At 37.2% G+C, this 64,224-nt stretch overlaps 2 protein-coding genes across 2 annotated transcripts in view; both read left to right on the top strand.

The window, feature by feature from the left end:
- Nucleotides 1-9,532: 9,532 nt before the first annotated feature.
- On the top strand, nt 9,533-52,458 carry LOC138712224 (frizzled-10-A-like). Its single transcript, XM_069843774.1, has 2 exons — nt 9,533-9,835; nt 50,375-52,458. Exons 1-2 carry the CDS (start codon nt 9,650-9,652, stop codon nt 51,815-51,817), a joined length of 1,629 nt encoding a protein of 542 aa, XP_069699875.1. The 5' UTR covers nt 9,533-9,649; the 3' UTR covers nt 51,818-52,458.
- Nucleotides 52,459-63,986: 11,528 nt separating this feature from the next.
- LOC138712223 (recQ-mediated genome instability protein 1-like) overlaps nt 63,987-64,224 on the top strand; it is a 14,406-nt gene continuing 14,168 nt past the window's right edge. The window contains exon 1 of the mRNA XM_069843773.1: nt 63,987-64,224. This exon is cut by the window's right edge and continues 63 nt beyond it. The gene's annotated coding sequence lies outside the window, so the exon portion shown is untranslated.

Below are 64,224 nucleotides of genomic sequence, written 5' to 3'. Positions count from 1 at the left end.
AGACTTCAGATGTATACAAACAATAATTGTTCTTCCTCTGATACATATCGTCAAGTGAAACGTACTGCCTGATAGATGTACATATCAGACAGAACCTCAATCAGAGGTAACGGATAGATTAGCACAACGAATTTGATGCAGTCTACAGGGGCCTGAAGTGCTACGGTATACACAGTTTGAGAGCCTTTGACAGAAACAATGAACTAGCAGCCGGGCGATGGCGGCAACTTCTTCAGAACCCTAAAATTAAGGGAAACATGTTGCCCAACTGCTATAGAAAACCGATAAATTATAAAAGACTGAGATATTGAAAAGGTGTTGCTCTCCCCACTTAAGTCCACGCAGCTGGCGTCCGAGTAGCGAGGGGTTGCCATTCCGACCCTGACGCGCGAGTACGGGAGCTTTGGACAGCCCTGCGTTAGCCGCGGTCTTCAAAAAGCTCGAACCAAACCCACACCAGTGTTAATTTCCCCCTCCCCGCGGAGCGGCGGCTCTTTGTTGAGGGGCTGGAGCCGAGCCACATTCCGTCATGCGTGACAGCGCGCCGTGCTGGGCATGACCAATGGCAGAGGAGGTTCATGCCCGCGCCGCGCCGCGCAGGCCGGCCGGAGCGCTCTCATCGCCACCTGTCCCGGAATTTCCTAACACGGTCCCGAATTTCTTCTATTAGATAGTCTGGACTCGATGCCGGGCAGCGATGTTCAAACTCCATTGCTCTACTCTTTGTGGCGATTGAATTGTGCTACTGTAGAAGTGAGATAAATACGGATGAAAATTTTATCAGTAATTCAGAGCTCGAAAAATAGACGTTTTCACGAACTGGAGCGCTCTGTTATTTTCGTGGACATAGTGGTGTTGATGGCGACGACGACGGCGGCGAAATTAATGACCAGTGAAATGACGCCGAAAACATACATACATACATACATACATACATACATACATAGCGTAGTTGGTATAGCGCTGGTCTTCTATGCTAGAGGTTGCGGGTTCGATCCCGGCCGAGGTCGATGGCATTTAAGTGTGTTTAAATGTGACAGGCTCATATCAGTAGATTTACTGACATGTAAAAGAACTCCTGCGGGACAAAATTCCGGCACACCGGCGACGCTGATATAACCCCTGCAGTTGCGAGCGTCGTTAAATAAACCATCATTTAAAAAAATGCATACATACATACATACATTAATATAAACATTTTCATCCTTTCATCATATTTACACAGATGGAAACCACAAATGGTCACAAATGGTAGTTATTTCATTGAATCGAAAAAATAGGCTATACTGAATAAAATGCACACATTCTTAATACTTTGCTTTGACATGTATACATTTTTTATGCTGGCGAAAGAGAATGATTCCCGGCTCTACATGTATGACTGGAACTTTTGTTTCTCTAATTGTAAGTCTTTGAAATGGACAGTCAGGTCGCAGTTTAAACAATAAGAAATTCAACAGTGGCCTCGATATAAAATGGTGAAGTTTTGCTTTCTTCTAGTTCTTTCATTAACGCCGCGTAATTCTTCATAAATTCAACGAAACTCAACGCAGAATCAAATATATAAAACGCTTTACGGAAAAGTGTTGTAAATTAGCAAGAGCTTGTACGAATGCTAAAATAAAATAATGCAGTACCGTCAGTAGGCCTACAGTTGTCAGTATTTTTCACAATTTAATCTATATTTAATTGAAAAAAGTATTGGAATATCACATCTAATTAAAACGAACTGGAACGAGCTAAATACAAAGTCGTTTCTTACGAGGCAAGAACAGAAAGATTTCTGAAATTCCGTGTCCGCTCCGATCCATTTCGATCCCTGATTAGACTTCACTTTTTAGGTACCTAAAATAGGTTCTAAAAATTAAAAGATGGCCTCTAAAAATCCTGTCTAATATGATCTTTCATCACATCTTATTCAAAATCAAATATAACTTATACCCACTATTATACCTATTAATTGAGTATTAAATATCTCATAAAAATCTTGTCCTTTATCAATTACCATAAACAATTATAGTGTATTTCCCTAGCTGTCTATACGGAGTGTCCCAAAATTAAACTGCATAATTTCAGGAATTTGTTGTTGAGAACATACAGTCTTGATGGGAGTCCACCTGTATGTAGGCAAAAATTTCACACGCCTGTCCACAAGTAGCATATATACAGGGGCTCTTGTTTACTGCACAAGCGCAGTGTGTTGTAAGCGAAACTTGTACAATAAGGGAGCTTAAAATTTTATTTCCGTATCTGTACACAAATGAGGAGCGAGCTGATAGATATGCGCTTCATGTATGGTTTGGCGTACCGAAATGCTGTAGAGCAGCGGTCATCAAAACACTGCACGCTCGGCTAGCGTCCCTTACCCGCGGACAAGACACAGCCCTAGCGTGCAATCGTCGCTGCTGGCGGGTATGCTGTCTATCCCTTGTGCACGACGGAGCAGAGTTCCTTACCCTCCATGCACTCTACCCATTTCAGCGAGTACTGACGACCACTACTGTAGAGGCTCGTCGTTTGTACGACATCAAAGATGACCAGATAGGAAAACATTCGTTAGTTTTCATCGTCGCCTGTCGTGCTGTCGACAGAAGACGACCAAGATCTAAGATTCCTGCGCACGAGGTGTAGAATTTCCATATTCACAAAGGCAGCGTTGTCTTAAATTAAACAAATCGGGATAGGCTGTATCAGAGGCACAGCCGCAAGTTTTATGCGTGAATACGTCGCTAATAGAATTGCTGTTAAAATAAAAGACAGCAGTGACAATCAACATATCTTCCTTCCAGTTACCCTGAAAACCGGTATAATCTTTGCAGTGCTGGAGTTCCTGGGAGCAGCCATCTTGTATACATTGAGAGTAAACATGTAGGTTGCTATAGTAACCACCGTGCTCTATCATTTGCTACCCATTGCTTATACGCTTGCTCCCATTTGCGCTGTACATGCTTCGACATTATGAATTTTCTCTCTTCACTCAAATTCACGCGCGAATATTTCCAATTAAACTTGTTGACTGCTGATTGTTGCTCAATTGAGATTGTAGCCTGGTTCGTTACGAATCGTTTAAAACACCCCTATGAACGTTCTCTCGCTTCGAATTGTTTAGTTACACTGCGTGACCCGCCAATTCGTGCCTCAACATCTCCCCTCCCCCGTGTCTTCAGATGATGTCACCGGATCCAACTTAAGGTATCGTTGGATACAATCCAGTGATGTCAGATGGAGGGAAATTTCCCACATTTCGGGAAAAAAAACTGATGCCTTGAGGGGAAAAAAGGAAAATTTGTATCAGAGAGGGAATTTTTAACTCTTTTGATAACTTTTCCAGTTTCATTTCGCAGTATTTCATTTGTCGTTATTTCTTAGCATTTTACAATCAGATTCAAGAATATTATTATGAATATTGAATATTGTTCGAATGTGTCAAACAATTGCTGAAGGGAGTTGGTCCCAGGAGAGAGAAACAGTAAGAAGGAGGAGAAGAAGAAGAAGAAGAAGAAGAAGAAGAAATAACCCACTCAAATCGTTACTTGAGTCAAAATACCCAACGAGACTTCGAAACTCATGACCTGCTCTTACTTAAACATGTCGGTTGCTATATCTTATGACGCAATATTGGTTCGTTTATCAGGTTTTTTAATCGGTCTTTTATTCTCTTATACAGTGATGTGAGTGGGATATTCAGAAGATTATCGAGCTTCCAGTTGTAGAACATTACATAATTTTTTTTCACATAGTGCATGCCGAGTCATTAGAGGCAGGGAGTCCAGTGATGTTCATTACATCTACCGCTAGTTAAATTAAGTGAAGTTGTAAACAGCGTGTAATTGTGTTTGACAATGAAGTAAATAGGAGAGGTTGAGGGAAATTTTACTCGTAAAAGAGAAATTTGAGCTCATCACGAGGGAAATTATCGGAACACAATCTGATGACACTGACACAATCATCCTTCGCCTGTCGATCGCCCTTTACCTCATTGGAATTATGTCGTAAAGTTTAGAAATTATAGGCGTGATGAAACTCCCCTGGAAATGTATCGGTGGACTTCATGGGATGGCAACCTACAAGTAGTGGGCTGACCTTTAGATGTTTTCAAGACAAAATAAAAACATTGCCATGGGCTGTATTTCTAATGTTGTTCGCCACGGGTAGTTTATAATTCCAGTCACAGGCAGGAATTGAAGCTCGGTTAGCGGAATGATAAGTTTATTCTTCTAACAATGAACAGCAAAAGGACAACATTGTGTTTATTCGCCACAGATCCAACTTGACTGTCACCGGGATCTGTTCTACATGGAAAACCCACGAGTTAGCAACGGCGCGGCGGCGTGGTGCCACTTAAGTGAAGAGCAGTAAGTGCACCACGTTGACTTATTACTGTCGATGGCCTTGCAGATTGTGAATCAGTAATTATGACGATGGTTTTCTTATCCCCCGAGGCGGCTGTTGAAGTAAGTCACGCCGCGCTTCCTTCCGGACAGTCTCAGACGCGGTGACCGGTCTGGAGTCGTTAACCGTCGCGACAGTATCCTAGCAACGCGACTCGAGTGAAGTTAATTGATTCTCACAAACGTCTTCAGAATTTTTAATCAGAGGGTAAGCAAGGGCACACATGAAGGCACGGGATAGAGTAATTAGCGTTTTTTTTGTTTATATGTAGATTTTATTCAAAGTGATGCAGAGGTTCTTACAAAATGATGACGTGATGTTGAAATGACAGTCCTGCTGACATGGAACGAGGGTGAAAGATGGAAATGAATGTTCGGAGAAAACCTGTTCCACACGTTACATACTATATGGCGTAAGTATGTACGAGTATGTAGACGCTATAGCAGCTCAGTTGACAGAGCACTGGCTTACGACAACTGCAAGCCCGAGTTCAAATCCTGAATATCGTCGGCTTATTTATAAAGTCCGGTCCAGACGCAACAGCTTACTTGACGTTTTACTTGCACATGCAAAACGTTGCAAGTAAGAAGGAGTGTGTGGACCGTAAAACAACGATTTTTAAAACTGAAGTTCACTGCTGTGGAGTAATGGTTAGCATGCCTGACCGTGAAACGAGCGGGCCCGGGTTCAAATCCTGGTTGGGACAAGTTACCTGGGTGAGTGTTTCTCCAGGGTTTTCCCTTATCCCGTTAAGAGCAAATGCTTGGTAACTTTCGGCGCTGGACCCTGGACTCATTTCGCCGGCATTGTCATCTTCATACCATTCAAACGCTATATAACCACAGTAGTTGATAAAGCGTCGTAAAATAACTCACTAAAAAAACTGAACGAAGACTGAACACTGAGCTGGAGGCATTCAGTTCTAAAAATCTCTCAGTTTTACGGTCCATACGCTTCTTCTTACTTGCAACGTTTTGCACGTGCAAGTAAAACGTCAATTAAGCTGTTGCGTCTGAACGGGACCAGTTTTTCACGAATGTTGGATTATGGGTGAAATCTGTGTATATTTTGAAAGTGCGTCTGCTGATATAACCTCGAAATATAGAAATATTGTTATATTTAAATTGTATGGTCTTGAGCAGAGCCTTCTTTAGTTATAAGCCGGGGCATGGGTAGGTTTGGCAACGCAGAGTGGAGGCGGGAGATTTTAGAGTGACATTGTGTTTGCTCATTGCTTTCGTTATACGTAACGCGTATTTTTTCAATATTACTTCATGCACAAAGGTAAGATCAAGATTCAAAGTAGTGATGTAAATTATTACGGGTTCGAAAATAGTGTTTTATTGCAATCAATTAGCTATACTTCAAAATACGGCGTAAGTAGGCTACTTAACATACAAAGGCTGCCACTTAAAATAATTACAAAAAAACATGTTTTTATTGATAGTACGAAGGTAAATAAATAAATAAAAAAGATATTCCTTGCACCGAAAATAATAAAAATCAATAATGCAATAAAGACGTAAGTTCCTACGCAGTATTCTTAAGTTCCATTCAGTTAACAAATTTGTGGCTAGCAAATTGACAATGTTTTGCGACTTAATGGTGTTTCATCTGTGAAAGATTTAGGATATATTTTAATATTATCTTCTGCGATTATCTATCGTGTTTTTCTACAAATATTTCAGATGCCTAGAAAGTGTTGTGTGCCTATGTGTTGTAGCAACTACACTTATAATTAAAAAAAAAAATAAAAACATATTTGTTTCTTTATTGATGGTACAAGGGAAAATAAATAAATACTTAAAGAAATGTTACTTGTACCAAAAATAAATAAAATAATGACGTACTTTCGCAATACACTATTCCAATCAATTAACCATTATGTGGCTAGTAAATTGACAATGTTTTGCCGCTTAATGTTGTTTCACCTCTGACATGAAAGGTGTAGGATATCATAGGCATTTTAATTTCATGTGATTATGTCGTGCTTTTCTATAAATATTTCAGATGTCCAGGAAGCCAGTTTTAGTTTGAACCTGGCCAGTCACCATAGCAATACTGTTATCCTAAATTATTTGTTATAAACTTTTTAAAATATAATTTTAAATAAATATAACTACAGAAAACAAGCTAAGAATGTGAATTATGCAAATAGGCCTAAAATAAAATGTAAACAGAAGAAACTATTGACATTCCTATTATAATAAAAGTATGAGGATGTAAATACAGTTAAGCCAAGTAAAACAATCTATGAAAAAATGAAAACACATCCCTTCAACATAATACGTAACAAAACGCAACATTATCTATTAAGTACATGTATGTATCAATTAGCGTAAACTCAGTGGACTTTAAATCCTGTAAATACGAAGTGACTATATGCATCTACAAATTATAGATAGTTCTGATGTATAGCAGGCATTCCGAATCTTCAACAAAACTGCAACATTTATGGGATCACAAAACAGCTGTTTACAATGACTTTGAAAACCAACGGCGTAACTTTATTGATATAGCAGGCGAGACCCAACAATTTGACTAGAATTCTGATACACACAAACCACAAATAAGAATATAAAAATGTGGTTATACAATATTTCATAGAATAATCAATTACTTTGTCATCCATAACCGTAAAAATTCCCAAAGACTGCAACCATTTTATTTTCATTTATTGTCTTGTTTTTTATCACCAACACTCATTTAGTTTATAATACATCAACAATTAACGTTTGGTACGACCGCAAACATAATTCCATCGACACACACTTATATTGAAAATCGGCATTAGCACAAACACGTGTACTGTACGGTCAGCCTCCGGGTGACAGTTAATGACAGTGTTGCCGACGTATGGCCCCGGCTTGTAACTAAAGAAGGCTTTGTCTTCAGTGAGATTTGGTATTCCGAAATGGTATCAGTTTCTGGTTTTTGACGAGAAGAATTCGGTGATACCCATTTCAACAGCTATAGAGTGTTGGTGAAATGGTGAGGAAAAAATGTGAGTGTGCGAGATGCATTAGCCGCGGTCTTTAAAAAGCTCGAATCAAACCCACATCACTGTTAATTTCGACATACATACATACATACATACATACATACATACATACATACATACATACATACATACAACTTCCGTATAATTTTTAAGCGTCTTAATGTTGCGATGTACTGTATCTTTTGAAGCATCAAGTAGGCTACTGCTTCTGACAACTACGACTACTTTTTTGTGAATTTTATTCCAAAACTCTCTGAATATTTCATATCTTAGATTTTCCAGGACGTTTTAATTCTTTAATGTCTCCTTCTCCATCATTTAAACACTGAAACCTCGTTGTGCTTCACGCTCACCAACAATACCTTCACCCTCGAATTTACATCTTTTTTTCGCGCTGCGGCAGTAGCTTTACAATCATATTTCCAGTAGTGCTTTAGAAGGACTCTAATTTCAAACTTTATAACCTACTTTTTATATTCTTTACATTAACGATTGACGACTGTCGCATGGTCACAATATGAAAAATAATACATAATAACCATATCGTCCTGTATCACATTGCCCAACTAAAGAAAGTCATTAAAATCTTACAAAACATCGAACTTAAGGAACCGACATTACTCATGAGAAGACATAATAATTGTTACTCTCACACACCATTGATCACACTAAAATATTCACTACTGATGTGGTATTGTAACTTTAATATCGTGTGTAATGTTAATATATTTCAAGCATTTTCTTGGAATGTTCGAAACTGAGCTGGTTTCTTCTTATACTGTATTACGGACAAAGGATCAGTTAGAGAAAAGTCTTTCAATTTGAGCCAATATATTGGCTGTTAAGTAATGTCCCTGATCACATATAACAGAGTGACCAACCTAATGCACTTTCAAAACAACATTTATCAATTTTAACTATGCTGTCATCTAACGACTGCACAAGAAGTCACATTATAACCCTGATGGAATTGCCTGGAGTAATAGCTTGCAGCGTCCCGCGCTGTGGCGTCGTGGTCTAAGGCATCCTGCCTAGGACTCGCGTTACGGAATGCGCGCTGGTTCGAGTCCTCATAGGGGAATAAATTTTCTCTAACCACAAGATACATCCAATCTGGTTAATTCAATTCAATTTATTAAGCCATTAAACATACAGTGATAGGCGATGATCATTCACCTCTACTTCGGCATGTGGACATGAGACCAACAGCCGGCTGGTCGGGTATGGTTCTTCAAGGGTTGTCGTGCCTCGGATTATTATTATTATTATTATTATTATTATTATTATTAATAGCTTGTAGTAGTACTTCCATGTAGCGGTCGTTACCAAAAAATTCATTTTCGACAGTGGAGATCCTAGTAGTTGTTCTCTCTTACATGTTGCCATTTTGTAACATGAGAATGGCTAATCTGATATATACGTGATCAGGGGTAATTTCAAAGCAATATGAAAATACATTCGAGGAATATAAAAATGTTAAAAATGTTAAACATTTTGAAATTCAATGCAAATGGTTATATGTAAGTGCTAGTGTAAAAAGTAGGCATCACTTCTTTCGTTTAAAAAAACACGAAAGAACAGGTCAATTTTTTTAAAATCTGTTTATAGGTGACTATAAAAGCAATCTTTAGAAATGATTTAAATTGTAATATAATTGAAGTAGTTTTTATGTTATTAATAAGTGAAAGAAAATTAATTATTATGTCTGCTTAAAATTTGATTTTGGTGAAAGACATAACGAGTGAATTATTTTACCAACCCTGAGCGAACATTCTTTCTCTTCAAGGGGCACTTTTATTACTTTCGCCTATGGTCTCGCAAACTTTACAGCAGCCCCTGGCCTTTGTTTGAATTTGTTGTTTTCAGATGGGAAGGAATACGTTTTGAAGGTATGGCATATCGTCTCTGTGTTTATTTAGCACGGTTGGGAAAACATGAAAGCCAGCGGAGGGCAGTCTGCGTCGGCTGCTTCTACTGACCTCCCAAACACGGCTCGGCTCAGACTGCTGGTAAACACCGATGTTTACAGCGGCACAGAGTCCGCCTTTGATGCCCCCTAAACCCCTCGTCGTTGAAATCAAGCCTCTTGCAGGTCGGAGACGACCGAAGACGTCCGAAGCTGGAATCCGCTGGTAGCGAGTTGTCCGAGGCGGCAAATGTGTTGCAGTTGTGCACTCTTCGGGAAGAAGAACAATAATTATTACTGTAGCTCTGACGTCGAGTGAGGACGGACGGTTTCAGTGTTGTGCCGGATGGATGATGGCGATGGGGGCGGCGAAGGCTCTGTTGCTGTCACTGCTTCTGCTGGGCCTGGCGCTCTGCCACGGCTGGACTCGAAAGTGCGAGAGAATTACCATTCACATGTGCCAGGACATTGGATACAACCTCACCGCCATGCCCAACCTCATGGGCCACGAGGACCAGATACAGGCAGACAGAGGGGTAATTGTAACACATTTTTGTATCAGTGTAGTGAAAACGTTCGGGAAATGTTTTTAACCTTAGTGTTTCTCTTTGGACTTCTGGAGTGCAGCGTCGACCCTTAGATGAGTGTTTTGTGTTCCTCAATACATAATCATCACTTTAATTATCACCATCATCATCATATCATCATTACCCATTATGTTGATTGAATATCTCCCTGAAATAAAGGTCTAACTTAATTTTGAAAGCATGTTCCTTAGACCCTTATTCCGGGAAGTCATTCAATTTCCTCATTCACTTTTCCATCCATACATCTACACACACACACACACACACACACACACACACACACACACACACATATATATATATATATATATATATATATATATATATATATATATATTCATTTATTAATCTATTGCTTCATCCATTAATTCATTCATTTGTTTATCCATTAATTCAGTTATTCGTTCATCAATTCACTCAGTTAATTTATTCATTGATCCATCTATCTATTAATTAATCGTTCATCCATTCACTCATGCAGGCATACATCCATTCATCCATTTATTCACTCATTCATCAATCTATCTATTAATTCATTTATTCATCCATCCATCTATTCATGCGTGCATTCTTCAGTTCATTTTCATTCGCGTATGAATACATCCATATATAATTTATGTATTGATTCATATATTCATTGATATATCCATCCACGCGTCAACCATTCTTCCAAGCATACTTCCACTTATGCATCCATCATTCATCCATTCGTGATGAATTCATCCATTCATTTATACTTTCATTCATCCAATATTTTATCCATTCATCTCTCTCTCCATCTATCCACATGTGATGAATTCATCCATTCATTTATACTTTCATTCATGCATTCATTCATCCAATATTTCATCCATTCATCTCTCTCTCCATCTATCCACATGTGATGAATTCATCCATTCATTTATACTTTCATTCATGCATTCATTCATCCAATATTTCATCCATTCATCTCTCTCTCTCCATCTATCCACATGTGATGAATTCATCCATTCATTTATACTTTCATTCATGCATTCATTCATCCAGTATTTCATCCATTCATCTCTCCCTGCATCTAGCCAAATGCGAGGAATTCATCTTTCATTAATTAATCAAATATTCCATCCATTCACCCAACAACTCATTCATTCCTTCCTCCACCCAGCTGTCCACCGTGTGAAGAATTCATTCATCCAATCAATCAATCAGTCACTCATGCAATCCACTTATCTTTATTAATACGATGTAACCTAATATTTAGTTGGATTAATAATCAACATATATTTGCTCATATTCTTCCATAAATCCATTTATTTTTTATAATTTTCAAGGACCGAGCCCTTTTCGATGAGGTTTTGTTCAAATTTGTTAGCATACGAACACAGGTTATCAGAATTACAAAAGATTCATGATCAGATCTCCGGATGTTTCTGTGACATTTGTGAAAGTGTTATTAAAAAAAGAGGTTTCCTGCGCGTACTTCGATTTTTATGTAGATTTTGTGTTCATCTTCATCATTATTTTCTCGGCTCCGGATAGACACTGTATTTGAAGCAATTGTTAATATTACCACTCCAAAATTACATTTAGCTTCAGCCACAGTAGATTTCCATTCGATTCCCGGAATGTCTCCCTCTCATAGAAACTCGGCGTGTTGATGTGTTGATATGGATTGTAATTAATGAACTTGCTCCGTGCTGACTGCATGATATGGGAGTCCGGTTACGAATGTCTAAGGATAGGTCATAACTATGAGTGAAAACGGAAGTAAGCGGCCGATCCTTGAATGTTGATGAAAAAGAAGAAAATTTTGTTGTAGGTACATTTTAATATAAATGATAATGCAAAGTAAAGGCGTACCGTGTACACATCATGGATATTACTGGCTCAGGAAGGTGTAGGCTATTTGCTTACATAAGCTCGGTATTACGACGCAAATCGGTGTACTCTCTCACAGTTTGTTTTTAGAAAGGCTGTATCAACTGATCATTACTGGAAGTCGTTAAGAATAATAAGCTCAGTTCTTCTTTGTGGCGTTTTTGCCCTAAAGGTACTAGCCTTCCAAGTCCATATCTAGAATGTACCGACCTTACAGCAACACTAGCACGGTGGGACTCCAGTGATGAGTGGTCAGCGCTTTCAGGACTTCCGCAACTAAGTAGTAGTATTACTGAAACCAGAGCGCGTAGAATTCTAAACGCTCTGCTGAAACTATACAACATTTGTTCGATTCGAGGGGAGAAGAAGCTTGTATTCAAATGAGAAGAAGTGAACAGCAAATTACAGTTCTGCTTTGGTCTTCGGGAGCTGCGGGATCCAACTCAAGGCTGTACGTATGTTCCTCAATCTGTGGTCTACGGACCATACTTGCCTTCGAGAGTATAGCTTGGTGCTGGGTCGTACGCAGATTTTGAAATGCGTTTTTTAGGGGAGAATCATTATTTTTTTATAAAGACGTTTATACAGTAATAAACTTTTTAATAAACTGTTCATTGATTGCAATATATAGCAACACGATTCAAAGTATCACATTGAAATATTACATTATTTCACTTTCTATCCAGCCGATTTCACTTTTTATCTAGCTGATAACATTGAAATATTCCACTATTTCATTTTCTGTCTATCTGATTTCTTCTCATATGGAAGGAGGGTTGTTGAACACCCAAACCGGCAGTTTTACCGGTTAAACTATAAAACGTCTTTGGTTTTACCTCTTTTTCTCCCTTCATTTGTAACTGTTTTCTTAATAGTCAGAGATGATATTTTACCAAAGTACGAAACTCTTCCTCGTACTTCACTGCCTACTAGTAAATAGATGCATTTCGACGTTACATCAGTTGAAATAAATGCTATAATCACAATTATATGTAACCTTCCATTTTTGTATTTTTAATTTATTTTCATTTCTTCTTTAATTCTTTTAGTCATTATTTTTCCTTTCGCGTTTTCCTTTCTTTCTGCTTATCTTTCTTCTTATTCTTTTTCGTTGTTTCTGATTTTTTTTCATCCTTTCCTTTCTCCTCTTTCCCTCGTTTGTTTTCTCTTTCAGTTTCTGGAGTGTTGTTCAAACTCGATCTTTTGTTCATGTTTTGTAACGCTGCAAGCGAAGCTGATGGAACATATCATAAACATGTGTAGCTATGATGACAAATAATTTCATCTCTAAATTCATATTACGAGCATAATTTAATATTTATTTAGATTTTGCTATGACCAGTCTACATCTAACATTGTACTAATGAACACATCCTAAATATCAATACTGACAGCATAGAAAAACAGTGATTAATTCGCCACATTCGCTGCAATTGCGAGTCTTGTAGAAACAAAGAACATTTAGATGTGTGTTAAGTGAACTGTAACTTTTTTTTTCGTAGTCATCAACCTTGCAATCAATATTAATAACTGAAATTTATATTGTCACCAGTATAGGAACTTGAAAAACAATTTCTTCATCAAAAAGATTAGCCTGAAAGATGTAATATTGACTTGGAATTCAAGAGTCTTTGGTTCAGACTGACTTATGATTGAAATACCTTTGTGGTCATTCTCAGTTCTAGAAATATAATGACTGAAGTACCTTTGTTGTCATTCTCAGTTCTAGAAATATGCCATTTTCAGAAACTCCTCTTAATTGGAAATCCACAACTACTTAATAATTATATGGTTGTTAACCTCTGCAGTGGCTAATGGTCAGACCCAACCTGTCATGTAAGCGGTCCTGTTTCGAGTCTGATAGAGACTTGTGGCGGACAAGGTCTCAGTTGGGATTTTTCTGCGGGTTCTCTCTTTTCCCATATTAGGCAGCTACATTATTTCATCAACATTTCTACATTTCATCACCATTTCATAGCATTCCTCAAAAGTAGGCTAGCCTAGGATGCTGACCTAGAGACGAGTCGGGTTGCCTCCTCGAAACTTGGGTGTAGTCAGTAGTGAGTTCGAAAATGCGTCTAGCTTGAGGGTTACCGCAATAGATCTTGAAAGATCGCAGTGCTGGATCGTAATGCTCTCTCCTGAAATTCAATTAAATTATATGATTGTTGGGCTAAGCTATACAATATCACGATAATGTTCTTAGGTATACAGGGTGTTAAAAGAAAAAGTGTAATATTTTGAGAGAAAGTAATATTCAACAAAACAAGAAAAAGTTTAAGAAACTTGGATCCTAAAATTATTAATATCTTCGGGAAAATAAGTACTACGAACTTGATAGGCTTATTGATATTGGGGCTCGCATACTCAGGCACGTTTTCGTATACCTTTCAAATGTTTCTCATTCTATTTCCTCTTTCACATTAATATTGGCACATTAGAGTGTATTGAGGTTCAAAATTTGACAATTAAACATCTGTAACCATGATTGGGATTTGTTTTTCATAAATACGTCTACGTATATCGAAGGGCCACTGTGCCTAAAAAGTAATTTTTATAGAAGTCTTATTTACGTCAAATTCTTCACATCCAAGGTTCCACTGTCATTTTTTTTTGTTTTGTTTCTGCCCTTCCATTTTTGTATTTTTAATTTATTTTCATTTCTTCTTTAATTCTTTTAGTCATTATTTTTCCTTTCGCGTTTTCCTTTCTTTCTGCTTATCTTTCTTCTTATTCTTTTTCGTTGTTTCTGATTTTTCTTCATCCTTTCCTTTCTCCTTTTTCCCTCGTTTGTTTTCTCTTTCTATTTGGACTCGCCCATCTGGGTCACGAAGGACCTTGGCGAACTCGTTCATGATCGTGAACCCGGCGTGCAGTGCTCTTGACTCCGTAGCAGTTGTGTGCGGGATGGCATGAACGCATTTTCTCCGAGATAATCAGTGTCTCAGTACACGAAATGCAAACGTTTCTGCTAATAATGACATTTTCTCTTCTCAAATAGTTATTATTTACGGCTACCGAAGTTTTCTCCTTTCACAATTTTTTGTTTGCTCAAGAAGTGAATAGGCGTCGAATTCTCATTAGTTCGACACAAATTCTGCTCATGAGTTGGTATGTAATGTATATAATTACTAGAAGCTAGCACAGTATGAAGAAAATGTTGCCAAAATATGAAATTTATTTTGGCAAAATATAAAATTATGACATAAGTATTTCAGTGCTAAAATATCTTCGTTCAAAAACCATTTTGAGTCCAGCTCTGTGGAGTAATGGTTAGCACGTCTGACCGTGAATCGAGTGGACCCGGGTTGAAATCCTGGATGGGTCAAGTTACCTGGTTGGGGTTTTTTTCCGGGGTTTTTCCCCCAATCCATTAAGGGCAAATGCTGGGCAACTTACGGTTCTGCATCCTGGATTCATTTCGCTGGCATTATCACCAGGCTTCGGTCCTGGGCACAGAAACGCTTGAAGTTCAGAACGCACGGACGTTTAGTGCTGTGTTGGTCGAGTGGAGTGGGGATGGAGCGCGCCGTTACTTCGTGTCTCAACATGTAAACAGTCCGTCATAATAAGGCACAAAATATATTTCACCCTGTACAGGTGCAGTATATACAGTACATTCCTAGTGTATACAATAAATGTCTACCATTGAAGTTTTAACGTGAATTGTAACTTTCAATCAGGTGTCCCTACGCCGAAGCCTGTTACACGTACCGCAGCCAAGCAGCAATACACACAACGGTAATGCACATTACGGACCCAGCTGTGCTGTTGCAGTCACCCTTCCAACGGGTCATGATGTCATTTACACTCCGTGTACTCTTAAATTTCATACTGGTTACTCTGTGTCCCTAGGCCGAAGCCTGTTAATCACTATCTCACTCAGATGCTGATGACAATGGCAGTTGATAAAGCGTTGTAAAATCAACTTTTTGAAGAAATTTACATCATTATTTAAAATGCAGTCCTTCAGAGATTAATAGTTTCGTCTATTAGGCCTAATGGTAAAATATTTTGTGATTGGCAGCATTTTTGCCTGCGTCCCATCTCAATGATAATGTTTGTACAATTTTGTGCCAAATGTAATATGTTCTTTTATACATATGTACCACAACTGTACTTTATAATCACAGTAGCAACTTCAGTCCAAGGCTCTGTAACAAGATAACAGCTAAATTACTAAACATTCAATTGCTAATGCTCCTTATTGTAAAAAATCAATTAAAAACTATTGTTTAGGGAGAAAATATAAAATTTCAATTACTGTAATGTGTGTTTTTCTTTTTCTCTTTTTACTTTTTACTTTTGTTAACTAATTAAATACTTGTTTTAAAATTTTGTGGAATGCCTCCTGAGCACGAGTATACAGGGTGTTAAAAAAGTATCCAATATTTTAGGAGGTGATAGTATGCATCAAAACAAGAAAAAAAAATGGGTCCTACAACACATACTTTCTGAGATCTGAACACTTGTTCATAGGAGGTGCTCAATGTGACGATCATTTATGGTAGTGCATTCCTCTGCTCTTCGGCGTAAGGAATCACGCACTCTTTGAAATTAACCTGGTTGTTCTTGATAACCAAAAGGCTAGGGGATTTAGATTTGAGGAACGAGCAGGCCAAGGTGTGGGGCCTCTCCAATCAATCCAGCGGCCCTGAAATGTAAACGTCAGGTGTTCACACTCATTGCAGAAAAAAATGTCCTGGTGTGCCATCTGTAGTCTTTGCTGACATGGCACATACTCCAGCAAGGTAGGCATTACGTTAATAAGAAAGTTCTGATAACGAGCCCCAGTAAATCTCTATGGTAGCACGTATGGCCCTTAATCTATCGCCAAGAACGCCTGCCCATACATTGATTGAGAATAGGTGCTGATGCCTTGTTTCTTCAACTGCATGGGAATTTTCATGAGCCTACACATGCTGATTACGAAAATTCACAATACCATCGCTGTTGAACCCCACTCATATCCGCAACCAGACTTATGTTTTCAGTATTCCTTGCGACGTATCAGTATTCCATGCCAGGTGTGTCAATTAAGGTATGATTATCTGGTAGCCTGTTGTATTGTAGGGCAGAAAAATGCATTGCCATGAATGGACGTCATATTGAGCATCTCCTATGAACAAGTGTTCAGATCTCAGAAAGTATGTGTTGTAGGACCCATGTTTATTAGACATTTTTTTCTTGTTTTGATGCACACTATCACCTCCTAAAATATTGGATACTTTTTTTTTAACAACGCGTATACTCTTTCTGGGGGCGCTAGAGTGATCTTTATGTATAAAAATAGGCCTAATGTCTTTATTCTAGTAATAAAAATGATTATTATTATTATCATAATCATCATCATCAAAATCATCATCTTACTTTAAGTAAAAGGAAATGCGAATTCGCAACATTTCTCATCGGAAATGGGCAAATTTCAAAGTGTCAATGTCATAGTCACAAAAAGCAAACTTTGAGGTGAATAATTACTATTAAGACAAACAATTAAGAAAAATAGCACTTGCTACCCAAGGACAAACATTGTGTTACACGGTGTTAATGGTACTGTAAACCAGAAATAAGGAATAACCTTTCTAAACTGCAGAAAAAATGATTAGAATGCATTAACAGTGAATGTGAGTGCCTCTTGGGCGTGTTTTCAGAGTTCGATTCGAGATCGACTCAAGTCGATCTTACTACCGGTAATCCCGCCGCTTCTCTCGCCGGTTCAGGAATTTAGTAATTGTAAGAATTAGTCCTTGCGCATGATGCATGGTCATTGCTGTCAAGTCGGTTCCTGGGATTTATAAAACAAACCAGTTTTTTCCCCCCTTACTCGGTTCTCATTTAAATCTGTCACGCACCACTAGTTTACAACAGTTGCAGACAACTCCCTTATTACTAAAAACACTTTTAAAAAGTTAAGATGGTCTTTAACCCCAATATCGGATGTCTTTTAAACGTGTAGAAAGCCGCCGCTCTCTGAAGTACAAGGTAAAAATAGCCACTCTTCATTGTGGAGATGGCACTTTATGAATAAAAACAAGCAGCATGCGCAGCGGCTAAATATAATCTGCCCGCCGCGCCGCCGAGCGGAAGTGTCTTTGTGCTGCCCGTCGTTACGCACCAGTGCAGCTTCCAGAAGACAAATTGTGCCTGTTGAGACATCAGAGACGGAACAACGTTTTCGTAAAAGAAGAAGTACATCTATTAAAAAAATACAACTTTTAACAAAGCACGTGTAAAAGCATCTTGCGATTGCTCAGGGACGAGAAAACTTCAGACACCGGTGACATCCCTTCATTGAAAATGAGCACATCATCATCATCATCATCATCATCAAACCTTTCTGGATCATGGCAGATCACATCTTAATTTTCTCCATCAGCATTGTCTTCATTTTCCGTATTATTTTCTTTATCATCAGCCTGTTATATCTCATCAGAGCCCAGACGTTTGGCAAAATGCCTGTCATTACTAGCTTGACATGTGTCAGAGTTAAATAGATTTAAATGTATTGCGAGGTATGGATTCGATAGAGCCAATTTTTATTTTGTCTGTTTTGCTTTTAAACTCTTGCTGCATATTTTTGTCTTTTTTTTTTATTTAACGGATTAGGTACAGCTTACAGCAGTAAAATTTTGGAAATATTCAATTTTTTTTTCTTCCATTACAGAAAATTAGCACCAATTCCATCGACGCTAAATAACCCAGTATTTGTTACAGCCTTGTTAAATAATCTATTATTATACCAACTCCTCTCCCAGAACAATCGTATAGGCATTTAAAATCGATCACCACCAACCGGGTTTGAACCTATGTACCTGAAATCTAGCGGCTAGCATGGTATCCGCTAGACCACCGAGGAAGACGAGATAAGGTCAAAAGGGAAAATAAAAATGAAATGAAGGTAACTAGAGCCAGGATGTTTAGGCATTTATAATACTTGAAACAGGCAGGCGAAAGGGGAATTAAAACATGAAACAAGCACAATAGGTAAGCAAAAAATGGAATTAAGAACATGAAAAAGGTGCTGTAACTTTAAGAAAGGCATAATATATGTTATCGCTTAATTTATATGATACCGGTATTAATAAAACACACCTTGTTATTCGTTGCACATTATCATAAGGTACATATTTAGATCTTAAGTTAAATTGTGTCCGGATAGAACAGTTTCCATCACATAAAAAATCGTTCTGCATCAACTTACGTAAGTGGAGCATGTTTGAAGTACGCTAGTTTAAATTAACTTCTGTTTACCATAGGTCTACTACTTTTGATCACATTGCAGATTTATTTTATTTCCTGTATCGCAGCATTCGGAGACAATACAGTTTGCATTTCTTACTAATGGCATTCGGGTGGGCGAGAGGAGCTTTTAAGTGTACTGGTAATTCCGTCTGAATAATAAAATTATTCCAATTAAATTGTTAAAACTTTAGGAAAGTCAACATTAAACTCGCATATATGAAAGGTAAATTGAGGGCAAAATAAAATGTTTGATGATAAAATAACTTTAAATACATACGTACATGCACAAATGAATCAATAAATGTAAATAAATAAATAAATACAGTAGATAAATGAAGAGTCCACTGCAAGAATGATGGATGTCACTTTCTTGTCGAAAATGAACCAATACTGTCAATGCATAGCTTAAGACATATAAAATGTATATAGAGAGTTATATGGCATTAACACTGATAGTCATTGTCCAGTAATGATCGGAAAATCACAGTTAAGCTTTGAGCGCTAAGTATTTCAAACTTTCAATTGCTTCTCCTGCAAAATATATTCCAAATGACATCCATCATTCTTGCAGTGGACTCTTCAAATGTTTCAATTTATTCTTAAGGGGTTAGGTATAGCTTACAGCAGTAAAAGTTTTGGAAATATTCAACATTTTTTTCCTCCGTTACTGTATCTTGTACAATAATGAAAATTGGTATGTGTAAAATACTATCCTTCTGCTATATGAAAAAAAAAATACGATTTGAAAAAAATATTTATATATATACATATATTTTTTTTTTTTCAAAATTCAAAATGGTGGCAGTTGACTGTGCAGTGATGAAGCGTTTCCCTTATAACTCATAAACTTGTTAACTTTTTCATGTTCTCTCTCTTTTATTTTATTGCTGAAACTCATGTTTACAATACCATGCTCCTTTAACTACATTTCTCAATAAATATATTTTTTTAAATTTTGTGTTAGAATAAAGCACTCAGAGGCGTAGCCAGACTAATTATTTTGGATGGGCCAGATATGCAGGGTTTAGAAAGTACCTGACCCAACTCCTGATAATTCCGCTGCCGTAAACTCTCTTGAAACTCATTCTCGGAAGTTTTATTTAATAACATGCAAAATTATGGTAAACAATCATGCAAGGCATACCTATACAAACGCTTCATAAGGTGAACTGGAGCTGTCGAGATTTCCTAGCAACGAATCTGTCGATCGCTGATGATGGGTCCTTCAACAAATCCCAACTTTCCTCCCTCTCAATGGATAGAATTGCTACAGCCTTGGGTAGACAGTTTCTTCTCAGGCACTGACCCAGCCAATTTCTTATCAAGCTGCCACACAGTGACATAGATGCATTACGTATAAAATCATAATAATGTAGCCAAATTCTTTACTAGGAAATGCCCTTAAATTTGTAAAGTTAACAATGCGTCATGTTATCAATGTAATTTGTGCAGGATATTTTAGAAAATCATTAAGCAAAGGCGTACTAGGATCGAGGTATAGTGACAGATCGAACAGTTGGACATAATTTACCAGATATAATTCTTGACAAAAAAAAAAAGTGATAGGATTCCTGTACTTGCGTGAAACGTTTATGTTCTCGGTTGAGTGTTATTGTGATATTTAGATTTTAACGAATTGGTTCTTATCTATTTGTAAGGAATGTGAATATGATGAGAGGGAAATATATTTAACGCAATTTATGTGTTCTATTATTAATTAGTTTTTCTTTATTTTTATTGAATGTAGGTACACCATATATCTATACAAGTATTTACAATGGAATTACTGTTTCATCTGAATGAGCCTTTGCTAATCAAGTGACGACAGAATAATGTAACATACCCCATTGCCGTTGCTAAGCAACTGAAGTTAGCTGTTAAAAATATACTTTCTCTATTATATTAGGACTGTAGAGTTTTAAGTACGATGAAAAAGTTGCCAATTATCCCGAAGATTTTGTTGAAAGACATAGTATCTGAAAACTATTCACTAAAACCTGCCTGGGTTTTTAGGGTCTTTCACCTAATCCAAGTCCGAGACGAGAGCGGAAAACTGAAAAGATATACCTCCGTCAGTAAAAATATGTCTATAAGGTTTTAGAAAGTCGGCGCCCATTGATATTAGAGGGAAAGAAGTACCCCAACAAGCAGGACAAGGGTTTATGGTAGCTTGTAGTAAATGGATGGGTGTCACATTCTGAATGTCTTTACAACGCTTTGAGACTTGGCTCAGTGGGCCGAAGTGTTTCGCAGCAGGAGTTCTGGGAATGTAGCTGTATAATCGCGCAGAACCTGTCGAGAAGGTTGTAAAAGACACCATCCGGCCGGCCATGGCTCAGTGGGTGGGTTACTCGGCTTCCTTCACTGCTGGAACCACAACATGTGTCTCCCGATAGAGCACGTTAACGACCGCTTCATATGCACGTAGCGTAATGCGTAGTCTGGTGTAATTCTACCCAGAAAGGAGTATTTATAGGTCCGCTACTAGTGTTTATGTTCCAAGCTTTATATTTCAGATTTTTGTTATGCCAGGCATGATAGTTCATTCATGAAAGAACTTCTTTTACACTACGAATCAGATGTATAATTAGAAGAGTCTTGGATTTTATGTAGTTACATATTCTGTTCTTATATAATGTAACTAAAAGAAAGACAAAAATGTCGGCGAATCACACTAAAAAGGTTCACATTCCGTTATTCCTGTTATTATTTTTTTTTTACATATTTTGATGTATGCTAAATATTTTACACTTTATTTATTTATTTATTTGTTTATTTTTATTACTAGTAAGTTTGAAATGGTCCCGCGCCGTGGCGTCGCGGTCTAAAGCATCCTGCCTAGGACTCGCGTTACGGAATGCGCGCTGGTTCGAGTCCTCATGGGGGAATAAATTTTCTCATGAAATTTCGGCCAGTGTATGGGACCGGTGCCCACCCAGCATCGTGATGCACTTGGGGAGCTACGATAGGTAGCGAAATCCGGTTGCGAATACCAGCTATAACGGCTGGGGGGATCATCGTGCTAACCACACGATACCTCCATTCTGGTTGGATGATCGTCCACCTCTGCTTCGGCATGTGGGCGTGAGGCCAGCAGCCGGCTGGTCGGTCTAGGCCCTTCACGGGCTGTAGCGCCACTTTAAAAAAAAAGTTTGAAATGAACATAAGTTAATGCAATGTAAGATAAACTAGCCCGCTCCTGAATGAGCAAGACTCGTGCTCAGGAGGGGATTCCAATACAGACAAAAATAAAATTAAAATTGAGAGTGAATACAGATTAAAAAGTGTTTAATATGTTTAAACCCAAACTATAAATCCAATACAATTTTTTTTTTATTTTTGTTTTATTAATTTGGAGAGGATTCGTGGTTAAAATAATATTAAGATAAAATTTGTGTAATAATCTGGGACCTTGACTCATGCTATGATAAAAAGCTGCATTGGTTTTACATTTAGGTTCAGACAAACGCTGAGAATTCGTATTTTTAGATCTATATTTATGTATATACCTTTCAGAGTATTATCTATTTTAAAAAAATACATTTTTTTTTACCATTTTAACCTCGATCTCCTCAATTAATATGAGTTTGGAAATTGTTTAACCCAGGGCGGCCAACAGGAGCAAATAAGAGCAGTGAACAATATAGACCAGCGACGGGAGAACCGCCTCTCTCAGAGAGCTTAGCTTTTTCCCTTACCTAGTTGCTGTTGTATTGACTGCTCTGTTTACGAACGAGTTCCCCGTCCCTATTATAGACGCTAGTGAGTGACAGCCTAGAGCGCGGTGTTGGGTCTATTATGTGGTTAGAGGTGGATTCATACATTTGACTATACTGCGATAGCACTTTGTGATGAAATATGACGAGATTTATTGTTCAAAATATCGAGAAAAAACTTAGAAATTAAAGGACTCCAAAAATTTCACAAATCAATTAAATGTTTTACAAATTTTCTTAATTACTTTGAAAATGACTGATTTAAAATAATTGAAAAGAAAATAAATATTTCCACTACTAGATATTGGGAATTCCTTTGGTGTTTTTATTGTAAGTAGTTAGATATTTACAAGTATGTAGATTGTTATATATATTTAGGATGTAGTAAATATATTTGTCTCATATTCTTAGGATAGGTCAGACTTGGGAGTGATCAATAAATGCTTCCAATGCTAGGAATATAAAGCACAAATAGTTAATTTTATTGAACATAGTTTAATTTTAAAATAGCATACGTACCTGTGCTATTAATATCTAAATGAATCAAATTTTCTGTAATGACACTATTACTCATTAGTTTTTTTCAAACAACTCATTGGCGTCATATTGACGTGTGAATCGTTTTGACTATCGATTGAATTGTCCCGAGACTAGGTCTCATGGAAAGAGGAAGCAGTAATTATGACATAATTAATGAGGAGGCTCGGCCTTGTTGAATTTGAATGTGGAGACTATAAAGAGAGTAAAGAAAATAAATATCAACATTTTATTTGAAATCCCAAGACATCCTTACAATTCCAACCATGCTCAAAATAAGAATCACAAACATAAATGTTTCACCCAATTGTAGGGATTCGATGAATCCCTCCCATTACTTTGTATTTACTGAAACAAAATATAGTATATTAACGTTAGAATAAACGTTAATAACTCAATCGGGTCACTGCAGACTAAATCTTAACTCTCCATTCCGCCTTCCACGGTAGAGACAGTAATTTTTCGGACCGATACGAGTAGACAGGTAGACAAGCATTGCTGAGTGACGGATTGTATAAGGCAGGCATAGCTTGCGGCTCTCTCGTCGTTCGCCTAAAATCCACCACTTATGCACAGTGCCTGACTGTGTATTTCTAAAGCAGATTAAGCGAAAAGGACATGGGCAGGGGTATTTCCTTTCCTTTTCCCTTCCTCTTTATGCCCAGAGCTAACATAGGCCTACTTTACAACTAAAATATGAACTAAATTTAACTTCGCTTAAGTACACAATTTTCGAAATTAAATCATAAAAACTTCGATATTTTCAATCAACAAAATCAAGCACGTACATTTCCACTGCACATTGATTCTTACGCCTTATCACTAACAAGGTGATAACAACGGCGATAATTAGTAATTATAGAGGGTGTTAAAACAAGAGTCCAATATTTTGAGTGGAGATAGTATTCATCAAAACAAGGGAAAAAAGTCTAATAAGTATGGATCCTAAAATTAATATATTTAAGAAACAAGTATTATGAAATCCTATTGTAATAGCTGCATAATGTTATATTTTCTAATATGAACTCTTTGTTCTTTTCTTTTTGTCTATGTCATACCTGCCTGTTTACCTTTTTTGTTTACTGCACTGCAATAAGAAATGATCACATTAAAAGTTATGCTGTTGTTACAATAGTCCTGCGAATTTCACAGTACTTGTTTCTTCAAAGATGTTAATTTTGGGACCCATGTTTATTTATTTATTTTTTTCTTATTTTGATGGTACTATCTCCTCAAAATATTAGACTTTATTTTTTAACATCTTGTATAACTATAAATACTTCAAAGAATCACGGGTATGATTGGTTTATATCAAAACCAATCATAAACATTGTTGGTCTACGTATATTCTACATTAATCCTCTGATTGAGGTTCTGGCTGTTATGTACATCTATTATCAGACAGTACATCTCACTTGACGATATGTGTCAGAGAAAGAACAATTATTGTTTGTATGCATCTGAAGTCTGACTAGTGTAATATGTAGCTAATCTGTGATGTATGCAATGGAGGGGAAAAGGAACTGGCCATCCTATCCCATTATTTCCTGGCCTAGTTGCCTCATGTGCCTTCTTGGTATCACTTGTGAGGTTCAGATCTGTATTCGGACAATTGACTAAACAACGACTCTACATTAAATAAGAGAAGACGAATGGTCTTGTGTCAAGTGTCCTGAGCATTAAATAACTGAATAAATAACATTAAATAAGAAAAATGATACACATAGTACTTTTACACACGTACTACTCCACCAGAGTTGTATGAACACATAAAAAAGACCGTAAATGATCAATTGGTTTCTCATTGCGTCCCAAAGTCTGCTGTTTACAGAGGACTTTTGCAGTTATGATGCTTCTGGTTATTGTCAATAGTTTGCAGGAGTTGAACCTGATCTTTTCAGTAATTTGAAAAGGCATTTTAGAGTTAAGTGTAGGGTTGAATGTGAATTGAGATTTCGTAAGTGATATTATCTCATTTGCATATATTTTATATGAACTAAAGTATCCGAAAATCAAGACAGTTCGAGGAAATACCGATCTCAAGGCAGCTCTTCATTATTTGATGCTGCGATGACGGATAAAGGAAACCGCCTACTAAGAAATGACGTGTAGGAAATGTATACCTGTGCGTCTTTGTATAGATTTTCACATTGCTTGAAGTATCTGCAGACAGCGTGTTTTAATATGAAGTGTAGTAGCAGTATAGATGCTGACTACACAGAGGAATCGGAATCCTTTTTGTGGCTGCCAGTGTTCCAGGTTGTACATAATAAATAATACTGCCGAATCATCGCCGCATCATGTTCCCGTCCCTGTAATCTGCAATGTAATGTTGAAAAAACGTAAGTCTTTTGTTCAGGTCTGAAGCGCAGATGTTCGCGCTTCGCTTATTAGCTCTCAGATGGCCGTGCTTTTTCATTCCACCTCCGTACTTTAATGCTGCAGTTAATTACTGTAATTAATCCGGTAATAAATACAGATTGCGCGGGCTACAAAAGAAAGGGCGGCACACATCTACTCATACAACTTACTGATGATGAAAATCACAGAGTCCTTACTTGGAAACGACGCCTGCGTTACATCTTCACCTGCAGACAAAATAAATTAGTACGCCCAGTATAAGTAATGCTTCACTGTAGGATTGCCGTTTTCAGGCAAAAGAGTCACTGCTTTCATCATTCTGGCAGCAAAACACAATGAGGAATAAGAGGAGAAAACTCTGTGACTGAAGTTTATTTTGTTTAGAGGTGGAGTGTGACCGCTCCGGAAAAATCACTGTGACAGATAATAGCGATTTTGTCACAGTATGATTATTGTGTTTGGATGGTTCTCGGCGATTGTGAATGTTTCTCATCACGGGCCGATATATGTTTATGTTTATCGCTCTTCTGCGAATTGATATACCGGAGCCATGTCTTATATCAACAATACTAGACTTAATTAGCGCGACGAGTATAAAACAAACATGCTCTGAGATGTGTTATCGCGATGTGTGAGCGCATATATTTCCCCAAGAATGCTTACGAATGATTAGGTGAAGAGTTGCCGATGTTAACTTTTTGAATAGGACGAAAATTAATTAGATCCCGGTTATGTTGTCCTTCAAGTTAATCTTCCGACTTGCAGTTGTCTCGACTCTGGAGTATCAATTACTATACTATAAATCTACATCAATCGACATCACTATGAGTCACATCGGTCGGAGATGGCGATATCTCGGAGTAGTGACTTTGGAACTATAGCCACAGTCGGAACCAGGTCTTCAAATCGCAACTTTATTAAAAACTACCAATTTTCGTTGTAATTAAAATCAGTCTTTGCTACTCGCAATGGTTAAATTCCTTAAAAAAAAAAAAAATGCGGATGGGCAATCATTTATCCTATAAGCCCTAGCGTCCCTAGCGAAAAGGGAAGTTACGTTCCATCCTTACCTTGTTAACTATATCTGTTACATTAAACTCGAACATTTTTATACCCTTGTAAATAAAAGTATATTTTTATAGGGCCTATTGTGCAATATTTTATATACATGTTTTCTTCGTAATATTGCAATATGTAGGTATATATTCTTGATGTACCGTCACATGGGCAACTTTAGCCCTTTCGGTATAACTTTGGCCCAAACAAAATATATAAGTTTCGAATTTTTATATCTGCCACCCGACTTCAGACACTAAATATTTGTTTAATTGTCCTATAGATGATAGTGTTATGCATATATTCAGTGCATTTTAAGTTTATCAAATTTACCGCAAGAGCGCAGCACACTCATTAGTACATCAGCTGTTAGATCATATCAGTTTACTCTCTGCAACCTTCTTTGTGTCCAAACCACAAATTAAGTGATAAAAATCAGTTAAGTGTCTTAAATTATATATAAATATGTGCTGAATAGATAGAAAACTATGTTTGACTTTTATGTTTTCCCTTGTTGGTGTAATTTCATCACAAAGTGATATCTTTTCAATTGATTTCTGGGGTATCTTTAGCCCTAGGCTAAAGTGCACCGCATCAATTTTAACGTGATTATATTAGTTAAAATATTAATCCCCAAAGTAATTTATTGCTTAATTCGTTTTTTATGCGACTTGTCATGTAAGAAGAATGCCGAGAACACATATTAAGGCATTCCAAGTTTGACTATGTTTCCGTGTACGTAGTCAACTTACAGGGGTCTGACGCAACATATGCGTCATTTATTACCTGCGTGATAAAGCTGTGTGCTGCAGGCCTGGCTGAAAATTCGAAGAGGGGGAATATGTCACGCTTGAGAGTTCTTGTTACCTTACTTTTTGAATCACCCTCGGAGATTACTTTCGTGAGATTTGTGTGTGTGTTTTTGTTTGTTTGCTTTTTTTTTTTTTTTTTTTGCGGATACAATTAATGAATTTTTAAAACATTTGCGTATTTCATTAATAGACTATCAAAAAATAAATTCCCTAACTATACAATATCACGTTCTTAATAACAATCCTGTTCCAGCAAACTTTCTATAATTTGGACTTCCAGTAATTCAGACTTTCCCACAATTACTCCGAATTAGTTATATTCTACTGTACATGACAACGCTGTTCTTTTAGTGGCCCATAAAAAGTTTCGCTATCCCTGGCTTAACTCGTCTTCCTGTTTCGGTAACATGTTTGGAAAAAAGAAGTAACATTTGGTTGCAACGAGCAAGCCCATCAATTAATGAAGCAGTTATATGCACCGCTGATCACGAAGAAATCGAAAGTGTGTAACAATTCCTGTCGACAATGAATCATGCGCCGCTATGCACGTAGGCTGATTGAGGAACGAGGCTTTGTTAATCATGAGAGTCGAGCGGGCAGGTAATGAACTGCATTATGATGAGCGATAAACTTCTGTATAACAATCGTTCTGTGACTGCGGCTATAAATCTAACATCCCAGTCGAGTAAGAAACCCGACTCACGTTTCTGAAAGCTCAAAGTTTTCTTTTGCCATTTCCAAGTTGTTAGCCTTGAATCTCGGCCTGCTCGGAACAGCGTCTTCCAATTACAAATTTTCATACTGAAAACTATTCTCTTTTTGACTGATTGTGATTTGTTATAATGCGTCTACGGTAAAATACGTTTTGTGGGAAAGTTTCAGTGCTGTTTGGGAATCGTATAGTAATCACTAATCACTATCAAATATCATTTTTATAACAGTTTAGATTAACAAAAGTTTAATGCAACATTCAGAAAGCAAAGGATTCTGTGTTGCAGTGACAACAAGTTTTGATAGGATAATAGAAAAAGAAGAAATCCATCCTGTCTGGGCAATACATTTTTTTTAACTTTATTTACGCTCGCGTTAACAACTAGGTCATGTCGTATGTGTAGGATCTTTGGGTATACCAGTAGGCCGTGAACTATTGTTAGGATTCTGTTCCTGTTTTCATAATATGTTACAATTATTTTAATTGGTTTATTTTATGACGCTTTATCAACTGGGATGGTTATCTAAAGTTTAAGTGAGATGAAGGTGATAATACAAATGAAATGAATCCAGAATCCGGTGCCGAAAGTTACCCATCATTTGCTTTTAATGTGTTGACTGAAAAACCCGTAAAAAACCTCAACCAGGTAACTTGTCCCAACCAGGATTTGAACCCATGCCCGCTCATTTCACTGTCAGACATGCTAATCGTTACTCCACAGCGATGTAAGGCTCTGCGCATCAGTGGTGGATTTTAGACTACCAGCGAGAGCCGAAAGTTCGTAAAAGCCTGATACAATCCGTCACTGACCTTCCTGTCCGCTAGTACCGCACCGAAAACATAACTGTCTCAGCCGAGGAAGGTAGAGTGAGGAGTTACGAGGTGATCTACAATGACGCAATCGATCTAATAGCGCCCAGGCCTGTTATATGGCTTGTATTAATTTTAAATGATTTCAATTTCGAATGATTATAATAATGGTCATTAAAGCGGTGATAAATCATCCGCCATATATTTGTGACTGCAGGAAATCATGAAGAACCTCAGTCAGATTGGCCGACCATGGGGTTTAAACCCAGGATCTCCCGAATGCAAGTCTAGTGGGTTACCATTGAGCTACGTCATTCCGTTGTTTGGGTGTTGGATGTCAGACACAAATTTTAATGCTAGAAGAAGGTTTTTTCAGCTGTATTCAATTCCTTGTAGTTGCCTACCTTTTTGGGCTGAGAACACACCGGAAAATAAATGTAAGTTTACAGTCCAGTGATTCTCAACTGGGTGGCCGCGGCTACCTGGTGGTCCGAAGAGCAGATAATGGGGGGGCCGCGAGCATAATAATAATAATAATAATAATAATAATAATAATAATAATAATAATAATAATAATAATGGGCCTAATTTAATATTTTTATGCATTGTGTACACTTCCTCACATGTACTTTTCCACTCTTTTTTTTTTCTTGGTATATTTTGGTTTTACCGGTTCACCGTAATTATTTGCTTTCATTATTAGGCCTATCGCGTCTATCACTTGCAAAAAGAAGGCATAGGCTATGCTCTGCATTTTTTTTTCGCGATACTGATGCTGGGTTGCAAGAAAGGATTTATAGGTTCGTTAAACACTATTGGTCCTATAATTGTTCATTTAGCGCCGGTAAGCGTTGCAAGAACGACCTTTAAAGCTGCTGGTTCGTTAAAGCACTCTGTAAACTATAGGCCGAAAATCTTAGCTGTAAACTGTTAACGAATCGTTAGTCGCCATATTGTACGTATATTTCTTGTTTTTGTATCTGACAGTATTAAATAATTTCGTGGATATGTTATCATCAGAAGTAAATAAGTGAAATGTAATATATATATATATATATATATATATATATATATATATATCACAGTGAACTCGAGATTCATGTGTGTATAGGAAAAGTTTTGTGAATAAAACAATTTTATTACTATTATAGAATCGTTTGACGTAGAGGTTATGTTTGATATGGTACAACATCTACCAAGACCAAGAATACTGAGAGACAGATCGAATCCTCTCGAAGAATACGATAATATTGATTTTAAGTTTAGATTTAGATTATCGAAAGACGCATTCATGGCTCTCTTGCATGAAATAGGGCATTATATTGGAAAACAAATCGCACGCAGTAAATTGCCTTGCGCTATTACGCAATAGGAGCGTTTCAGAATATGATAGTGGATCATATTCATGTTTATAAATCTACAGTTTGTAGAATAATAAGATGTGTAGCTGCATTGCAAGAATGAGAGAACAATACATTAGTATGCCTCAAGGAAATTCTGTACAAACAGTAAAACAGGATTTCTTCTCAATTTGCAATTTTTCCAACGTTATTGGTGCATAGACTGTAGCCATATGAAAATTCAAAGCCCTAATGGACACATGAATGAGATGTACCGAAACAGGAAGGGTTACTTCTCTATCAATCTGTACCAAGAATCGTTGCATGTTGGCCTGGGTCAATATTTGATGCCTGTCTTGTGCAAAGTTTGAAAATAATGACTATCTAAAAACACAATATTACCATAGCGATATGCACGTATAATAAGCGAATTATTTGCGCCGGCTACGATGGCTCTGTCGTTTTGAATCTTTTCCGTTTAAAGATGGAATAGCTAACAGATCGTTAAATATCACATTTGCAACGACCTATACTTTAAAGACTGGAATAGTTTAAATGTCCGTTACTTAACGAGAGAATAGCAATTTATGGAACAGGTTTGTCTTGTAAAAGTTTTCAATTTCAACCTTCACATTGTACCCAACCTTCTTTCTTTAGGGAAACCGGAGGTTCATTGCTGCCTCACATAAGCCCGTCATCGGTCCTATTTTTATTGGGTTATGTTACGACGCTGTATCAACATCTAGGTTATTTAGCGTTTGAATGAAATGAAAGTGATAATGCCGGTGAAATGAGTCCGGGGTCCAGAACATCGGTCCTATCCTGAGCAAGATTAATAAAGTCTCTATCATCATATCCCACCTCCCTCAAATCCATTTTAATATTTTCCTCTCAACTACGTCTCGGTCTCCCCAAAGGTCTTTTTCCCTCTGGTCTCCCAAATATCACTCTATATGCATTTTTGAATTCATCCATCTGTCCATCTCAAACGTCTGGATTTAATGTTCCTAATTATGTTAGGAGAAGAATACAACGCGTGCAGTTCTGCGTTGTGTAACTTTTTCCATTCTCCTGTAACTTCATCCCTCTTAGCCCCAAATATTTTCCTAAGAACCTTATTCTCAAACACCCTTAATCTCTGTTCCTCAAAGTGACAGTCCATGTTTCACAACCATGCAGAACAATCAGTAATACACTATAACTGTTTTATAAGTTCTAACTTTCAGATTTTTTGACAGCAGGCTATATGACAAAAGCTTCTCAACCGAATAATAACAGGCATTTCCCATATTTATTTTGCGTTTAATTTCCTCTCGAGTATCATTTATATTTGTTACTGTTGCTCCAAGATATTTGAATTTTTCTACCTCTTCGAAGGATAAATCTCCAATTTATATATTTCCAATTCTTACAATAGTCTGGTCACGAGACATAATCATATACATTGTCTTTTCGGGATTTACTTCCAAATCTATCGCTAAAATTTCCGTTTTTTCCCTAATAATTTGTGAATTTTCTCCTAAACGACCACCCTCTAAATATTTAGGCTACTATTTCTCTCTATCTAGTCCTTCTACCTTTTTGTGTCATGATACAAAAAAAATTGAATTAGGCCTATGGTTTATTTAATCGCAACTGCAGAGGTCATATCAGCGCCCCGGTGTGCCGGAATTTTGTCCCGCAGGAGTTCTTTTACATGCCAGTAAATCTATTGACACTGGCCTGTCGCATTTAAGCACACTTAAATGCCATCGACCTGGACGGGATCGAACCCGGAACCTCGAGCACGGAAGGCCAGCGCTATACCAACTGCGCTACCGAGGCCGACTCAGGATACGAAATAGCAGTAAAATTGAAAACCAGGAATTTGTGAAAAAGTAAAAGTATCCCCTTTACATGGACGGGAGGGAGAGGAGGCATTGAGATAGAACTCCATGCTTTCATGATTGGTGTGATTGGCGCCACGCTCAGTTCGTCTCTTGCCCGGTAAAACTCGGTATCCAATTGGACAAGAGGCTAAGTGACATCTGGAGTCTTTTTGAAGTTTTAGCAATGGCAAAAATCTCACCACCACCCGAAACCTCCCACTCCGTAGCCTGTTGTTCTACCAAACATCACTTACAATTCCACCATCGCAGGGATTTAAACTAGGGACTGCTGCTGTCGTAAGCCAGCGTTCTGTGAACTGAGTACGAATTAGGCTATTATTATTATTATTATTATTATTATTATTATTATTATTATTATTATTACGACGAGGAACGCGAGAACATAGAAATTCCTGTAACACTGCATATCCAGTCATCCAGCAAATTGCCGCGAGATTCAGCCTGGTCATAGTTGCAGGTGCAGTCGCTGATTGCAGAACACGAGTCCACTTTTTGCCTTATCTGTGTGCAGGTTTCCTGTGATAGCTCTAACAGTACCGCCTTCAATTTATATGGCAGTCGGGCAATTTGTTGGCACGACTTTAAAGCGACCGATCCTTCCTATTAGCCGGGTGTGGGGTGTAACGTAGGCGACTTCTTACTCGCTGACACTTCCTATTTTCATCTCTCTGTATTGACGTCATATAAATTTTGATTCCTCATTATAAAAAATATAGAGAAAGTCTTGTGATGCTGAAAAAATCTATTTCCATTTTATCATATTTGATACGGTAATGAAGAAGTGCCATCTATGAACAGCGATTTTTCCTTAACTATTAGACGGATTGTTCACATTTGAAATTTGCAGGTCAATTAAACCGGAATAATGCACGTAAAATGTAATCACACTTACATAAAAATAAATAAATAATAATAATAATAATAACTTTATAATAAAAATAAAATATTATTTTATTACAAGTACGTTAAACATAATACATATAATATACAGAGTGTTTTAGAATTCGGCTCTTTACATTGCTTAAAATTTACTCCTAAGCTCGCTTCTTACACTGACCCAACTCTTCGCGAACATCTAAGTACGTAATATTACAATCGATTATAATATACGAAGGGTTATACAAGGTGTAAGTAATGTAACTGTGCAGATTTTAACAACTTATTCCTTGGATGGAGTACAACAACAATAAAAATTCTAGTATCTTATCAGTCCCCCCACCAAAGAAAAAAATTGTCCCGTAAAAGTGTTATGGTTTATTTAACGACGCTCGCAACTGCAGAGGTTATATCAGCGTCGCCGGATGTGCCGGAATTTTGTCCCGCAGGAGTTCTTTTACATGCCAGTAAATCTACTGACATGAGCCTGTCGTATTTAAGCACACTTAAATGCCACCGACCTGGCCCAGGATCGAACCCGCAACCTTGGGCATAGAAGGCCAGCGCTATACCAACTCGCCAACCAGGTCGACTTGTCCCGTAAATCTTAGCACTTTTTTTACTTGATAAATTCTAACCGTACAATTATGATTTTTACTCTGATCATTAGAGAAATACCTCTGATTGACGTTCTGCCTGATATGTAGGCCTACATATATTATCAGGCAGCACATCTGATTTGACGATAAGTGTCAGAGGAAGAACAATTGTTTATATACATCTGAAGTCCGATTAGTTTAATATGTATCTAGTCAGCGATGTATGCAATGGGGGGGGGGGGAAAGGAATTGGCCATCCTACCCATTGTATGAGGAGTTCACAACCAGAGTGGACCAAGTCCTTTCAGGAATAATTATGAGAAATTGAGTCTTAAAGTTCCTGACTCATGCTTAGCAACCTTCACCTTCCATAGGAAATGCTGCCCTCTGTGGAGTAACAAATGAGTTATGGACTTTGTTTGTTATGACAATGAATAAATCTTAAGTTTTCTTCATCCGAAATTGTATTACTCCACAAACTGACACTGGTGGACTTGGTCCACTATGATTGTGAGCCCCTCATATCTTGGCTTAGTTGCCTCGTGAGTGATGCCTTATTGGTGTCACTTGTGAGGTTCAAACCTGTCTTCGGATAGTTGACTGAACAACATTAGAGAAACTTATGAGGGATAATTTATCCCTCTGCAGTTTTTAAATAAAATGGACGTCTTCTTGCAAATTAAATAAAAAGATAAACACGTATCGTTATTTACTGCCGCTAGGAAGTCTGAAAATCATACTGGAACGACTAAGGAACGGAATTCTGCTATTCAGACCGAGTTCATGTATGTACGAAGATCGGAGATTGAGATGAAATGGCCAATATCAATGAGATTAAACGCACGAACAGTGACGTTGGATAAATAATGAATGTATATTATTTTATTATATTTCTGTCACGTATTTGGCTGAGAACGTTTTATAGAAATAGTGTAGAATGGCTTCAGTGCCTTATAACAAGACCATCGCTATATTGGCTTCGTTCTTAGTCGGTGTGATTTTTCCATGCATTTACATATGGACATTAAGTGATGCGTCCGCAATTGACGTAATGCGATAATAAATGTTGAGTGAAAACACTCAGGCAGGGGATTAGTTCCCTATTTCACAAGATTTATCTCTTCACTCAGCTTTACGCACACAATTTTGTAATGTTTGGTCCCCAAATTTGTTCGTAATGTTGACAGACACACCTTCTATTTGAGATTAGGCTTGTGTGTAAAAGGCATACGATATTCAGTTTGTTGACACTATTTAAAGCTGACAATAAACACTTTTCTGTGTGAAACTATTTGTATTGTATGAAACGTCGTAACTGTATTATATTATGTATTCATGCAAGTCGCCTCTTTGTCACGAAGAATGGGTCTGTTGTCATTACTTGAAAATAACGAGACGCCGCTTGACGTGTAAAGAAGGGGTAAAGTAAACAGCATCACTTCTGGCACACTGCTCACTTTCATTTAACGATCTTTTGGAGCGCACTTCTTTTGTATTCAAAATATTGATGTTGCTACATCAAAATTGTTTTATATCTCTAATGTTTTGTTTTCATAATGGAGTAAGCCATGAAATTCCCGATAAGAGTGAGAAAACTCATATTTTACGACTTGCTATTGGCATTTGCGTAGACTTACACAGGAACGCATTTTCTCGATTGCAGCGATATTTTACTATTAATTAACTTATTATTCCCAGAACATGAATTTTACCATCAATCGAAAGGTATTGGGAAGAAATTTGAATAAGGAACAAAAAAAAGTTTCCATCCCAGGCAGGATTCGAACCACGAAAGTCTTAGTTACCAGTCTGTCGTGCTCTGGAGTGAACAAGGCTCTGAAATCAGCTACAAGGGTCGGTCCGGTTTTTTTTTTGCCAATACTGTACATTTAGCATCCATGATGTTAGAAGTTATTTAAAATTATAAATTAGGAACTGGCAGAGCAGAAGGAAACAGAAAGCGTTTTAGTACAGAACAACAAATTAAATATAAGCTTGCACCGAATGCTATAGTTCCCAACTTTTTGATAGCGAGACCCACTTTTGGGCGAGGCATTTGTTTGTGACCCTCATTACTTCGAAAAATTCGAATCTTTGTAAAATCGAAATCAATGATAATTTTACTGAAAACTATAGGTTATTGCCCAAAGAACGATCATAATAGAAGTATATGGTGCAACAATGAGACGAAATATTACGTAAACATAATTTATATATACATTTTCTTCTCTATATTGACTGTGGCATAGTCACTTAACCAAAGATGTAAGACCTGCTAATGTAACAGTAATGTTATGTAATACAGAGGTTTTCTCCGCGTACTCTAGTTCCCCCTGTGACATCCCAACAGTTATTTTAATTGGTTTATTTTACGACTCTTTATTAACTGCGATAGATATTTAGCGTCTGAATGATATGAAAGTGATAATGCCAGCAAAATTAGTCCACGGTCCAGAGCCGAAAGTTACCCAGCATTTGCTCTTAATGAGTTGAGGAGAAACCTAGGAAAAACACCGCAAATAGCTAACTTCTCCCAACCAGGATTTGAATCCGGTCTCTCTCACTTCACGGTCAGACATGCTAACCGTTACTCTACAGCGGTGGGTTCCAAAAATTCTCCACCATTATCATGATGATGATGATGATGATCATCATCATCATCATCATCAATCATTCATTCATTGCGTGTATAATGTAGACTCACCGCCTGCAGCGCATTCTGAATAGTCTCTGACGAACTAAGTGGTCTACGTTTCCAGTGAGCTCTATACTAAACTGGAGGCACCACTGCGATGTTCTTTCCTGTCTGAAAGCGTGACTGTTGGTGAGGATATTGCTCTCTCTTTCTAACTAATGTGTTTCAATGAGTCTTTCGTGAGTATGGTATTGCACATGCGCAGTAAGCAATAAAAATACTGATATTGTGTAAGATAGCATTCACTGCAAGAGAGACAAGGACAACACTATGCTAGAAAGAGATAGCAATACACTCAGGCGCTCAGCATTCGCGTCACACTTTTAAAGCATTGAGTTGTGCCTCCAGTTTAGTATAGAGCTCACTGTACGCTTCTCGGTACTAGCGACATCTGTGAGTCGGGGATAATAACGACAAGGGTCGTACCATTGGAGGGGACATAGAAATTTATAGTTGCTTAGAAGCAGTCCTTGGCGATATCCTGGGTGACTGGGCGAATGCTACAATGGTTAACTGACATCGCATACTGTATGTATGTCATCATCCGACAAGAATGAGTCTAATTCCTGTTCTTTCCTTAGTCTTGTTACGAACCTAAACCATCATCAGACATTCACAAGTGACGAAGTTCCCTGAACATGCGGTCAGCTTAGTGCAAGACCACCACGTAATCCAGTACCTGAGTTTGTCAGAGAGAGATTATTAATCGAAGACTAATTGATGTGGAACTTTGCTTACTGCTCAAACGATAGTTTCCAAAGCACTTCGTACCCTTCCCATTGTGTATAAACGTCTGCTGTCTGTACTTTTTTGTGTCTCGTACACAAAAAACAGATCGGCAACAATGCACAGTTGACGGGTCAGCGCTGTGTACTGGAATGCTCATCCACTTTCTTTATTTTGTTTCGCAACAGGACTTGAACTGGAGTCTCAGGTTTGATGTCTATTCTTTGATTCCTCCACTCGTCTGTCACTGTCAACATTCTAGACAGAAAAATCGTCGTCGCTCGTCTTTTCTGGACGTGGCAGGAGTTCACAATTCCAAGCATTCGCCAGTCGCTTCGCTTCGACTCCAGCAACCAGTTTGCTATGCGAGTTTCAAATAAATATAAACTATTTCTTTTTGTTTTATTTCATTTTCAAACAAGGTTTACATTTTAGGTCTGGACTCGTAGAATCTTTTCTTCGTTGCATCTCTCTGTAGAGAATCATGCCTACTATTTCAAAATTTTTCTTTGTTGCCTTTTGTGGAACATGAACGCTAATAATAATAATAATAATAATAATAATAATAATAATAATAATAATAATAATAATAATAATAATAATAATAGTTCAAGGTGGGATAAAGTTAAAAATACAAAAGCAATTCTGGATGTTAAAAATGTCTTAGCAAAGATGGTAGAAGAAAGAATATTAAAATTATTTTGGACAGGTGAAGAGGATGAAAAGTAAGAGAATACCAAAGATGATGCTGGCATGGGAAGTAGAGGGCAACAGAAGACGGGGAAAACCTAAGGAACAGTGGATGGATGGACGAACGGACGGATGGCTTAATGGATGGATGGAGGGAGTCTGAAGAAGTATGGATTATGGATTGACCGAAGAAGACACGAAATATAGGAACTAAACCAAGAAACAGAATTGCTAATGGATTGTAGGAAAACTACTGTAAAGAGTGACAGAGAATTTAAGAAAATCCCAATGATCACTTTAAACGTCTATACTAGAACTGAAGTAATAAAAATCCTATTTTACGGTGAATATAAATCTTAAAATTTCAGTGTAAAAACTTGTTTATTTTTGGTGTTATTTTCTCACAGAGAAACATGAATTCGGTGTTATTTCACATAAAAAAATTATAACTTTTTTATTCTCGTCGTGCAGAATACATTACTGTATATTTCTACAAGTCTACAAGTCTCTATCGTCAGGGAAGGTTCTTTATACATTTTTAACAATACTTGCAATTTTCTATTGGCGCTTACATGTTGTGTAGAGAAAATGTGTGTAGGACATAACAATCTCTCATCCTGTGTGTTAGTAATATAAACTAATAGGCACCACAAAACATACAGGCTATTTATACTTCATATTTAAACATGAAGTTACTCGAAATTCGTTTTTTAATATTAGATTCAAATTTCTGCATTGAAAAAGAATTTGAAAAATTAAACTAAAAAATGTTGTATACTTTAAATTAAAATTTTGTAAAAAATCAAAATTTCTTTTGAAAACATTAATTTCTAATAAATTCGCGCTAAAAAACAAACATTCCGCATAGACACAAAATTTCGCGATATTTCACAAGTTTAAAGTAGACCTGGAAGGACTTGAAACATAAAACTTTCGCTTTTATCAGCTGAAAACCCGTATTTCGCGAATAAGCTTACGTAGTTTGTGAAAACTGAGTATCTCTAAATATGTATTTTCTTTAATATTGTAATTATTGTAGTGTATTCTTTTAATTAATATTCATGTGGCATAACCCATATACCAAATATTTTCATGGCTACTATGTGGAAGAAAAATTGGATGGATGAATAGAAGGGGAAATGGGAGGAGTAACATTTAAAAGGAATGTGAAAACACATCCTATCAAGGGAAATTGGGGCCGAGAGAAAGTGTCTATGTGAGCTACAAGCCTGTTGGCCACTTGTCTCACTCCGATTTTCACCTTTCCGTGGAGGATTATTTGGGGGAATAACGAAAGCACGACAGAACAGCAGCAAGGCAAAAACGCCGAATATGTTAAAAGCTTGGGCATCGAGGTGGAGGGAAAAAGGGGGCACTGCGGTCCTTGTAGGGATCCGAGCCCTTACCCTGTGCGAGCAAAACTAAGACGACGCGGAACGTGGAGGAGGGTGGATATTCTTACCAACGGGTAAAATGAATGCTTATCCCTGGTTTAGAGTGCTTATTCCTGGTTTAGAGATTCGTTGGAGGTGGTCCATGTTTGCCATCCTCATTCCGAGTACAAAGTGATTCAGTTGCTAATGGAAACATCTGTCGTGCTGGATGCCGAACGAGCCAGGAAATCGAGCTCGGCTCCATCAACCAATTCCGAAATTTGCGGATGTAGGCATGAAGGATAGGATCCTTGGTATGTATTTAATAGCCCGGATTGTAGCTTCAAAACATAAAGGCGAGACGGACCTCGTGGAAAACCACTTACACGTCTGTTTCCATGGTACCACGAGTGACAACGTATTATAAGAAAATGAAATAATTCTACTCGCATAGAGCTCCGCTTAAACGTTTGTTTCGTGTTTAATAATAATAATAATAATAATAATAATAATAATAATAATAATAATGCCCGTAATAATGCTTGAAGCGAAATAAGTAAATTAGCGGAAACATCATGTAAAAATTGCAATCCAAAGAAGAGCAAAAGAACTGAATTTTGTTTCATCTCTCAGAAGATATCTAATAAAATGGAAAATTCTCCATGTGTAGGCCTATTTCTAGTTAAGAATATCACGAACCCAGTATTTCCTTCTCTTGTTTTGAATATCTATTCTTTTTTCCGCCTCAACACATAATTGTGCTGAAGCTATTATGCGATCCATTTTAAACTGCAACACGGTTCGATTCGATTTGATTCGATTCCGCTAGTTGTGAGCGGAGGCACACGTTTCCTTTCGATTCGATTCGGTTCGATTACGGTAAGTGAGAACGGGTCTTTAGTCGCTAGCGTCCGTTATCTTGTATCGATCTAAAAATCCTTTCGAAGGAGTTCAGTGCATCTTCTACAGACTGAGTGTCCAGGCTTTACACGCATAACTTAAGACAAGTTTTATTTTTTCTATGAATATATTTGGATGTGAATATAATTCATAATGAGTAATACACTTTGGTATAGTCCCGTCGCTCTAATTTCCGGCAGCCAATCACGTTGCAGGTCGGCTACATTTAAACGCGTGCTTCTTGTGATTCGCTGATGCATTTCCTAAGGCTCGATAAATATTTAATATAATCGCCCGCCATTTTGGCTCTTTCGTTGGGTTCGCAGAAAGCACATGAGGACGTTATTTGCCGCTCAATTATTTGCTCAATTACAGTGCGTTTGATTTATTATCATAGGAGCTACGACGTGATAATGTTTAACGGTGCGGCAAATAGATCCCTCGTCTGGTAGTTCGGCAACGAAAGAACAAAAATGGCGAACGATACTACCTACCTAGACTTTATAGAGCCTTCACTTCCTAAGACGTAAGCAAAGAGGGGGAGTCACGCCGGGAATAACAGCGTCGCGACAGTAGTTGTCACTAACTTATATTTCTTCTGTTTCGTCATTGGTATAAGTTAAAATTCCTATGCATTTGAAGCTATTAATAATTGAATAATGGACATGAAAAAGCTGCAAGTACCAGTATCTTAGAAAATTAGTTTTTCCAAAAAAGAGTATATGTCCCTGGCTCACTTCACTAAGGATAGAGGGTAAATCCCTTTGTAATTTTATTTAGAACCTAGCTTCTCCCAAAGATGTGCAAAAAGTATTAGTTGCATATGAAAGCCCTGTTTTCTAGGGTTTTTTCTTTCGCACTTACAGTCGTTAATGATAAGAGTTTATTGCTCTTCTAACTTGTATAATTGACTTTGTTTTTCTGTATTTTTATTTGCAAGTCTACTTCTTCTGCCTTTTCTTTTAACATTCCATATACAGTATTTCTGAAACTGCTGTTCTAGTTCTTCCCATATATCGATATCATCTGTGTAACCTATTAAAACAATAAATAATAGGCTTATCTCATTTTTGCGTGTTAACCGTAATAAAAGATAAACCTCGTTACGTTAACTCTAGAAGAGAAAGCATTTTCTATACCCATTGAATGCAGTACTGTGTAGGCATAGAAAATGCCGTTGCACTAATACAATGGGGAAACTTGTCACCTATAATCAATTGTTCTGTATACGTACATTTGTCCTTGAAGCTGCGTGTTTCGCCTTACATGTAATGCGAGATAATATGCGAATAGCCTGAACATATGCATGCAATCGAAGAGCTCTTGTTTTGTTTATAAAGAAAACTATGCACGGTAAACATCATTATGACCAATGGTTGCTTCTGAGATGGGCAGTAAACTGCAGGAAGACGTCCACTCTCAACATTCTTGCCTAGATCATGAATGTCTGTTTAATTGGAGCCGTACCGCATTGAAAAGAGATCCGATTGATTTTAATGCAGTCAATGAACTTTGCAGAAGAACGGGCGTTCCAGTGATTGGGTTCAGGGAATGTTCTTGCTACAGATGAACATCAAAAGCCAATCTCATTTAGTACACTTCGTCCATTAGTAATGAAGCCGTTACGTTAACTGGAAAGTCTGTTTTATTTACTTCAGGAAAAGGTTAGCTTCGAATACAATGACTGCTCATCCTTCGTAACTTGATGTGTTGGGATCACTTCCGTAAATATACAGGGTGACCCTCTCGAATTTGCCTCATTTTAATTATGAAATGAAGGTCAAAGACACGGGAAATTTTCATCGTTTTTATTGGAAAGTTGAACTCAAATATTTTCGTCACTCATTTGGATGGTACTGGTGATTATTGTCTGTCGTTGCAGAAATTACACAATATAATAATTAACTCTATAAAGTAAGCCTAGTTTTGACGTAAAATACTTCTTTCCCCGCACCGTTCCGGGTGAAACGAAAAATGACAGAATTGGAAATACCTCGGGCATGAGAGCGTCGAGGTTACGTATAAAATTAGCCGTGCCGCGCGGTCTCTCTCAGTAATATCTCCGCATCGAAAGCACCTATAGACCTGTACGACCACTCGTTTGATTTGTAATCGCGAGTTCTGCAATATTAAAGTGGTAATAGACATGGTAATTGAACTTTGAATGAATCATAGTGACAAATTTGTCGTGAGCTGGGATTAATTTCGGAATGTCGCTTGATTTTCCATCTCAAAATTTGTTTCTAGACTTGAATGTACTTAACGTAAGACAAATTTATTATATTGTATTAATAAAATTCATACATAAAAATCGAAATAATTTTGAATTGTATTCTCATAGTTACGAAACAAAAGGTATGAATTCTTTAAGATTGTTTGAACCAAAATGCAACACTGTTACAGTATTTAATCATAGTAGTAATTTAGGCCCAAGAATATATAACAAATTTATATTTAAATATCCTAATCTTGTCAATTCGAATAGTTCTAGTATTAAATTTAAAAAGTTATGTATGGATTTTATAAAAATTGAAAAATTGTAAATTTAAATTTATATTCTATAATTGCAAATTGTATTGTATAATTATTAATTTCAATTCAGGAATCCGCCCCTGAGCACGAGTTCTAGTCTTTCAGGGGCGAGCTAAAGTTTCTCTGTATATTTTATATTTTATGTTACGATTATTAGCAAAATAATAAAATAAATAAATAAATAAAAATAAATATGAAGAGAAAATAACTATAATGCACGTTCTTAATTAATTACCACTCTTCCCGTGGGTCCATAGGTACACCGAAACAAAAGTAAAACATTCAAACCAACACAACTGTAGTTACATTTCCGAAACTGGGTGACGTATTCCCCGTGCCGGTGTATACCGGATACAGCGTAGATTATTTTATTCCAACTTTAATCGAGGGTCAAAGTGGATGAGTACATATTAATAAAAACGAGACGGGAAATTCTCGGTGCCTACAGACGGTAGAATTATAAATCCGCCACTGGTCACAGCCAAGCTATCTGCTTGCCAATTTCACAGTTTTGATCTTGAGACAGCATACACATATCACAAACACACAGACAGCCCCGTAAGGAGAGCATAAATACTCCTTTCTTTTTCTAGGAATCGATTCTGGATCCTCATGGTGGTTTGTTATACCAGTGTTCAACAACGAAGAAACGAATGTAGAGTCCATTACAACCCTCACCTCACCCATATGCACCTCACAATAGACCCCTTCCGTGTGAAGACATCCAACTGGTTTATCCAAGTTGAGTTAAAATCGGTTAGGCATTATACAGGTCATTTTTCGAACGAACAAAACCAGTTCTTTATATATAAATTATAAACGCATGACCGGTATTCTTTCGGAGGCGGTTACTTGTATTTCAAGCCCCTTTGAAATCCTCTCAGCATCACTAATATAGACATGAAGTCTCGTGTTGAATTTGCTACAACAATTACTGCATATTTTCTTTTCAGACTCAGAATCCCCATGGATTAAAAAAGAAAGCTTCGTACACATTGGAAATCACATCTCGTATCATGTTGAACAAGTACTCATATCTCGGAAGATATTAATTTTAGGACCCATGTTTATTAGACTTTGTTTTCTTGTTTTGATAAATAATAGACTATCACCTATCAAAATATTTATTTTTTAAGTACCCTGTATAACATTTTATAAAAGTAATAGAAAAGCTTCTCAAAATGATGTTGAAATATGGGATATAGAACACAAAGATTTTGGACGTTGGAGAGATGATAAATTCTCTTGGGGTTTGAAACAATATTAGTGAAGGTGGTGGTGGTGGTGGTGGTGGTGGTGACATCGTAGAATCTGTATCACGTTATCTTATTTGGATAAAATTATGCAGAAGCGGATCAGTTTATGAAAGTAGTGTGTATTGAAAAAATTAATTCTTTCAAATCGACTTCATCTGTCATCTGCATTTCATTGTTTGCGATTCATAACAGTTGAGACGCCAATTATAACTTTTTAGATGAACCATCGAAGATAAGGTGGCAGTGCAAAGATGATGCTGACATTGATCTGAAGCTACCTACAGGAAGAAAAGTATAATTGTTATATTTAACGACGCTTTGAATCTACGTAGGCCCGCCCGTTCCACTGTCAGGCATGCTCACCGTTACTCCACATCGGTGGACCTGGCCATTTATGTAATGTAATCTGAGATCAGCTGATGTCAGGCTCTTTCAGTTCCATTCTCCGTAAAGAATGGCTTACATTCTACAATAAAAATCAACATTGTTTAACCCTTGCAAACTCGATACTCGCTCGGTTTTCACAGCGTGGAACAAGCTAGTTTGAAATCTTTTATTTTCTAAATCCGGTTACTTATAGCAGGCTTTTACCCTCTTTTCAACAGTCAACCGATACGTTCGTTCTTAATATTAGCTTTGTAGGCGTAGGTCGCTCAAAAGTGGGAGGGTTGTGAACTAAATTGGTACCCTCGCAAACTACACAAGCCAGGAGGGGACTGTTGAAAAGGTACCTTCCTGTTAAGGGATGACAATAATATGTTTGTTATTTCCAGTGACCGACCCTTCCCCCCAATTCCGGTTCTGGTAAAAGCTGTTAATTCTCTGCCTCCATACAGCTGCACCAATTTCCGTAAGAGCACAATGAGAACTGAAATAAAAGTAGGGAGTGAGCGAAAGAATGCACTTTTGTCCGCTATTATACAACCCGCGTGTAGTGACAGCTCTACGAACACAAACGAGTTTTATTAGGATATTTATCACAATGAAGCTGAAAATTAGTAATTCCAGATCCAGTTATACTAATAGAAAAGGCCAGTCGATATTTATTGTCATTGGAAAGTTTGCCTAGGCTAGCTAAATCATGGCGAATGCTACCCTGAGTACTGTCGAGTTGGTCAAATCATATGTATTATTATTATTATTATTATTATTATTATTATTATTATTATTATTATTATTATTATTAGTATAAACCACGGAAGTTACTGGCCTCAGTCAATCTTACTCATATTTCTAACATATTATTATTATTATTATTATTATTATTATTATTATTATTAGGTGGTGAAAGGATTTTTTCTCGTTGCCAAACTTTCAGAACGGCCCCGAGGTTCACTCAGCCTCCTCTAAAATTGAGTACCGGGTCTTTCCCGGGGGTAAAAGGCGGTCAGAGCGTGGTGCCGACCACACCACCTCATTCTAGTGCCGAGGTCATGGAAAGCATGGGGCTCTACCACCATGCCCCCCCAAGTGCCTTCATGGCATGTAACGGGGATACCTTTACCTTTACCTTTTATTATTATTATTATTATTATTATTATTATTATTATTATTATTATTATTATATTATTATTATTATTATTCTAACATATTATTATTATTATTATTATTATTATTATTATTATTATTATTATAAACCACGGAAGTTGATGACGGAATAATAGACTGGCCTCAGTCAATCTTACTCATATTCTAACATATTATTATTATTATTATTATTATTATTATTATTATTATTATTATTATTATTATAGAACGGGTATTTATCCTTCTTTATGGAAGGAAGCGTCTGTCATTCCGATATTTAGGAATGGCAATAAACATTCTGTTAATAATTACAGACCTATTTCAATACTAAATAACTTTTCAAAAATTTTTGAAAAAATTATTCACAAACATGTTTCGTTTTATGTTAAATCTAAATTAAATCCTGCTCAACATGGCTTTATTAAAAATAAATCTACAACAACGAATTTGGTCAATTATCTCAATCTTATTATGCCTACAGTTGAATCCCAAGGCCAAATTGATGCCATTTATTTTGATTTCAGTAAAGCATTTGATGTTGTTCCTCATCAAATCTTAATAAGTAAATTAGATCAGTTTGGACTTTCCATTACTTATCTTAGCTGGTTTGAAAACTATTTAACCAACAGACAATCTTGTGTTTGGTTGGGAAACTCTCTCTCTGATCCTTTCACTATTCTTTGTGGTGTTCCACAGGGCTCCACCCTAGGTCCGTTATTATTCCTGCTTTTTATCGATGACATTTGTAAGCCCATCTGTTCCCATTATCTTCTCTTTGCCGATGATTTGAAAAATTTAGAAAAATTAACAGTCTTGCTGATTGTCATTTACTTCAAAATGATATACTGTACATGCCATTCAACGTTGGTCTGATAACGGTATGAAAATTAATATTTCTAAAACATGCGTTATCTCTTTCTCTAGGAAGACAACTACATTGAAGTTCAACTATTCGCTATCGAATGCCGCCATAATCAGGAAGGACTGTATAAAGGATCTCGGTATATATCTTGATTCTAAATTGTACTTTCATGACCATGTTGATCACTTATTTAATCATTCACTAAGAATGCTTGGTCTCATTAGGTCTATTACTTATTCCTTTTCCTCTCCTGATACACTACTTACATTACTCGTATATTATGCTTTAGTAAGGTCTAAATTAGAATATGCATCTGTTGCGTGGAACTCTATTACGTCTACTGATTCAGCTAAACTAGAAAATATCCAAAGAAAATTCATTTCTCTTTGTGCGTTCAGATTCGTACCCAACTCCTCTTCTTTAAATTATGAACTGTCTAGTAAATATTTTAACTGTACCAGTCTGTATTTGAGACGTCAGGATATTGATTACACTTTCTTTAATAATGCTATTAATGGTGTAATTGATTGTGATTCTTTTATACATAACACCTACCTTAGAATTCCCGTGAAAGGTTTTCGTGGTCAAAGAATTTTCTTCACTAAATTATTTAAATCCCTTTCTCCAATAGCCAGATGTATTAAAAGTGCCAATTTGCAAGATCTGATTTGATTTTACTTATGCATGATATTCCTTACTTGTTATTTAATATCTTTTATTATTTGTTAGATATTGCCATTTATTTTGTTGCATTTGGTGAATGGTTAATGTTGACTATTATATTGATTGTATTTGATCTCACTGCCATTTTCTGTCATTCATTCTCATAATCATTTGTTCTGTTTTGTTTTGTTTTTTATTTTGTGCTAAACTGTAATTGGCCTTGTGCTGTTGTTTTGCACATTAATATTTGAAATAAATAAATAAATAATAATAATAATAATAATAATAATTATTATTATTATTATTATTATTATTATTATTATTATTATTATTATTTGTTTAGTCAACAAGTCCGAAGTCAAGTCTGAACCGCACAACATGGTACCACTAGGCCAGGAGATAATGGGATAGGGTAGTCAGTTCCTTCCCCTCCCTCCATTGCGTACATCGCCGATTAGCTACAAACACTGCTCCGTCGATTTATTAGAAAGTCAATGTTCACTTACTTAATATAACATTCGGATCAAGTCCCTTGCAATCGGAAGCATCATCTTTTTGGTAGAGCAGTGGTATTCAATCTGTGGTACACGTACCCGCATGAGTACGCGGGATTGTCTCAAGAAGTACGCATCCCACCGATTACGTATGTAAAAATGCTGACATATTTATTTTATTATACTTGTTGATTTATTACATTATATTATAGTTTCTTTTGCAATTTAACTCTTGTTTTTCCTTGCTTGAATGCAATTTCACATAAATCATTACTATTATTATTATTATTATTATTATTATTATTATTATTATTATTATTATTGCATCAATAACTATTGTATAATAGTAATAATAATAATAATAATAATAATAATAATAATAATAATAATTTATTTTAGTACAATATCAATTATAGTCTTTTGTTATTTTTATATAATTGCAATGGAGTTGGGGGTACAAATATATTTTGGGGGTACGCTAGCAAAAAAAAAAACATAAATGCTACTGATATAGAACAAGAAAGCCAAGGAATATGAAGGACAGTAAGAAATCGATCATACGGGAATGGGTATTTATAGTCCCGTCGCTCTAATTTCCGGCAGCCAATCGCGTTGCAGGTCGGCTACATTTAAACTTGTGCGACTTGTGATTCGCTGATTCATTTCTTAAGGCTCGATAAATACTTAATATAATCGCCAGCCATTTTAGCTCTTTTTTTTGGCGTTTGCAGAAAGCACACGAAGACGTTATTTGCCGCTCAATTATTTGCTGAATTACATTGCGTTTGATTTATTATCATAGGAGCTACGACATGATGTTTAACGGTGTGGCAAATAGATTCCTCGTATGGTAGCTCGGCAATGTGAGAACAAAAATGGCGAACGATACTACCTACCTACTACTACTAGTAGACTTTATAGAGCCTTTACTTTCTAAGACGTAAGCAAAGGGGCGGAGTTACGCCGGAAATAACAGCGTCGAAGAGTTAGTAATTCATTATAAAAAGCGAATCTGATACAACGTTAATACAAATTAACTTTATTTCCTAGGAAAAAAATACAGATATCAAGAAAACACAATAATAAATAAATAAATTAAGATATTAATAAATGAATGAGTTAATAAATATAAATAAATAAGTACCGGTGACGAAAGGAAGGAGTGAGTGAGTGAGTGAGTGAGTGAGAGCGAGTAAGTGAAGTTATGAAGGAAAGAATGAATGAATTCATTAAGGAGTGAATGTACTAACGAATTAATAAATGAGGGAATGAAGAATAATATTATTTACTTTGTCAAAAATACTCAGACTTGAAAGTGTTTATGACACGATGCATTACTGGTATGCGGGGACTTGGATTTTCGTCACGACAGACCACGTTGTACAGTTTTCTGGTTTCTTTAGACAAACGCATTCTAGTAAATCGACGGCGCAGTGTATTACACTTATCAGACTTCAGATGCGTACAAACAGCTGTTTTTCCCCTGACACAAACCGTCAATCAGAGGTAGTATTGTAATATATTGGCTATTTAATCACCTTACTAGAATAAAAAGTTTTGTAAATATTATCGAGCATATTCGACACTTGGAACGTTTTATAATCAGATTTTCGACATTACTCGACTGTCTCCACGCAAATTTCAAGATGTTCTTTATAGCAATTCACGACGTACATTTCCAAATGCCTTATAATTTATAACTATTCTATATATTAGCGATTAAATAAACAAATTTGTTAAATATTTCAATATTTATATTAAATCTATTATAATTTTCATAGGCACACGATATCAAGAGCGATTGCTTGCTAAATATTTACGATAAAGAAATTAAGTGAATTATTTTGCATGGTGTGTCCAGAATATAGATATACGAGTAGTCTACTTCTATTTGTACAAGGAATTCAAAGATATGTCTACAGTCCCTTGAAAAGAGGGGTTCACTTTCTGTTCACACGCTTCGTTTCTTGATAATCCTTGGAACTTGTTTCTTATATACAAACTGGTTAAGGAGGAATAGTAAATATGTTATGGAGTGACAGTGAAACTGCCGTTTGAATGTTACGTATAACAAACCTTACAAATGATATGAGGGAACGAGAAATGACTACCGGTACGTATTATTGGCTACGTACAAAGGAATAATACGTGTTGCTCTTCTGAAATCGTCTGAGGGCGGCACTGTTCATAATGAATGTAAAGAAATAAGTAGATGCCTTTAGTTCCCTTGGCTACAAGGTTGTACATATTCTTCCATCATGACGGAGCTCCTGTACATTAATTTAGCCGCCAGGTGACACATCATCTAAATCTCATATTCCCCGAAAAATGGTCCGGCTGCCATGGTCAAGTGCCTTGACTACCAAGGTCCCCAGACTTAACTCATCAATTTTTGTCTTTGGAGATGGATGAAAGCCGAAATGTACAAAAACAAGGGACGAAAATAATTTAGTGAAGAAAATTCTTTGACCACGAAAACCTTTCACGGGAATTCTAAGGTAGGTGTTATGTATAAAAGAATCACAATCGAATTATGAATAGTGCTGGCTTCTTAAAAGAACGACAAAACGACCTCAAAAGAAGCACTTACTGTTGTCAACAGGGTGGAAAAGTGCATTAAATTGTTCAAGTGTATTGATGCCATGTAAATAAACAATAAATATTTTATTTGTCTTTCCTTCTTGGCACTTCTTACACCCCTTATTGTGCGTAACATTCAAATACCTGTATCTCCGTCGCATCAATTGAAAATTGGATACATGTTTGGTATAAACCTTTTACTCTGAATAGCCAATACTACCACACACCCTGAAATCATTAGTATTCCTCCTGAATCACTCCGTGTATACTACTAATAATAGTAGTAATAATAATAATAATAATAATAATAATAATAATAATAATAATAATAAATTGTTCACTGTCCCTGATTTGTCTTCTAATGAGACTTTTGTTTGTTGCAGTTGTTGGCGTTCATGCCGTTGATACATTACAACTGTTCTCGCCACTTGAAATTCTTCCTGTGCTCTCTGTTCGCCCCCCTGTGCACAGAGCATGTGAACGGAGCTATTCCAGCGTGCAGAGGCCTATGCGAGGAAGTGCAGGCCGACTGCCAACCTGTCTTGGAGACCTTCAACTTTCCATGGCCAACAATGCTCAACTGTTCGCGCTTCCCGCTGTCAGAACAGAATGGACTGTGCATGCAGTTTCCAAATGTCAGCGAAGAACCCACCCACACTGGCAGTGAAAGTGGTGGCGTCACGTGGGCGGTGAACCCAGCGCCTGTACACACGCAACAATGTCCGCCAAACTTCGCCCGCGCCCGAGAACCAAGAGCTATAACTTGCAGTCCACGTTGCGGCCGTGACGCGTACTACAGATCAGAAGATAAGCAATTTGCAGAGACGTGGATGATAGGCTGGGCATGGCTGTGCTTCCTCTCGACGCTGTTCACACTGCTCACATTCTGGGTTGAGCCGGCGAGATTCCGGTACCCGGAACGACCCGTCATCTTCCTCGCTCTTTGCTACAACCTCCTGGCCCTGGCGTACATCGTGCGAGGTGCTCTGGGTCCAACAGCCTTCAGCTGCGTGTCTCCATCTGACGGCGGCGTTCCTTACGTCGCAGTCGACGGTCTCGAGAGTGGGCCGTGCACTCTGACATTCCTGGCTCTCTATTACTTCGGGATGGCATCCAGCGTGTGGTGGGTGGTGCTTGCGACCTCCTGGTTCTTGTCAGCAGCCAAGCGGTGGTCCTGTGAGGCTCTGCACGGACTGTCCACGTACTTCCACATAGCTGCGTGGGCAGGCCCGGCCGTCTTGGGAGTGGCTGCACTGGCTTTGCACCGCGTGGCTGGGGACGAGCTCACGGGACTGTGCCAAGTGTCTGAAAACGCAGCTGTGCCGTTTCTGGTAGTACCGCACGCTGTGCTACTTCTGGCGGGCTGCACCCTGGCGGCCCTAGGCGGAGCTGCTCTGATTCAAGTGCGTCGAGCCATGAAGAGCGCTGGCAGAAGCACTGCCAAACTGGAGAGACTCATGACACGCCTGGGCGTGTTTGCAGCGCTGTACGTGCTTCCTGTGCTGGGATCCCTCGCCTGTGTGCTGTACGAAGCGTGGCACAGACCCAGATGGCGCAGTCTGGCCCTTCTTGCAGCTCTAGATTGTCGTATAGAGCCCAGCTGCACACCAGGGCCGTCTTACCAAGCCGCGGGCGTGGAGGTGGCTCTGCTGAGACTCTTCTTGTCGCTTGTTGTTGGTGTGACTTCTGGGATGTGGGTTTGGTCCGGCAAGACGTGCCGTGCCTGGAGCAAACTCTTCACAGCACCTCGCAAACCACGGTTACACACGTTGACCATCTCAAGGCACACATTAGGAACCGGTTCACTTCATGTGTCACGAGTGTGAGGTTCAGTTACGGTTATGTAGCACTAAGTATTTATGGAGACTGCGTCAGTGCAGAATACCCCAAGTATTAACTTGAAGTAAAACTTTCCATTTTGTTTATGTGTGACATTTGATGGCCATTTTTGTATGGTCGCAATGGATATATCTATCAGGAAGTGCATTAATTAAGAGAAGACGATTCGTTTGAACTCTCTGAATGGTTAATTCACGATCTCTTTGAAAATGATAACCTTTACTTGTTTTACGAGTATACACTCGCACCTGGAATTTTAGTTGTTTCTGTGCAGTATTATGTATTATGTAATATTTGCCTGGCTATTGTTTCAGATGGGTTCTAGATTTATTCAAATGTTCTTCGTAGAGAAAAAGATGTTGATCTATTTACGTAGGCTAATACCCAAGAACAGCTCTTTCGAACAAACGTGATTTACAAATTTAAAAGTGTTTGGGGATAATGAACATCTTCTACAAGATTGTATTTTCTATTTTATAAGAGTTTTTTCTTCACTTAAGAATATCTCACAGCCACAAAACACAGCTCGACATAATAAACATGAGAAACTCCATTTCAATAAGCACTTTTACTTACTTGAGGAGTCTGTAAGATAGGGCCTACATTATACTGTATAATGGCAGTTGACTTGGACATAAAACGTCAACATATATGCCTAACTTGGAGTCAGGCCAAAAGAGAAACATTGAAGGAGGAAAGTTCGGTCCGGTGCTGTGGATTGAATTCGGCGTAGCTCAGTGGTCAGAGCGCTTGGTACGTAGAACCATGGACCCGGATTCGATCCCCGGCGCCGGAGTGAATTTTTCTCCTAAATTTTAATTGTTAATTAATATTACAGATATTATTCTGTAGGACAAATTAATAAATCTTTAATATAGCCTGAAATATTGCTAGCGTATCGTAGTAATAGCATTTTATATATCGACGCTCTCAATTTCAGAAGTTAATAAGCGTCAAATTCAAGATTAATAATCGACATGAAATGGCCGACGAATTTTGCATCTATCGGGGACAGGGTTACTTACAGTATGTGTCTTAAATCCACGAGCCACCGGTGTAACTCAAGCGATAGCTCGTCTATCTGCTGATGGCGAATTGCGTTCGGGCGTGGGTTCGATTCCTGCTAGGACTTTTTCCCAATTGTAAAACGAGTGTCAGGTAATTTATGGCGAATCCTCGGTATCATCTCGCCAATACCATTTCGCTGTCATTAATTCCATCGTCACTAAATACCAGCCACCGGCGTGGCTCAGTCAGTTAAGGCGCTTGCCTGCTAGTCTGAAGTTGCGTTCGGGCGCGGATTCGATCCCCGTTTGGGCTGATTACCTGGTTGGATTTTTTCCGAGGTTTTCCCCAACCGTACTGTGAATGCAAGGTAATCTATGGCGAATCCTCGGGTTCATCTCCCAACAAATATCATCTCGCTATCACCAATCTCATCGACGCTAAATAACCTAGTAGTCGATACAGTGTCGTTAAATAACCAATTAAAAAAAGTCACTAAATACCTAGTAGCTGATACAGCAGGGACGTAAGCAAGGGAGGACGTTACCGGGTTTGAACTCCCCCTCTTTAAACTTACAAAAATGGCATATTTAGATTTGAGTATTTTTTTTTTCCTTAATCGTTTTCCCTTCTCTAATTTTTCACTGTCAGAGTAACAAAATCTACATACCCTTTTTCAATATAAATTCTGTGCATAGTGCTGCGGCAAGTTCGAATTATAACAATGTTATCTTTATTATAGAGAGACCTACCGCGTACCTGAACAACCGTTCACTAAATATATAATATGATTATTGTGTAAGTGTAATAATGACACAAGCATTTTTTTATTATACAGAATTAAACATAAGTTAAAATTTGTTAAAAATAGGATCGCTGTGAAAAATTACGTTTCAAAGGTTTTAAAACAAGGATATTCATAAATATGTTCTATTGGAACTTAGTAAAATACTATATTAATAAATATACTGTAACATAATAATAATAATAATAATAATAATAATAATAATAATAATAATTTTAAAATACCGATAATGTAAATTGTAAACAATTTTAATATTGAAACCTCCCCCCCCAACGAAATTCTGCGTACAGCACTGTGATACAGCATCGTTAAATAGCCGACTAAAAAATCTACAGTACGACATTTCGAAGTCTTGAGACCCAGGCTTAAAAGTCTCCTGACCGATATCACATCCATTCATCCACTCTCGGTGCTTTTCGTTGCAAGGTAGAACCAGACAAAATTATTATCAGCCATAAAGATCCCTGCTTTGCGGACAAATGTCCCTATATACCTATGCAGTGGCGGCTCGTGATAAAATATTACGTGTGTTCACAATTTTGTGTTCCAAAACCGAAAAGAATTTGAAATCATACGTTTAGCCTAATGTGAAATGTCATGATTCCAATGTTTCACTATCGAAAAAACCGTAGGCCTATATAAATTCAAAACATAATAATAATAATAATAATAATAATAATAATAATAATAATAATGAAACTCAGTCTTTTTATTTCCAATTTTTCTTGGTAAGTCAGTTTACCCAGTTCTTTACTGATCAAAATTGCTTGAACAGAATTTATTGTTTACGTTTGTTATTAATACATACCACAGTGCCGTTATTTACAAAAGCGTGTGTTCAGTAATATATTTTGGTTCACAACAGACTGATACACTATAGCATATACCAGTACTGTAATCCCATTCACATAGATTGATTACTATAAATACTTGTCAGTAAATATTATTCTTAATTAATATTATACACTACCATACAGATACTTAAATTCATACCACTATGACGTGTTTGAAAGCCAAACCATGGATAAATATTTACCAAATTATGCTATTATGCTAACACTAAAGTATAGTAATTCACAACCTACACTCTCGTAGCAGCACTGTACACACACCCACACAAAGTAAACACTCCGACAATGAGAAATGCTGACACCCACAGGCTAAAATACAGACTATTAAATTTCCTCCTCGATATATAGCACGTGAACGATAGACATCGATGCACCCGACATCTATAGGATGGATTCACTATTCACTTAACGCTTTGTGCTCTTGACGAGCCATAAGCGGCCAGTGAAAGACAATTTTCTCCCGCACATGCGTTTAATTCCTGTAACATCCTTAAAAAGAGCACAGCTTGTACGTGAATGCATGTTGCCAAGTTTACACAAGAAGTTTATGCAAGATGTGGGAATTTTAAAATACTCGATTCTGATATTATACATCCCCACTATATCAATACGGTATTAAATAATAAAAATAGTTGTGCATTAATGAAAACAAGGTGTTCACGTGCTCTTGTGCTCTTATTGACGCACCGCCACTATACCTGTGGTTCCAAAACTTTTTAAAGGCGTGACCTACTTTTGAGCGAGACTTCTGTTTGTAACTCCCACTACGATATCGGTACTTAACTCCATTCGAAAATTACAAATCTTTGTAAAATCGAAAACAACGATAATTTTTCTCAAAACCAGTCGATACCACCGAACTTCTAATGGCCCACACCTGTGGAGTAACGGTTAGCGCCTCTGGCCGCGAAACCACGTGGCCCGGGTTCGATTCCCGGTCGGGGCAAGTTACCTGGTTCAGATTTTTTCCGGGGTTTTCCCTCAACCTAATATGAGCAAATGCTGGGTAACTTTCGGTTTTGGACCCCGGACTCATTTCACCGGCATTATCATCTTCATCTCATTCAGACGCTAAATAACCTAAGATGTTGATAAAGCGTCGTAAAATAACCTACTAAAATAAAAAAAAACTTCTGATGTATCCGTACTTGCAAGACGATAGATCGCAATATGAAAACCTATTTTCCAATTCTCTTTGGCTTCTTAGACTGCCTTTCCTTGTTGATATATTTTTGGAATAAACATTTTGAATAGTAGTTCGCAAGGCCGATGTTAGCATAGTAAGAACCATAGAAAAAACCTGTGGATTTTTAAGAAACTTGATTTCTGATCGACTTCACTTGACAAAAAGAATTCGATTCATTCCAGCGCATTAAAGAAAGAACTCACGACAAGTTAAGAAACGAAACGTATGGTACGACAAATATTACGTTTGTTTTTGCGGACATGCAATTAAATTTGCATAATTGTAAACAACAGCTTTTTTAGTATTTTCCGAAAGAAACTTCTAACAATTACGACAATAACAGATGGATACTGAATCCGTTTTTAGTCAGTTGCTTTCAACTGACTGAAATTCTAAAAGTATATTAAGGAAAGACTCGCTGAAATACGTACGTACAGATGGAATGTTGAAACTAATATATATTGAGTTCCAGAGAGGCCTTTGAACATCAAAGCAGGAAACAAGTTAAAATAATGTGAGGGCAAAATAAGAAAATATGATTAAGTGTTTGGAGCAGGATAGTGTATGTAACTTAAGGGGTTAAGTACAAGCTTACAGCAGTAGTGTCAGAGTTGTAAGCTCCAAAAGCAGTTGTGGAGCTAGAGTCGGAGCTTGAACTTGCTTATGTTGTGGAAGCACCGGAGCTCGGAACAGGCATAGTGGAGCGCTCCGCTCCGTTTAGGCTGTGTCTGACAACGCTGGCTTACAGCAATAAAATTTTTGGAAATATTCAACATTTTTTTCCTCCATTACTGTATCTTGTACAATAATGAAAATTAGTATGTGTAAAACACTGTCATTCTGCTATATGAAAAAATATATATATATATATATATATATATATATACGATTTAAAAGAAATTATTTGTATACAGTATATTTTTTTCAAAAGTCAAAATGTGAAGTGATAAAGTATTTCCTCATATAAACTTGTTAACTTTTTCATGTTCTCTCTCTTTTATTTTATTGCTGAAACTTATGTTTACAATATCATGCTCTTTCAACTGCATTTCTTAATAAATAATATTTTTTTTTATTTTGTGTTAGAAGAAAATACTGATTATTGACCATTTTTTAAATTAATTTATTTATTTTTTATCAGACAACCTACCAAAGGTAGACAAGTGATCTTGCATCATATTGTAGATATGACATGCATAAATACACACAAAAAATTTCATCACATAATATTGGATAATTTTTTAGTTATGTGGGGAACGCTTCATCACTGCACAGTGAACTGAATTAAAAAAAAATGTAAATAATTTTTTCAAATGGTAAAAATATTTTTTTTCATATAGCAGACGGACAGTGTTTTACACGTACTAATTTTCATTATTGTACAAGTTACAGTAATGGAGGAAAAAATGTTGAATATTTCCAAACTTTTACTGCTGTAAGCTGTACTTAACCCCTTAAGGCAGTAGTGTCAGAGTTGTAAGCTCCGAAACCGGTTGTGGTGCTAGAGACAACCAGTCGGAGCGTGAACTTGCTTATGTCTGTGGAAGCACCGGAGCACGCAACGAGTTATAGTGGAGCGCTCCGCTCCGTTTAGGCTGTATCTGACAACGCTGCCTTAAGGGGAAAAGAAAAGATGGCCGGGGATTTATAGAACCCATATAACTGTATGGAACATTTAAGTCAGGGGCGTATTTTGCGGACTACCGGGGCTACCGGCGGTAGCCCAAGGAAATTACAAAAGAAAAAGTTTATAATATAACATAATGTAATAATTTTGTATTATTAGTTTTACCATAGTAATTAAAATTAAAGTAATTGTTAGATTTATATGCGCTCTCTGCTCTCGAAAAGAAACAAGTTGTCAAGGCGGCATCGCTGGAGAAACCGCTTGCTACGTGAGGTAGCCTGTGACCGTTCCGCTCACGCTGTCCTGTCGGACAACTGCCCGTCCCCCCCCGCTCCCTTCTGTTTCCATCGTGCAGTGTAGGCCGGGCGAGTTGCCGCTCTCGTGATCGGTTTCTTCGCAGGCGCGAAGCAGCAATACGCTTAGTACGCTAGCAATTGAATGTGATTGTGTTCTTGCAGTGCATTATTTTAAATCTGTGATTTGTTCGAGTGTCTAAGAGTTATATTAATTGTGAATTATTAAGTTTTTAATTTTCCAATTAAGTGATATTGTGAAAAATATGGCAGAACAAGTTTCTGGAGAGGTTTGTGTTGAAAATGACTGTGTAATAGAAGGTTTATTAAAAGTGCCTTTTAACCGTCGTACATACCAACGAGAAAGTTGAAATTGTGAAAATGGAAAGACCAACTCCTGTGTTAAATTTGTCCATGGACGTAAAAGAAAAACAGCGAGAGTACACACGCCATTTCACTTCAACATCATATGGTAAGTGGAATTGGTTGTGTGGTACTTCTAAACTGTCTAAACTATTTTGCTGGCCATGTTTGTTATTTAGCCGCGAAACTAATGTGTGGTCAAAAGAGGGGTTTTCTAATATGAACTCCCTTCGAACGGCAGTCCTAGAATACGACAAATTAAAAGCTCATATTTGTAGTAGCATGAACTTTGCAAACTTTGGGAAGACAAGAATTGATTTACAGCTAGATAAGCAAAAAGCTCTACACATCAACCATCACAATGATCTTGTGAAAAAAAATCGGGAGATTTTACTGCATCTTATTAACGCAGTCTGCTTTCTAGGAAAACAAGAATTGGCTTTTCGGGGTCATAACGAGAGTGTGGAATCAGACAATATAGGAAATTATATTGAATATTTAAGTTCCTTAAGTGAATTTGACCATTTACTGGCCAATCATCTTGAGAGCTCAACAGTATCTCGTGGTACTTCTCTCGCAATTCAGAATGACTTAATATTTGCTATAAGTGGGGTTATGATAAAGAACATAAAACCTTTTGTGGCCATTGTTGTTGATGAAACAAGTTACTGCTCTAATCAGAGTCAATTGTCCACTGTTTTAAGATACGTCGACAGTACTGCCAATGTTCAAGAACGGTTTATAGGATTCACAAATGTCAGTTCGGACAAAACTGCTGCTGCTTTGTTTCAGCATGTGGAAGGTGTTATAGCAGAATACAATGTCGGCAATAAGTTAATTGCACAGACATACGATGGTGCTTCAGTTATGGCGGGAAATATTAATGGCTTAAAAACAAAAGTTCAAGGAAAGTATCCTCAAGCACTATTTGTCCATTATTACAGCCATGTTCTCAATTTAGTTTTGCAACAAACTACTTCATCCATTCCAGAATGCCGCATTTTTTTCAAAACACTGTCGGGTTTAGCTGCATTTTTCTCATCATCTCCTAAAAGATAAGAAAACTCAAGGAATTTATGAACAAGAAAAGTAGCACCAACTAGATTGAATTTTACATCTCGGCTTGTAAATACAGTAAAGGAATACAGAGAAAAACAGACTGCTTTCTTTAAAAATATCATTTGTAATGACTCTGAAGAAAACTGGGATGATGCTGTAAATGTGCAGGCTCAAGGTTATTTGAATTTTTTCACACAGTTTCAGAATATATTTCTTCTTGAAGTCTATGCTAGAGTGTTCGCACATACAGATGTGCTCTACAATATTCTTCAGACAAAAAGTCTAGACATAGCATACTACTTGCAAGAGGTATCAAAGTTAAAAAAAATACTATATCCGAGTTCAGACGTAGTGGGTTTCCGTCCATATGGAGTAATATGGAAAATGAAAATTCTTCAGCCAATACAATGGAACCATCATTAAAGCGAAGAAAAGGAGATGATGAATTGAAATACGGGCAGCTGTACTACAGCATACTAGATCGTATGCACATGGAAATTACTGACAGATTTTCTGATTATGGAAAGCTTCAGTTCACACATCTTCTAGATTCTCAAAAATGTTCTGCTTATAGAGAAAACTTCCCGAATGAGGCACTAAACAAATTATTTCAGTCCTATAACAGTCACTTTGATCAAGTACGTTTGAAAAATGAATTAAGTGTAATATATTCAGCAGAAGTCTTTGATTTTTCGAACAAACCTATCCATGAAATATTATCTGCTATATATGAAAACCAGCTGAACCAAGTTATTCCTGAAGTTCTTAAATTGGCAACATTAATTGTGACAATACCAGCTACGTCAGCATCGGTAGAAAGAACATTTTCTGCGTTGAAGAGAATAAAATCCTACTGTAGATCATCTCATTCACAAGAACGTTTATCCGGCTTGGCACTAATATCCATTGAAAAGTCATTTCTACAGAAACTTTGCAAGTGACCCAATTGTAATTTCAAGGACGAAGTCATCAACGTATTTTCGTCCCAATCAAGACGTCTGGAATTCACATAAATATGTAAGGAATTTTATTATAGGGATTTAAAAATATATTTTGTTTAATAATAGGGTCAATGGTAGCCCAAACCCTTTAACCAGTATACGCCACTGATTTAAGTGGTTAGTGTTTGTGTGATTGTATAAATTTGGATGTTTGTAGCGTTATGATGTGTATGTAGTAAACTAAAGGTCATTATGCATGTTGCACTACTAAGAGTTATTTTATTTGTAATCTTTTGCTACGTTGCGGGTTGCATCTCTTCGCCGCTAAGCAGCGATAACATGTTGCGGGTTGCAACGGCGCGCTCCCGCTAAGGAGCAAGATGCGCATATAATATTTCAGAAATGGTAACGGACATTATTTTTTGCCCGAAGAGGTGCCTACTTAAACGTTCCACGTTAAAAAAAACTTCTTTCGGAATAAAAGTAAAAGCGCGGGTCTTGCATTACAGATTTGCGGTACATAGGCCTGTCCCAAAGGGGAATGTAGTTGTTCCTCGTTCGACCAGTTAATAAATTGTAACTGCAAAAATGTTTATGCAGGATACTTGTCATTCGTTATCTCGTGAAACCAAATGCATGCGTGCGCCGTAGCTCATAGTAAGAACTTTCTGTTGGGAGTTAGTTTGCTAGCTAGCTGCAAGTGGAAACTTAGCGAGGGACGGAAGCTTCCCAATTCACTTTCTTCTCCCTCACGAGATAACATACAATCCTTTAAGGGCCCAGACCGATCAGCCGGTTGCTGGCCTCACATCAACATCCCGAAGCGAGGTGAACGATCATCCAACCAGAATAGTGCTATCGTTTGGTTAGCACGATGATCCCCCCAGCCGTTATAGCTGACTTTCGTAACCAGATTTCCCTACCTATCATAGATTCCCAAGTGGATCACGATGCTGGATGGGCACCATACACTGGCCGAAATTTCATGAGAAAATTTTTCCCTATGAAGACTTAAACCAGCGCGCATTCCGTAACGCGAGTCCTAGGCACTATGCTTTAGACCACGACGCTATGGTGCGGGACTAAGTCGTAATAGGTATGCTATTGTAGCAAATTTTACGATAAAATATGAATAAAGCATTAAATCACGAATTCGTGCTGCTGCATTTTCATAGTGTTACTCTAAATCCTACATGCATATGTAAATATTGAAGTACGAAGTTTAATTTTTGAATGCAAACTTTTTATGTTGTACATAAACTGCCCACAACGATGTCATTTGCAAACGTATTGAAGGTATACGTCTCGCTCAAAGTGACTTGACGTTATATTTTTATGCGTAAATCTATTTAATTATTTAATTTAAGTAACTTTAATTGCATTTTTATCTTCTGACTGTATGTGTAGTAGAAAATACTTATCCACTTAATCATGTAAACGAATATTGTGCCTTATAATAACAAAATAAGTGATATTAATACTCGTATACCTACTGTATGACACACTATTCACGATGTTTACTTTTAATTGTAGCTAATGGTTGCTGTTTGTATTGTTGCTTATACTTTAAGGTGGATTATCTCCCTCACCCAATGCTACAGAAAATTAAAACGAAGTAACAACATAAGAGATTATGTAATGTAGGCCTACTGTTTTAACTTTAATGTTCTGTATATACATATTTGAAACTTGAAATAAACTATCCACCTTAAAGTATATCTATTACTTAATATGTTACATGTTTGTATATACTTTCTGTTGTTGTTTTTTTTTTTTTTTTTTTTGTAACTGACTGATCAGATATTGTACATATTTTTTGAAATTATACACAATTCAAAAACAAAACTGTTGCAAGAAGTTCCTTATTTATTACCGCCAAACTAATGTGGGGCCAACTAAAGTGATCTCTAATGTTTGCTAAAAACGTGGTTTTAAAGCATGTACAATTTCCTTATACTTTTGCTTGCGTTTTCATATTTACATGAGCTGCATATGCCATAGAGTGTTCTCCAGAAAACAGGTTTTGCTCAGATATCCTATCGTGGATCCTTTTACTGTTAGATCTCTAACGCGACTACCGAGAAAATTGTGTGTACTGTACATTTCCCCTGGATCTAACGTAAGAAGGTTTTGTGTTGCGTAGCATGGGCAGATAAAACTGACTGAAGGGACGTCAAAGTTAGAGCAGTATACAGCTGACTTCCACTCAATTCGTGGCAATGCAGTATATAGAACAGAAATAGGACAACAAATTGTTGCGATATAATTCTGCGGAAATATCCTGACGTTCAACAATCCAGAATTTAGTGAGAGAAATCAGGCACATTTTTAAATAAAAGGGTAAATAAATCGCTTCCTAACTGAAGGAAAAATCTATACAGGCTAGAATATCTCTGTAAAGACCACAAAATATTTGAGAAATTTAGCTCAACAAGCAGGTGTAACCAAGATATCGTCTTAGAAAGCGACGAAATTGTCAAAGGTAAAGCTTTATAAGACAATAGATTGAAAGGGCTATGTGCATTGGTTTCAATTCTGTCGATAGAGATGGAATCCAGCTTGTCTAGATGTTTTTTAAAAGATGTGAACTGTGGATTGGAGGAAATTGTCGACAGTTCCTGCGCTTATTATAAGGTAAGTCAATAAATAATACCTCTGTAGTGAAATGGATAAGCTCTGAGATTTCATTGCCGAAAGCTGACGCGCAGAATCACCGCTAAGCGGGCTGTTACTTGCCCATGCCACTTTTCGAAATGCTCCATACGAAATGGAACCTGTTTCCAGGACTATAGTTTGTTCAGTTTCCTCGAGTGTAGTTTCACAGAAAAGTCTTCACCAACTGACCCTCTACCGCACTCTAATAAATGTTTTTCCAACGCTTATACGAACCTCACACCTTCATTGAGAAGTCGTTGAAGTTGTATGTTTGTCATCTCTTATATGAATAAATAGCCTACGAGTAAGAAAGCAGTACTAATTCTTTTGTAGTCTGTCTTTTACATTATGCATTGCTATTTTATGAGAAGAGATCAATCTCGATCACAGGTGATTCTTCTCGTTTTTCCAAAGACCAGGGTGCGAATTAAGATTTCTGATGAGGTTGGGGGATAGAATTCTAACGATAGAGAGTACCATACGTAAAATTATTATCCTCATTATATACGGCTCAACGTTCGGTCGCACTGAGTTGCTTGTCTTGCACAAAGACGTTATATAGTATAGTCTTGCATTTTGGTAAGATAAGATAAGATGTGATGTGTAATTCCTAAGTTATTGATTGTTGTGAGCTTGGCAGGGATGGTATGAATTTATGAGGGGGGAATCCCCCCCCCCCACCATCCATCCCGTTAATTCGCACCCTGCCAAAGACAACCCAGGATATTTCGTGATCCAACAACATTCAATCCGGAGACATCCATGGGCTCCATTATCAGGGAAGGAACTTCCTTTTTCCCAATGTCACATGATTTTTATTTATAAATAATGTACTGCAAAAATTCAAGATCCTCGCACCTTGTTCACAGGAAAGTGGTAGATTCTGTTTTTGACGAGTGTTGTCGCCACTGATCAATGTCAGTAGTGAAATTTCTCTCATGGTAAAGAACTTGTCTGCTGTAGGCTTGCCAATGTTGTAAGAAGATGGGACAAACCTTGAACAAATTGGCAGGATCGTCAACATTAAATATTGGAATGCAATGAACGACTTTAGTGTTGCATAAGTTCGCTATGTGTACAGTATATATATTTCTGGTTATTTATTTTCAAGACAATTTCCTTGTTTTGCCACATTTAGCTAATCCTAAGCAACTTTTTAGCTACTTTTATCAATGCCTTATTGGCAGCACTGGTTTCCCGCATAAACATTCATGTAATTTGAATTTATCTTTTTCGAAGCATTTTGTGGTGTTCCTGGGTTATGGCGTTGTTGATGGGATGGGTTGTAAACAATTACAGCTCATTGCTATAAGATTTTATGGGTGTACGGTTTTAAGAACTTCCCGGACGTTAGCGTCAGCTGGAATAACAGGCTGACAGGACGTCGATAAATAAACAAGTTAAGGGCTTGGTCAGTAGCCACTCAAGTACTCAACTGTTGAATTTTAATGCACGTGTTACAGTATGAATTTTTCAGTGGAAGAAAAAATGCCCACAAAGTAGTATAATATAATCAGACGTGATCAAGGCGTCTCAAAATAAAATCAACGATACTAGAGAAGAATATGGCATGTGCAATAAGACCTAAGCAGGGACTGCTCAAGTACAT

The sequence above is a fragment of the Periplaneta americana genome, chromosome 13, assembly GCF_040183065.1.
Source record: "Periplaneta americana isolate PAMFEO1 chromosome 13, P.americana_PAMFEO1_priV1, whole genome shotgun sequence".
Classification (NCBI taxonomy): domain Eukaryota; kingdom Metazoa; phylum Arthropoda; class Insecta; order Blattodea; family Blattidae; genus Periplaneta; species Periplaneta americana.
This window is presented reverse-complemented; position numbering and strand designations above follow the sequence as displayed.

Excerpts from the sequence above, each read along its gene's own strand:
- LOC138712224 (XM_069843774.1), top strand. The coding sequence starts at position 9,650 with ATGATGGCGATGGGGGCGGCGAAGGCTCTGTTGCTGTCACTGCTTCTG. Across the intron at positions 9,836-50,374 it reads AGATACAGGCAGACAGAGGG|TTGTTGGCGTTCATGCCGTT; the intron begins GTAATTGTAACA and ends TGTTTGTTGCAG.